The sequence below is a fragment of the Lissotriton helveticus genome, chromosome 5_1, assembly GCF_964261635.1.
Source record: "Lissotriton helveticus chromosome 5_1, aLisHel1.1, whole genome shotgun sequence".
Taxonomy (NCBI): Eukaryota; Metazoa; Chordata; class Amphibia; order Caudata; family Salamandridae; genus Lissotriton; species Lissotriton helveticus.
In genome coordinates this window covers 1,756,269,022-1,756,341,110 of record NC_136065.1, presented here as the reverse complement: position 1 = coordinate 1,756,341,110, position 72,089 = coordinate 1,756,269,022, and positions in this window count along the sequence as shown.

Here is a 72,089-nt window from a genome sequence, read left to right as displayed (position 1 = left end):
TGGGCGCAGACGGGCATGCCATTGGCGTGCCTTCGGTGCGCCAGCGGCGCACCCGGTGCGCGCGGCCGCCATATAAGGGGATATGGGAGGGAGGGGCAGCTGGGAGGATGGGAGGAGGGAGTGGGGCGGCAAATGGGAGCGCGGGAGGGCGGGGCCGCAGGGGGCAGCGTCCGGAAGAACAGGACCGAGAGAAGCCGAAGGCTAAAGGGGGCGTGGTAGGGGCACTATACAGCGACACAGGGCAACAGGAGCAGTGAGAAATAACATAAGATACAAATGGCACAGTTACAGAAAGTAAAATAAAACAAAAAGGCACAGTGCAAACTGGAGCGCAGAACGGGAGTAGCAGGCACAGAGCAGTAATACCAGCGAGGGGGGGGGAGCGGCAAACTCCCAAGGCGGTAGAAGCTGGCTAGGAGGCAGGAGCACACAGGCAGAGCTGTGCGGTGTGGGGGGCAGCCTAACCTGCAAGTACTAAAGATTATTTGGCCTTGTTGGCCGTGGAGTTTTTGCGTATGTTCATTACATTTTGTTTTTAGAGCACATTGCTTAATTTAGTGAAAAAGACTTCAAATGTAACTTACAAAAGTTATAAACATCTAACAGATACCACAAGTTCAGACAAAATCGAGATGGTGGATACTTCAGGTGCTAGGACATGGGAAACCCACAAACAAAATGATGCATAGTGAGGCATAGTAAGTCTAAAGATTTGAAGTGAATCATAACAATGATATGTTTTAAAGTTTGGATTAGAAAGGGATTATTTGTGGAATGATGGATCTGTAGATTTACAAATTTAGACCATGCTAATCTAATTTATGTTGTTAGTAACAACACAGCCTTTTATCAACATACTTTACATACACTTGTCTAACACCTGTTGGCAGTATTTAAAGAGATTTTGAAATTGAAATGCAGGAGGCTAAAAGTGTCACAATCCCATCTATGTAGAGTGCTAATTTTATTTCCATTTATTACAAGAGAGCATATATAGATTAAAGTGGTGTAATTGTTAGGTGAAAATGTCAGTTTTTGAACAAACAAAACCCACTGAAATTCAACAGTTGTAGCTCTTTACCTCTTTCTCTTGGTACAGGAACACATGTGTTTTTTTGTTTTTAATTCTATTGAAAGAGAAGTTCTTTAGAATAAAAAATATAATTAGCATAGCGCACTGTGACAGTTTTATGAATTGAACACTTAAAGAGCGATACTTGGGGTGTAAAGAGCTACATCTAGGTTTTGGGTGTGTAAAATATGCCAATACTACTTAGTACAGACACATTTTGCTGTTTGGCATCCATAATGCACTAACGCTTTCAAGAGCATGGAGCTCATCCAATGCGGCGTTTTCCATTGAAAGTTAAGCCTTCCTTATACTTCTGCAATGGATTGCGAATTAACTCAGTCTGTTTTATTCAGACATCAACTGAAACAATTAATTAACATTCAGGTTAATTATCAACCAAAGGAGATGGATCATACACAAGAACGCATACAAGCCGGTGCCTAGCCCAAGCTCTTGAAAATAGATGTAATAACGTTTTGAATAGTAAAACCAGAGCAGTCCCTAGGCATTTTGTATTTGCTATATTCCCCTGCACAACCACAAATATCCAAGTGCTCCATCCATGAAGGTCGACCAGTTACTTATCTAGTCTAACAGAATTTTACCCGATGATGAAGCATGCCACTAATAAAGTGGGTAAGGTTTTTTCAGGAACAGTAGTTGAATTATCAGCACTCCCCCACAGATCCACAGGCCCTATGTCCAAGGATACCTAAGGGTTATATCGTATTATATAGTTTCCATTGTTGTGTTTTTCCTTATTTCAGACATTTGTATAGTAGGCAGGATGTATGGTTCTGGTCCTAAATAATTACAGGGAGGGAGAGAGACGATCAGTTGGGATCCCCATATTCTCTGAAATTACCTTATTTAATCAAAACAAGGGGTCCCCTACAAGTACAGTCTGTCTGGACGGTACCGGCACTTGAGTGATTTTACTATAAAACTCTCATCCATCAAATCCTGAAAGCATGCTTAATTATAGAGTTTTCATACTGGAGTCTAATACTTCCACGAAAGGCTTCGACCTAATCTCTTTCAAGGTGCACTCATTGATATTTCAAGGGATCCTAGCAGTAAATGGTTAAAAGGCTGCCTAAGGCATATCTGCACCATACTTTATTATCAGAATATTGTCTCTGCAGTGTTAAAACAAATGTGAATACTATGAGGGGTCTAATTACCTAAGTATACTTCCTCGTGGTCTACATGTTTCAGCCTTCCTAGAAGATACGGAGGCTTTCGTCAGGACCACTACTTCAAGAATCCCCAAAGATTGCCTAATTATATTAATAAACTCCATAATATTCCTAATCAATACAAATCCACAATAAATTTAGGAAACTAGGAAACATGTTTATGATTAAAATGACATATAAATGACAAAGATCCAATGCAGGGAACCGGAGATATGAATTTGTAAAGAATAAACACTTTCTAGTGCTTTAAAACCAATAGTGCCAAATTGGAATATCTGCTTGCGCTTGATCAGAACAAAATCAAACTTTGAGGCCAACCGTGATGGAGCCCAGGGTACTACACTAAGAGGGAGGCCTCAGTTAAAACGCTACCTTCACACTTAGAAACGTTTCTGCAAGGTTTTCTCCCATCATCGAGTGAGGCTTCTCTTCAGGCCATGATTGAAGTTGACAACGAGGTCAGCTTGGATTTGCGTGAGGCCTCTGTGAAATCCGGGAAGTCTTGAGCTCTAGAGCTTTCAGCGGGACAAATCTGAAATCCAAGACGAGTTGCAGTTCGACATTGGGGGAGTGGTTCTCATCGATGAGTCGGATACCTTATGGAGCTTTTTAACAAAAGTTCTCAAAAGTTCTCTAAACTTCAGGAGGTGCTTCCTGAAGTTTTTTGGGGATTCAAGGTGTTGACACACAAAATCAAAGGATCCAAAGTCTCTGAGTTGCTCCTCAGAAGTTGGGACTAGAGTTCTAACAATGCACCTGGCCAAATCTTTCAAAGTCCAGCGGAAGGTGGTCAGCTGGGTTCTTTTTGCTGGAGATGATGAAGGTGAAGCTCTTTTAAGCTGCTGCTTTCAGGGAGTCCTCTTGTTTTCTTTTTGAAGCAAGGAAAAGTCCTTAGATCTCAATCATTGCGAACAGCATCGTGCACAGTGCAAGCAGTCGTTTTCTCCCACTCAATTAGATTTGTACTCGAACGGCAGCTTTCTCAACGCAGACTGGTAATTTCTCATCGTGAGCGGTTGCGAGCACTCACAATGAGAAACCTGACCTCTCCACGTTGAGAATCTCACTGGGAGGTTTATTTTCCACTCTCACGATCGGCTACATCAAGAGTAAAAAGTCTCGCAGGGATGTTGATTTTTCTATCTCGCGGTTGCCAACTTGACGCTGAGGACCGCGTTTTTTCACTTTGCGTCGTGCGATTTGCGCAGCATGAACTTGCGCAAACTACACACACTCCACTAGAGTAGCTCCACCCAGGGTTATTACTCGGGCTCCCATCTGGCCGGGAAGAACAGGAAGAGGTCTAGGCCAGCCTCGCATTCCTTATTGTCCTGCTCACTTTAAAGAACAGTCTGTTTACCCAGCCCCCTTCATGTGCTGGTCTCTGCAGCTGCGGAGCTCCCCCAACCAGATAACCTCTGTTGCTATACAGGCCACATATCCCCTCATCAAAGCAGTTTGTCTCAGTCTGTCAAGACTGGCCAAACAGGAGATGCTTTTAGAAGGCTGGATTAGGACTCACAGAAAAGAAAATTCTATAACTTATTTTCTGCACTAGTCTAGTTATGATAGGTTTAACAACGGCACGTTGTTGGATTTATCATTATCAATCTTTTAAGTCCTTGAAATATTAGTTTAGCTCACACCTACCAATAGTCACACTGTATTACAATATTCCCATGTTAGCCTATGGAGCTAAAATGCAAAAATAGGGAAAAACTAAAGGGCAGATTTACAAGCCCCGTGCGCCACTTTTGTGTCACTTTTCCCATGTTAAAAGTGACGCAAAAGTGGCACAAGTGGCTTGTAAATCTGCCCCTAAGTTCGTAGTTTTTTCCTCACCAGGGCATATAAAATATCTTTTAAAATGTCCCTCCTTTTTTTTTTACATGGCACCTTACCCTGGGGTCAACTAGGGTACACCTTAAGGGTGACATATATGTAAAGGACAGGTAGTTTAATACTTTGGAAGTACCTTTAAGTCCAAAATCGAATTTGGATGTAATTTCAGTTTAAAAATGCTTGCAAAGCAGGGCTGACTTTTAAAATGACAGAAGGTAACAAAGCACTGCACTAAAAGCTGCAGAGTCCCTAAACCTACATGGCCTACTTAATAATAGGGACTTACAGGCTGCCAGTATCAATTTTAATTGCACTCATTAGCATATACCTTTTAATCAGAGCACTGGCCTTGAGCCAGGTTTCTGGGCTTATGGCAAAGTCAGAGTCAGTTACCACCAGTATCAGTCAAAAAAATGAGGGTGATCAGGGCAAAAAGGATCACTTTTCCACAGCCATTAATGACTTTCCTCCTCTCTCTACAAAAACTCATTTGATTGAGCTGCAGCCAACAAATCACAAGACTGGCAGGGCCTCTTCATCCAACAAACCCCTTGCATATGGGGTATCTGTCATTATTACATGATAAAGAAGTGTTAATAGTTGTTGATTTAAAGGAAATAACAAGTCCAGTGAGAGCTTGCTAAATGCTAACTGCAATTAGAGAGCTAGATATCAGGATATTTAGGTTTGGAGGAAGGTTGGAGTGCATATCAGTGAATGCTTTAAAATCAAAGTAACTTGAAACTCATGGGAAGTGGGATTTTGGATATTGTAGTTATCCTGGACTAGTCTCAACTTTAGTTCCCTTTTAAACCCAGCGAATATGGATAATGTGTTGTCGAGAATATTGAAATAGCATCATGTAATGGTATTTTCTTACATTAGTCTAAGATAAATTTGAACAATTTTGGGAAAGCTGATTATTAAATATAGGGTGGACTTATGTGATTTGTTTGGATGGAGCATCCAATTCCAAGGACAGTGTGAGCACTTTCCATAATATTTCTAAGGGGATTAAAGAATGTCTGTGCGGCGGGAGCCCCCAAGGCAAGTCAACCTCAGCAAGGATGGTTCGATTTTGAATGTTCCAAGGCACATAAGAAATTTAAAGCGGCTCTTCACAAATCCACACGGTGTAGCATGGACGTGCAGATGTTTAGGCAAGACCCTAAAGAATAGGAAATGTGAATTAATGGCTGGAACCTGGGATGCATTAATAGAATCTTGTCTAGTTAAAGATAGCTCAACTTTTTTACGTTGTTGAAAAGTGGGTTATTGGTAGGGTCAAATGTAGGTCTGCCACTGGGAATAAGGCCACTAACACATGGTAGGACCCAGCATAGGTCTTAGAAAATTATTCCTATGCTCAATCCTTGGCAACGTGGCTGCAAGCAGACAGGCTTAACTTCAAAGACAGGCATGCAAAGCATTTAAAAACACAATTTCAGTAAATAATTAAGGCACTACACATAATAAAAATCCAACATCAATTTATAAAAATGGGAAATATTTTTTATATTTAAAATGACAGCAAAACAACAAAAATCCAATGTAGGGTACCGGAGATATGAATTTCTAAAGATTTGATAAAATATAGCACTTAGATGATTATAGCACCATATTGTGATACCTGCTCGCGATAGACGGGTGCAAAGTCAAAGTTTCATGCCGGGCGCGAAGGGGCCCTCAGTGGCTACAGGCCCCGGCAGGTTCCGGTCTCTGTTTCTACCTTTAAATTCTGAAACTTTTCTGAAGCTTTTTCTCTCAACGCCCCTTGAAGCTCCCAACCAGTCCGGATAAGGTGAGGGTTCGCTGGCTTAACTTGTGACGAGGTCCCAGTGAAATTATTTGGAGCGTCTTAGAAAATGTTTCAAGTTTGCTTCAGCAGGACAACCCAGGAATCCAGGCCCACACACAGTAGAAGGCATAGAAACATTTCTGGAGCTTTTTCTCGCAGGGTCTCTCAGATTTTCTATAGTCCTGGTCAATCTCTGGAGATATGGAGCTTTTAGCAGGACAAACCTTAGTAGCTTGGCCGGCTCATGGTTGAAGGAGGAGGCTTAGGTGGCCAGGTTGAGCAGGTCGCTCTAAGGAGCTTCTTTTCAAAGTTGGTATAAAGTTTTCCAAACTTCTTGAACTTCTTCTTGAAGTTCATCAAGGGGTCCCAAAGTGTCTAAAACTTACTCCAGGGGTCTAAAAGCTCCAAGATGGTCCTTGAAAGATGAGGAATTCAATTCCCACAATCCACTGGTAAAAACCCCTTACAAATCCACTGATGGGTCTCCAAGGTGTAGCTTTAGTTGGTTATGTTCCAGTTAAGCTCTTTTAACCTGTAGCTTTCAGCGAGTCCACTCTTTAGTTCTTTTCCAGCAAGATAATCCTCAGGGCTTTAGTTTCAGATGGTGCAGTCTTCAGAGGTCAGGCCTTAGAATTCCATGCACAGTAAAATCTTCTCAACAGGGCACTTCTTGCTTCATTCAGTTTCAAGCAGCATATCTGGCGATTTTCCAGCAGAGAGTCAAGACCTGGCTAACCCCCCCCCCCCCAAAAAAAAAAAACACCACCAGGGATGGCTTATTTCCCTAGACGCTCCCACTACAATATGCACATACTTTTCTTAAGCCTAGCCCAGACTCTGGGTCAAAAGTGTAAAAGTGTAACTGACACCCACGCCTCCCCTCTGCCTTTGAAGACATTGGTTTACGACTCCACCCCCTGGCCTGGCATTCCTATGGACAGGAACACTGCCATCCCAGTAGAGCTGGTAACCCCAGGGGCTCTTTATCACCTCTTCAAAGCAGCCTGACTAATCCACTTAACTCTGACCAATCAGGGTAGACCACTAGAAGGCTGAATTTGGACTTACCATCAAGAAAGTCTTATAACTTCTTGTATGTAAATTTTAGGAGAAATTCAACAATATGATATTGTTGGATTTACCACTACCATTCTGGGAAGTCTTTGAATGGCCAGTCTAGTCCCCTCCTACAAATAATTATTGATCAAAAACTTCCTACCATGTTAACCTATGTAACACAGTATTTCCAATTGGAAAATTGAGTTGAGCCATTTTTCCAGCACCAGGACCTACAAAAACATATTTTATAAGTACTTGCCTTATATCTATTGGAACCCCACCCCATGTGCAACTAGAGGAGACTTTAGGGGTTCTGGATCTGTAGAAATATTACAGTTTATCCTTTCACTGGTCTCCTACCATCAAAGTCGAATTTGAGCAGCTCTTTACCACAATGTGGGGAGTGAAATGTGAATTTTCACTTTACCCAGGCATATAAAAACTCATGTTATAAGGGTAAATATCCACCCCCACCCCTGGGATACCTAGGGGAGATCCTGGGGGTCCCTAATATGCCATAAATGTTGTAGGTTTTCCATTTTTAAGTGCCCCTAACACTAAAGTTGTGTTTGGGCACAATTTACTTTTTAAAAGCAGTCCTGGCACCTCAGGCTACAGCAGTGCACACATGCAAGTGCAGAAAATGCTGCTGACCTCTAAAATGCCATGCCCCATGGTACTGTGGGCTTCTAGGCAGTTTCAATCCCCTGCCCTAATATATACTAGGGGCTTATGGGGTAGGTCATGCCAACTACAGGTGTACCCTGCCAAACCATAGTGTACCCTAGTGTATTTTAGGTGTTTTAGAAAATGGGGGCTCTCTACTGAAAATGGGCTAAACCCTGAAACACTAGTGTCTAGAGATATCTGCACTGCCAGAACCAACAATGGTTAAAAACTACAGCGACTTGAAAGTGCGAACTAACTGCGTTTACCAGGATGCAATGGGGTTAAACAGCGCTGAGATGACAAGCAGGGTGCTCCGGCCCCCATTTCCTGTTTTTTCGGCCTCGAGTCGACGCGCTGACGAGCTCTCCGGTGTAGCACCTGTGTGCCTTGGAAGGGTACTGTAACCTGCGACGACCTGGGCTCCTTCTCAGCAACCCCCAAAGACTTTTTTCATGTTTCTAAAATTACTATATGCTCTCTACTGACGATGGGCTAAACCCGGAAACACTAGTGTCTAGAGATATCTGCACTGCCAGAACCAACAATGGTTAAAAACTAGAGCGGCTTGAAAGTGCGAACTAACTGCGTTTACCAGGATGCAATGGGGTTAAACAGCGCTGAGATGACAAGCAGGGTGCTCCGGCCCCCATTTCCTGTTTTTTCGGCCTCGAGCCGACGAGCTGACAAGCTCTCCGGTGTAGCACCTGTGTGCCTTGGAAGGGTACTGTAACCTGCGACCACCTGGGCTCCTTCTCAGCAATCCCCAAAGACTTTTTTCATGTTTCTAAAATTACTATATGCTCTCTACTGACGATGGGCTGAACCCTTAAACACTAGTGTCTAGAGATATCTGCACTGCCAGAACCAACAATGGTTAAAAACTACAGCGACTTGAAGGTGCGTACTAACTGCGTTTACCAGGATGCACAGGGGTTAAACAGTGCTGAGATGACAAGCAGGGTGCTCCGGCCCCCATTTCCTGTTTTTTCGGCCTCGAGCAGACGAGCTGACGAGCTCTCCGGTGTAGCACCTGTGTGATTTGGAAGGGTACTGTAACCTGAGCTCCTACTCAGCAACCCCCAAAGACTTTTTTCATGTTTCTAAAATTACTATATGCTCTCTACTAACGATGGGCTAAACCCTGAAACACTAGTGTCTAGAGATATCTGCACTGCCAGAACCAACAATAGTTAAAAACTACAGCGACTTGAAAGTGCGAACTAACTGCGTTTACCAGGATGCAACGGGGTTAAACAGCTCTGAGATGACAAGCAGAGTGCTCCGGCCCCCATTTCCTGTTTTTTCGGCCTCGAGCCGACGAGCTGACGAGCTCTCCGGTGTAGCACCTGTGTGCCTTGGAAGGGTACTGTAACCTGCGACGACCTGGGCTCCTTCTAAGCAACCCCCAAAGACTTTTTTCATGTTTCTAAAATTACTATATGCTCTCTACTGACGATGGGCTAAACCCTGAAACACTAGTGTCTAGAGATATCTGCACTGCCAGAACCAACAATGGTTAAAAACTACAGCGACTTGAAAGTGTGAACTAACTGCGTTTACCAGGATGCAGCGCTGAGATGACAAGCAGGGTGCTCCGGCCCCCATTTCCTATTTTAGGTGTTTTAACTGTATTTTAACGTGCTCCTTACATCTTAACACTGGTCCTGGGCCTGGTTAGGTAGAGTCCAGGGTCAGTGAAAATCAGTTACCACCAGCATCAGTCAGCAAAAAGTTGGGGGATGCCCAGGGCACAGGATGACTTTGCAATATAGCCCCCCAAACGAAAAGTGGTGGGTTACTGACCTACACCCTGGTAGTCCTCATCAGCTAAGTGGAAAAACCTGGAAAGTCCATCTGCAGTCGCATGGGCAAGCACAGATCTGTGTTCCACTGTAAAGTCCATTCCCTGTAGGGAAATGGACCACCTTAACAGCTTAGTATTCTCCCCTTCATCCGCATGAGCCACCTGAGAGGCCTGTGGTCAGTTTGAACACGAATGTGCGTCCCAAACAAATAAGGCCTCAACTTTTTCAGGGACCACACCACAGCAAAAGCCTCTCTCTCAATGACACTCCACCTCTGCTCTCTGGGAAGAAGCCTCCTGCTAATAAATGCAACTGGATGATCAAGGCATCCTTCATTTAGCTGTGACAACACTGCCCCAATCCCTTGCTCTGAAGAATCTGTTTGAACCATGAATTCCTTTGTGTAGTCAGGGGCCAGTAGTACTGTTGCTGAACACATAGCAGCTTTCAGAGTGTGAAAAGGCTTCCGATACTCTGGGGTCCAAATCACCTTCTTGGGCCTCTTTTTAGAAGTGAGTTCTGTGAGGGGCCCCACAATGGTCCCATAATTTTGAACAAACCTTCTATAAAACCCTGTCAGTCCAAGAAATGCCCTGACCTGAGTGTGGTTAACAGGAGCTGTCCAATCTAAAATAGTTTGGATTTTTGCTTGGAGAGGCAGTACATGGCCCCCACCTACCAGGTAGCCCAGGTACACTACAAAACGTTGTTCTATTTGACATTAGCTTGCCTTAATAGTCAGGCCTGCTTGCAGCATGGCCTGGAGCACTTCCCTTAGGTGGTTTAAGTGACCCCCCTAGGTAGAACTGTATACAGCTGTATACAGTTTGTGCCCCTATCTGACACCACCTCTCTTGGAAAACCCACTCTAGTGAACACACGAAGCAGTGCTCTAGCCACTGCAGGAGCATCAATGGTTCTAAGAGGTATGTCTTCAAGGTATCTAGTGGCATGGTCAACTACCACTAAGATATACCTATTCCCTGATGCAGTAGGTGGGTCCAGGGGACCAATAATGTCCATCCCCACCCTTTCAAAAGGAACCCTACCCACTGGCAGTAGTATTAGGGGAGCCTTTGTCTTTCCCCCTGCCTTGCCACTGTCTGACAGGTGACACCGTAGCTGCAAAACTCCTTTACCTTTTCAGACATATGGGGCCAGTAGAACCAACCGGCCAGTAGAACCAACCGGTTCCATGTCTTTGTCTGTCCCAAATGTCCTGCCAAGGAGATATCATGACCCAAAGTCAGGATGAACTCTTTGTACTTCTGGGGATCCACCAACCTCCTAGTGGCCCCCTCCTTGAGGTTTCTGTCCTCAGTATAAAGCAGTCCATTTCCCCAGTAGAGTTTGTGAAACCCGCTGTCATCTTGCTTAGAAGCAATCCGCCTCAAGCTCTCTAGGGTGGGACAGTCACTCTGTCCCTGACTGAACTCCTCTCTAGAGGGTCCACCTGCTCCTGTCAGTTCTGCCAAATCTGACAGCTCTCGCAGGGATGGAGTCCCTCCATCAGAGGCCAGATCCTCCCCATCAGGGTTAGATTCTTCCTGTATCTCTGGACTTCCCTGGCCTGGCTCACCAGACCCAGTGCCCCTGTCCTTGGATGCTTGGCCCTTTGTTCCAGGGGCAAGTACCCGACCCCTCCCTTCTGGCTAGTCTGTGACCTAGTCACAGCACATACCCACTCAAGGAGCTCCAATATTTTCATATGGAGTCCTCTCTCCATGCCTGACCACACAGAGGCTTCAAGTTCATTGCCCAGTAAACACTGGACTGGGAGCCTCCTTGACGCAGCTACCTTCATAGGGCCTGTCACACCTCACTATTCCAAATCCACCACAGCCATAGGATGGAGTCTGGTGGTGCTGTCTGCATATGCCACCTGGTGAAACTCACCAGGTAACAACCTCTCTGGAGGCACCAGTTCTTCCAGGACCATAGTTACACTAGTCCCAGTGTCTCTGATAGCCTCCACCTCAGTCCCATTCATGTTAGGCCTCTGCCTGTACTTGTCCATGTTTGGAGGTAAGGCAGCAAGGGTGGCAATATCCATCCCAGCCAGGGACACTAAGGTTGCTTCCACCACCTGACTACCCCTCTCTGGGGCACCACTCTCCACCCCTACACTGATGCTGGCAATCCCTGTGGATGGCCCCTTAGGGGGAGCTTCTTGGTGCAGACAGCATCTCCCTGCGTATGCCCTGGCTGGTTATAGTCATAGCACTTACCTACCTTTAAGGGATCGAAGAACCTACCAGGCTTTCTCTGAAACCCCCTCCCTTTGAATTCAGGTTGGCTCTGGTCTCCCCCCTCCTTGTGCAAGTTTTTGTGGGTCTTTGGAGAACTCCTTAGGTTTTTGACCTTCATTTTCCTGGACTTTCCCTTGGGAAGGGACCTGTCCTCCTTTCTTCTGGTCACCCCCCTGGTGCTGAATGGAAACTCGGGTTCTCACCCACTCATCAGCTGATTCCCCCAACTCTCTGGGGCCTGTCAGCTTAGAGTCCATTAGATACTGGTGTAACTTCTCTTCTGCACAATGAGTCAAACTATGTTCCTTCAAAAACAAATGATACAATCCCTCATATATGTAAACTGTGCTACCAACAATCCAGCTTTCCAGTGCCCTCACCGAAACGTCCACAAAGTCTACCCAACACTTTGAACTCAATGTCTGGGTGCTTCTAAACCTCACCCTGTACTGCTCTGGAGTCAGACCAAATCTCTTGACTAAGCTTGCCTTCATCTGCTGGTGTGATTTTGCATCCTCTCCCTTCAGCGTCAGGAGCATATCCCTCCCAGCTACTGGAATCAACTTCCACAGGAGTGCACCCCAATACCTAGAGTGGACCCTACTCATTTTAAGGGCTCTCTCAAAAGGTGCTAGTCACCAGTCAATGTCATCCCCCTCAGAGTACTTGGATACTATGCCCTAGGGAAGTTTAGGTTCAAATCTACCACCCCGGGACATCTCAGCATTGTCTTCACTTTCGCTGTCACAATACCTCTTCTCCTCCTCCCTCTCCCATTTTCTCTTAGCCAATTCGAATTTCTCCTTCTCCAAGGCAATCAACTCTAATTGAGCCTGAAGCTGCCTCTCTGCAAGGGACAGTAGTGGTACCTGAGTAAGAGTCCCTTCTCCACTCCTACCACCACCTTGATTCACCTGGCTAACACTAGTCACAATGGAAGAGGTCTCATCCTCACCCCTCTCTTGGGTGAGGTTGGGGGGAACTTCCGCCGACCCCCCTTGTTTTCCTCAGCTGTCCTGGTCCAGGCCTTTAGGGACTCAAGCAACCCTGCCTTCCTCATCTTCTTGGCATCATACAGCCCCCTAAGCCTACACTGTTCCCTAAGATCAGCTATCTTAAACTGGGACAGTTTAGCCAGGTCCAACTCCATGGTTTCCTAGTTTTGGGTCACAAAAAGCTAGGCACAACAGACTTAGAACAATTTGGAAAAATCAAACAATGGATCAAAAACAGTTTAGTCCAAATTCCAAAAATCAAACTCAAAAGTTTTGTTCTAAGGCTATTAAGAGGATTTTTATAATCTTAAATCATTCACTAAAAGTTGTACTTTTTGAACGCAAGTCCTCATCCACACCGCTGGGTACCATATGTTGGAAGGTGGGTCCCAAAGGCAAGACCTACTGGCTATGCCAATGCCTGTTACATTTCCAGTGGCTCACATGTTACTAATTAGTGTACCAGGCAGGCCCGCTACTGTATCTCAGCATCTGATGCCATTGTTCTGTGACTACACAACAAATCACTTCACTCACATTTTTGTTTTCACTGTGTATGCTGCTTTGGTATAATAAGCCCACATTGCATCCTTGAACAGGTTATAGGCCCTCTCATTGAGACCACACATTCAACAAATGATCATTTTTTTGCATTGTTTGATGGGCGGTAATTGCCTTTTTTGTTAGTCAGTGGCTGCATACTCATTCTTGCAACGCCTGCCCTGTTCAAACAAACAAAGGTGTAGATTCCTATGGCTGTGTACAGCCAACAAATGTTCCTTACAACTCAGAGGGCCGTTCTACAATGAGAGGCAGCTCGAGCTTTACCGTTGTTGTTCCCAACACACTCAAAGTGGAACTAATAAGTATGAACAGGTGTTGGTGTTCATGCAAATTGCAAAAAACACAGTTGATGGACAGAATGTAGAACAATGTCATACATTCACCCCAGTACAAGGATCTGGGCCTAAATCCATCATTTTTTTGCACTCCACACCACCCTGGGTTAGACACTGGCTATCTGCAAATCAGCTCTGACCCTGTGCCTCATGGGAACAGTCCAGTCCGAACTACCAAGCCATGTCTTTCCCAGACCGAAATCAAGCATCCAAGGACCGGTTTCTGGCTATCAGCCTTCATTCAGCCTGGATAGCTTGACTCCAGTGGTGTGGAGAGCCTGGGACTCACGTCTGAGCATACCCAGCCCACTCGGGGTGAAAATTGCAAAAAACACAGTTGATGGACAGAATGTAGAACAATGTCATACATTCACCCCAGTACAAGGATCTGGGCCTAAATCCATCGTTTTTTTGCACTCCACACCACCCTGGGTTGGACACTGGCTATATGCAAATCAGCTCTGACCCTGTGCCTCATGGGAACAGTCCAGTTCGAACTACCAAGCCATGTCTTTCCCAGACCGGAATCAAGCATCCAAGGACCGGTTTCTGGCTATCAGCCTTAATTCAGCCTGGATAGCTTGACTCCAGTGGTGTGGAGAGCCTGGGACTCACGTCTGAGCATACCCAGCCCACTCGGGGTGAAAATTGCAAAAAACACAGTTGATGGACAGAATGTAGAACAATGTCATACATTCACCCCAGTACAAGGATCTGGGCCTAAATCCATCGTTTTTTTGCACTCCACACCACCCTGGGTTAGACACTGGCTATATGCAAATCAGCTCTGACCCTGTGCCTCATGGGAACAGTCCAGTCCGAACTACCAAGCCATGTCTTTCCCAGACCGGAATCAAGCATCCAAGGACTGGTTTCTGGCTGTCAGCCTTCATTCAGCCTGGATAGCTTGACTCCAGTGGTGTGGAGAGCCTGGGACTCACGTCTGAGCATACCCAGCCCACTCGGGGTGAAAATTGCAAAAAACACAGTTGATGGACAGAATGTAGAACAATGTCAAAAACGATGGATTTAGGCCCCGATCCTTGTACTGGGGTGAATGTATGACATTGTTCTACATTCTGTCCATCAACTGTGTTTTTTGCAATTTTCACCCCGAGTGGGCTGGGTATGCTCAGACGTGAGTCGCAAGGCTCTCCACACCACTGGAGTCAAGCTATCCAGGCTGAATGAAGGCTGATAGCCAGAAACCGGTCCTTGGATGCTTGATTCCGGTCTGGGAAAGACATGGCTTGGTAGTTCGGACTGGACTGTTCCCATGAGGCACAGGGTCAGAGCTGATTTGCATATAGCCAGTGTCTAACCCAGGGTGGTGTGGTGTGCAAAAAAAGGATGGATTTAGGCCCAGATCCTTGTACTGGGGTGAATGTATGACATTGTTCTACATTCTGTCCATCAACTGTGTTTTTTGCAATTTTCACCCCGAGTGGGCTGGGTATGCTCAGACGTGAGTCCCAGGCTCTCCACACCACTGGAGTCAAGCTATCCAGGCTGAATGAAGGCTGATAGCCAGAAACCGGTCCTTGGATGCTTGATTCCGGTCTGGGAAAGACATGGCTTGGTAGTTCGGACTGGACTGTTCCCATGAGGCACAGGGTCAGAGCTGATTTGCATATAGCCAGTGTCTAACCCAGGGTGGTGTGGTGTGCAAAAAAAGGATGGATTTAGGCCCAGATCCTTGTACTGGGGTGAATGTATGACATTGTTCTACATTCTGTCCATCAACTGTGTTTTTTGCAATTTTCACCCCGAGTGGGCTGGGTATGCTCAGACGTGAGTCCCAGGCTCTCCACACCACTGGAGTCAAGCTATCCAGGCTGAATGAAGGCTGATAGCCAGAAACCGGTCCTTGGATGCTTGATTCCGGTCTGGGAAAGACATGGCTTGGTAGTTCGGACTGGACTGTTCCCATGAGGCACAGGGTCAGAGCTGATTTGCATATAGCCAGTGTCTAACCCAGGGTGGTGTGGAGTGCAAAAAAACGATGGATTTAGGCCCAGATCCTTGTACTGGGGTGAATGTATGACATTGTTCTACATTCTGTCCATCAACTGTGTTTTTTGCAATTTTCACCCCGAGTGGGGGTGGGTATGCTCAGACGTGAGTCCCAGGCTCTCCACACCACTGGAGTCAAGCTATCCAGGCTGATGAAGGCTGATAGCCAGAAACCGGTCCTTGGATGCTTGATTCCGGTCTGGGAAAGACATGGCTTGGTAGTTCGGACTGGACTGTTCCCATGAGGCACAGGGTCAGAGCTGATTTGCATATAGCCAGTGTCTAACCCAGGGTGGTGTGGAGTGCAAAAAAACGATGGATTTAGGCCCAGATCCTTGTACTGGGGTGAATGTATGACATTGTTCTACATTCTGTCCATCAACTGCGTTTTTTGCAATTTGCGGTGTTCATGCAAGGCATGCATTTTGGAGTTCGTTTTTGCAGTCGATTTTCACATGGAACCTCCCGCTAGGCATGAGATATTATTTATTGTACCACCTGCTCTGCATCTATGCACACCATCAGTGAATGGTGTAAGGGAAGAGAATGATTGCCAGAGTCCTCAGTGGACAGCCGCTCTCTAATAGTCAGACTGTCGATTTCTTTACCCGCACCGTCCTCACTGTCTGATATAGGTAAGCTGCCTGCACCCCACTGTGGAAGAAAGAAAAACCCCTGAAACAAGTAGTGCAGACTGTAAGACCCACAGGCCACACCGCCCATGCTTGCGAGCATGCTTGCTAAAATATTCACTGCACAAGCACTCCACATGCAGCAGCAGGGAGGGTGGAGGTGGAGGCATGTCAGAGGCGATTTATTAATCTCACTCTCTGGAGATAGAGAAGGGCCCGTGTCAGGCTTTGAATTCTTATTGATCGTCACCCATAAATCAGCAAATAAATAAATGCAGGAGAAAACGAACATTTGCAGTGATCACTCATACACAGTCCAGCAGTTTTTGTGCTGTGTGTTTGTGATAGCTGGACAGCCTTGTTCCTGGTGAAAGTAACACGGTGCGTGTGCTTATTGCTTTCTTTGCTCTTTCAGTGTACAAAAGGTGGAGGAAGTCAGGTGTTTAAAGTTGCTATATAGTATTAGAAAACATGAGTTGAATACAATACAGGGATCAAGTTTTACTATTGAAAAGTAAGCTTTTTGACCACAATAAAAAGGTAACAAGCGCACGCGCACGCGCCTCAAGCTCACAAGTGGAGGGAGTGCAGCCGAGAGCAGAAACGCGCAGCGTTTCCTTTGCGTGAGCAAGCGAGATAATTGCTACCAGATGGCGCAGCTCGCTCCTGCAAGGGAATTGCAAAACATGCACGCATTGCCATTCAAAGCAATGCAACGCGTGCACGTTTTTCCCTGAAAAAGGGAATCGAAGGCTAAAGGTCTTTTTCCTAAGCACTTCATGCGCGCTGCATAGGCGAGACCTAAAAATCCAACACCAATTTATAAAAATAGGAACTATTTTTATGTTTAAAATAACCCCAAAAAATATAAAAATACAATGTAGGGAACCGGGGATATGAATTTCTAAAGATTTATTAAAACATAGCACTTAGAAGATTATACCACCATATTGTAATACCCGCTCGCAATAGACCGGGGGAAAGTCAACGTTTCAGGCCAGGCGCAATGGAGCCCTGAGTGGCTACAGCCCCTGGCAGGTCCCAGTCTCAGTTTCTTCCTTCACACTTAGAAACTTTTCTGGAGCTTTTTCTCTCGAGGCCCCTTGAAGCTCCCTGCCAATCCGGATTCGGTGAGGGTTTGTTGGCTTGACTTGTGATGAGGTCCCAGTGAACTTCCCAGGAGCGGACTTAAAAAATATTTCAAGTTTGCATCAGCGGGACAACCCAGGAATCCAGGCCTACATGTGAGTGAACGCAGGCAGCTTGCCTCTCGGGGTTGCTCCCATCGACTTTTCTAAAAGCGGAATTAGAAACTTTTCTAGAGCTTTTTCTCGCCGGGTCCCTCGATTCTCATGTAGCCGGATCCAGTGATGGTTCGACGGCTTCAGATTTTTTTCAGTCCCGGTCAATCTCTGGAAGTTGGAGCTATGGAGCTTTTAGCGGGATGAACCTGGGTAGCTTGGCCGGCTTGCGGTTGAAGGCAGGCGGCCTAGATGGCCAGGTTGAGTCGGTCCCTCTATGTAGCTTTTTTTCAAAGTTGGCCCAAAGTTCTCCTAACTTCTTGAAGTTCTTCCTAAAGTTTCTGTAGGGGTCCCAAATTGTCTGAAATGTACTCCAATGGTCTGGTAGCTCCCAGATGGTCCTACAAAGGTTGAGGACTTCAGTTTCCACAATCCACTGCTACAAAACCCTTACAAATCCACTGATGGGTCTCCAAAGTGTAGATTTAGTTGGTGATGTTCCAGTTGAGCTCTTTTACCCTGTAGCTTTCGGGGAGTCCATTTTTTAGTTCTTTTCCAGGAGATAACTCTCAGGGCTGTAGTTTCAGATGGTGCAGTCTTCAGAGGTCAGGTTTAGTATTCTATACGCAGCAGAATCTTCTCAGCAGGGCACTTCTTGCTTCATTCAGTTTCAAGCAGCAGATCTGGCGGGCTCTGCCCCTCTCAGATACTTATTAAAAATGATCTGGGTCAACTAGCAGGTCTCTTCTGACCAATGAGAGCAGGGTATCTCCTCAAGGCGATGACCATATCCTGTAGAATGTGGCATTAATTTGTCCCAGAGTGCATCAAATCTTCCACATCCATAATGGCTGATTTTCCAGCAGAGAGTTAAGACATGGCTAAACACGTCACCAGGGATGGCTTATTTCCCTAGACTCTTCCACTACCATCTGCACATACCTTCCTTAAGCCTAGCCCTAACTCTGGGTCAAAAGTGTAAAAGTGTAACTGACACCCAGTCCTCCCCTCTGACTTTGAAGAGCATGGTTTACAACTTCACCCCCTGGCCTGGTATTCCTATGGACCAGAACTCTGCCCTCCCAGCAGAGCTTGTAACCCCAGGGGCTCTTTATCACCTCTTCAAAGCAGTCTGGCTAATCCCTTTAACTCTGACCAATCAGGGCAGACCATTGGAAGGCTGAATTTGGACTTACAAGCAAGAAAACCTTATAATTTCTTGTATGTACACTATAGGAGAAATTCAACAATATGATGCTGCATGTACCACTACCATTCTGGGAAATCTTTGAATGGCCAGTCTAGTCCTCTCCTATCAATAATTATTAATCAATAACTTCCTACCATGTTAACCTATGTAACAGGGATTTGGAATGAAAAAATGACTTGGGCCATTATTCCAGCACCAGGATGTACCAAAACATATTTTATGAGTATGTGCCCCATATCTACAGGAACCCCACCCCATGTGCAACTAGGGGAGACTTTCGGGCTTCTGAGTCTGTAGAAATATTGTATATTCTCCCCTTACTGGGCATCAAAGTCGAATTTGATCAGTACTTTACCACAATGTGGGGAGTGAAATGTGAAAGTTCACTTTACCCAGGCATATACAAACTCATGTTATAAGAGTGTATCTTATAGATAACTGGCCCCCCACCCCTGGGATACCTAGGGGACACCATGGGGGTCCCTAATATGCCAAACACATTGTAGGTTTTCCATTTTAAGTGCCCCTACCACCAAAGTCGTCTTTTCAAAGCAGTCCTGGCACCCAGGGCTGTTTTTAAATAGACCTAAGGCTTCAGCAGTGCACACATGCAAGTGCAAAAAAAGCTGCTGGCCTCTAAACTGCCATGCCCCAGTGTACTGGGGACTTCTAGGCAGTTTCAAACCCCTGCCGTATTATATAGTAGGGGCTTATGGGGTAGGTTATGCCAATTACAGGGGTACCCCACCATACCATAGTGTACCCTAGTGTATGTTAGGTGTTTTAACTGGAACGTATGACGTTACAACGCATACATTCACAACGCATACCATCACAACGCAACTTTTACAACGCAAGATCCATTACAACGCATCCTATTAAAACGCATGCCATTACATCCCAGATGCTATTACAACGCATACCATTACAATGTAAGTATAGGTAAGTATTTATTTTTTCAATTATTAATATAATTTTAAAATAATTAAAACATGTTTATTAATTTATTTAAATTATTATTTTATTTTTTTAAATATATTTTCATTTAGTATTCTAACTCCTGGGGGGTGTAAAGTAGTGTAAGTGTTGGATAGTGTAGGGGTTAAAATTACTATTCTAACTCCAGGAGGGTGTAATAGTAGGGTAAGTGTTGGATAGAGTAGGGGTAAAAATTACTATTCTAACTCCAGGGGGGTGTAATAGTAGGGTCAGTGTTGGATAGTGTAGGGGTTAAAATTACTATTGTAACTCCTGGGGGGTGTAATAGTAGGGTACGTGTTGGATAGTGTAGGGGTTAAAATTAATATTCTAACTCCGGGGGGTGTAATAGTAGGGTAAGTGTTGGATAGTGTAGGGGTTAAAATTACTATTATAACTCCAGGGGGTTTAATTAAAATAATGTATATAAATTATATTTTAAAATACATTTATTTAAAATTAAATGTAATCAAAAATGTTAAATTAATTTAAGTAAATTAATTATTATTTAAAATTAAATTAAATTAAAATTAAAAATAATTACAGTAATTAAATTAATTTAAGAAAATTAAATTAAAATTAAATTAATAATATTTAAGTTAAATACTTACATTGTAATGGCATGCGTTGTAATAAAATCTGCGTTGTAATGGCATGCATTGTAATAGCATGCGTTGTAATGGATCTTGCGTTATAAAAGTTTTGTTGCAATGGTAGTGCGTTGTGAAAGTTGCTTTGTGATGGTTGTTTCCCTTTTAACTGTATTCTAATGTGTTGTTTTCAGCTTAGAACTGGCCCTGGGCCTGGTTAGGCAGAGCTCAGGGTCAGTCAAAATCAGTTACCTCCAGCATCAGTCAGCAAAACGTTGGAGAGTGCCCAGGGCACTGGATGATTTTGCAACAGGGGTGTTATAAATTTCTCTTTTTTTAAGGGATGTAAAGGCTCTGAGACTGGAGGCTGGCATCACCAACCTGGGTGGGTGGCCCTTTCAGCAAAAATGTATACTAATTCTAGATCATTGCTACTAGGGAAGGAGGCTGCCAAGCTAGCTGTCTCTATGGATCTGCCTTGTAGTTTATCCAACCTTCATTTTAATTTTGAGGAGGTAAACAGGGCCCTTACGACCAGAAAGGGCTGTAAGGCCCCAGGCCCTGACAGCATTCTAGTTGGTCTTTTCAAAGCTGATATATTATTTTGGGGGCCTATCGTAACTGTGGTGTTAAAGGCATGTTGCAGTTCAGGGTTCCTGAGTGCCTGGTCAGATTCTCTAATCATCCCCAATTATAAGAAAGGTGATCACTGTAATCCAGCTTCCTATCGCACTATTTCTGTACTAAATTCTTTGTTAAATGTTGTAGGCAGAATCCTACTGAGTAGACTAGAGCAGTAGGCAGGAATTAATGAGATACTGTTTGACATCTAGTATGGTTTTCATAGAGGTTTGGGGTTGATTAAGCAAGGTCTAAATCTTAATTTGTTAATTGGGAAATACACACTTGCTAAGAAGAATAATATGTTTTTAGCTTTTCTGGTCCTATATAGTGAGTTTGATTGCATTATTCATGATAAATTGTTGTCCATTGTGGTAAAACTAGGAGTAGACTCACCCATAATAGTTTTTCTTATTGAACTGTGCTCAGGGAGTAGGGCTAGAGTATGGTATGGTGTCAGGGGAGAATGTAGTTCCTCCTTTGGAGTAGAGCGGGGGTTAGACAGGGCCGTGTCCTTGCACCGTTCTTGTTTACCCTAAATATCAACAGTTTGAGGAATATTTTGATCCAAAATTGCAGGGACCTCCCTCAGATTGGCCAGCCCCCAATTTCAAGCCCTCTCTATAAGGATGATGTTGTTCTTATGACTTGTACCCCTACAGGTCTAGAACGCTTACTCACTTGTTTCTCTAATTGTATGCAAGACCTATGCTTAACAATTAATTTGGGTAAGACATTCTTAATGAAATGTGGGAAGGGAACTGTGAGATGTTTCGACCTATTTGTTATTAAGACTAAATTAAGGTTAACTACCTTGTTTTCTTATCTGGGAGTTTTGTTCTCGGCCAGGGGCTAAAGGAGGCATACCATCAATTCCAGGAAGTTAAACTTCACAAAAACCACTTCTGCACTGTTAAACTTCACACAAAATTGGTAAAAACCTTTGAACAAAATGTTAACCATATTTAAGACCAAGTGTGTATTAATCACACTCTATGGGGTGGGGATATGGTGACATGGTGACACCAACTACCTCCTATTAGTAGAGAATGATTTCTTTAGATTTTTACTACCCCAGAGTTGTTCATCCCTGGCTTGTCATTCAGAACTAAATGGGCGTCATTCATAGCTGACAAGGCTCGACCTCATCCTTCTGTAGTATAACATTTGGTCTTGCGACGACACTCTTTAAAACCGTAAGGTGATCGAAGATCGTTTTAAACTGTCGGCATCCTTTCAAATGCCATGGCTGCATTATGTTAAACAGATGTGCTTTGATGTGGGGCATCCTGATTGTTTTGAACACCCTCATACTTTAAAGTCAATTTTCAGGAAGGAATTTAAAAAGATGTGCTCTTTGCTGTTTGAGGAAATGAAGTTGGCTACAGAACTAACAAAACCCAGTGTCATTAAGAACCAATTTATTTTGCTTACTTTTGATTTGCAACTTTATCTTAAATATGTTCATAACAGTTATCACACGTTTGTCCTGACTCGCTTCAGACTTAACATCTTTCACCGCTTGGTAACACTTCCAATTGAAAATGATTGGTCAGATTTACCCAGATCTGTTCATAGTTATTTGCACACTTTGTTCTTTTGTGGCTTTTTTAAGGACCTGAGAAATTGTTATATATCACTAATAAAGAAATGCAGGATTACACAAAGCTAGGCTGGCTCCATAAAGGGCTACACTGAACTTGGCTGCAAGACTCATCACAGAATCCATTATATGTGACCACCGGATGTATGACGTTAGAACGCATACATTGACAACGCGTACCTTTACAACGCGTTCGTAACAACGAAAGTTGTTACCACGCATTGCGCTGGGGGGCGCAAAATTGATTAATTTAATTTACTATTCCAACACCAGTCCCCGTGGATAGTAGGGAAGGTGTTGGGATAGTAAATTAAATCATTTACTATCCTTGAGCGCCCCCCAGTGCAATGCGTGGTAACAACTTTCGTTGTTACGCCCGCGTTGTAAAGGTATTCCGTTGTAATGCTTGCGTTCTAAACGCTGCATACCGTGACCACCTTGAACCAGATCCAATACATCTCAATTGTCTCCCATGTGAAGCAAGGATTCAGTTGATGATGGCCTGCATGACGCATAAACCTCTTCATCGTAACACTCTTATTAACTTGGCAAAAAAACTTGAACTATCTGATGAGAGTGGTCCCCAAACAAGTGCTAGTTCTCTATTGTTGAAGTCCCAGAAGTTCAGCAAAAATAAAACTTATAACTGCTTCTTTTCTGGTCTTGCCCCAAGCACATGGAACGCAATAACTCCTGATACAAGATGTAACCCCTGGACTACCTCCTTAAAAAAAAAGCAAAATTAGTGTTGCTGATTAGATACCTTCAACAGTAGACCAGAATTCACTCAGCTTGACTATTTATCCTGTATGCATCTCTGGATCCAGAATCTACTATGCCGTTTGTAACATTAATTAGAACATTGGAATGTTGGGAGCTCCATTGAAAACAATGGAGTGCTCCGGGCTTGTGATGGCTGGTATAAGCCTGGAGCTCCAACATTCCGATGTTTCTTTGTTCACAGCTCTGGCTATGAACAAAGACTGCAGGGACCCGGAGGGAATTCCAATCCCCTCACGCTCCCATAAGGCTTTGTTCTTTTTTGTTAGAACATTATGCCCTCTAGTGGCAGAATGTTCTAATAGCCTTATAGCCCTTCGTAGTTGGGCTATACCGGCTATTAAAATCCCTCTCCCTTGTTAAAGGCCCTCGCCTTCGGCTCGGGGCCTTTAACGCTGGAGAGGGCCTTTAATAGCCGGTATAGCCCTCTACGGCGGGCTATAAGGCTATAATATACTCTGGGGAATATTTACAAGCCCCTATCACCACAGGAACGTCACTTGCAGTGGGTTTTCTGTGGCTATATGGGCTTCACGTTATTGATAAGGCAGTGTTAAGCCACTTAATGTGGCTTAACACAGCATTGTAAATAAAGCACCCTTTCACAGTATACTTTGGCTGATCATCCAGTTGAGCTGCGCTTTACAGCTGAGGGGAGACAGGCTCAGGTCTTCTGCCTGACTATCACATACCTTCCGGACCCCACCACTTTTACTCTTTTACTCCACATCCCGCCTTTACTTTTTTCTTACTGGATTTCACTCACCTGGATCTCCCTCGAGACGACAACCTTGATCGTTTTCCTGCTGCAGATGTTGCGATCACCTAGAGGATTTCCCAAGGTTGGAGGGTAGAGAGAGATCCGGTTTTACTGCCTTCAGCCTTTTTTTCACCCCCTGGCTGCTCCCCCTGCGGTCAAGGTGTAGGATCAGCCTTTCCTTCTCTGGTGATTTTCTCGGGGTTACGGCAAAGTGGCCATTTTACCCCCTCTAAGAGCCCTCGCTGTGGTTTTGGCTGTTTTCGGCTCGGCATACGGATCTCTACCACTGTGCTGCTAGACTCGACCAAAACCCTCCTGTGGGTTCCTCGCCATGCTTATATTGGACTGCCTATGTTCGTGCCTGGTTGGATGGACCAACCTCGGGTCTCTCTCTCTGTTGGTGCCAGTCTGCTGGACTTGAACTATGCTCCCTAACACCATCTGCCTTATTCCAGAGCCCCCTCTCCGCTTTGCTAAATGTAACTGTGATCTTTCCCCTACTCAGCTTCACTTTTAGTGTTGAAAATTGATTTTGTGTATCTATAGTATGTAACCTATGTACCATCCATGTTCTCTCTTATGTAAAGCGCTCTGATACCTCCCGGTCTAGCCAGCGCTATATAAAACTCCATAAATAAATAAAGGGGAGGGCAATGGGTGTTGTAGTGGGCGTTCCACCACAACACCCATTGATTTGGATGCTGCCCCATGTTTACAAGGGTGGGGTAAATATGGGGTAGTGACAAAATGAAGATCAGGGAATACCCGGTCATACCCTGGTGAAACTAGGAGAAATATCTTATTATCCCTGTTTTACTGTTTCTATGTGTGCTGCAGTGTGGAGCTCACAGAGAAGCAGCTAAATGCCACTGATTGTTTGTGTGGAGGGAGGTGTCCCTTCCTGCACATAAACAATCAATAAAAAAACATTTTGCAACTTCTATGTGTGCTGCATGTTTCAAAATGCCATTTCCGATTCTTTATGTGCACAAAAACAATCATTTCCCTCAACGCACGCATCCTTGGACTATGGTGCAAGGGTGCCGCCATTGGCGCCAGGCAGCTTAATTAGCACCAGGGCAGAGGCAAATGCAAGGCTGCACAGTATTCTTGTAAATACGGTGCAGCTCTGCATTTCAGAAGTGGTGGAGCGCAGCGTTAAACCAAGGAGGCTAATGTAGCACTACGCCACTTCCTTGTACATATTCCCCTGTGCTTGTTCCTTTTGAATTTTTATGTTTAACTTGTTTGCTATTTGTACAATATTTTCTATTTGTATCTATTCTGTTTCTTGCTTGTTCCTTTTTGCATTTTTATTTTTTAACTTGATTGCTATTTGTACATTGCTCTGATACCAGGACGGATCATGTTTGCACTATATACAAATACTCAAATAAAAATAAAAAAATCAAGGAGGGCAGTACCTAGCTTATATTCTGCACGCTGACTGTTTACACACCATGTTTACAGTGCCATTATCTTATCTTATTGTACAGAGTTTCTCTTCTGTAAATATGTGGAACCTCAATGAGGTTCACTTCTGCTAACAAGAGGGACAATGCCAGAAGAATTACATCACTTGTAAACCGTATTATTTTTTTAACTTTTAGTATAAACACCTGTCAGTTGTGTGTATCATTGCTATTTTGGACTTCAACCTAGATACCTATACCTATCTGTAGAGTTTGATGGTTGCTAAAAATTGAGCAGGTTAACTTATCTTGCATCTTCCATCCATGACAGTGTGCCTTGCTTATGGACAGGAAAGCTGTGTTAGTGTATATTTTACCTAAATCTCTCTACTCATCCAATCACCAATGTTCTAACCCTCCTCCGCCAAGTTGTGAGATCTATTGTGCTGTTATCTATTTCTACCTTAAACAGATCTCACATTTGGAGGGGCATATGTGGTGCACTCTGTTACACGGAAGGTAATAAAAAGATTGCTAATATGCCCACATCACCCCCCTCTCTAGGTCTCAAAGAGACATTGTAGGTGGAAGAGGTGTGCCACCGTGGCTAGGGTGACTGACTCCTGAATCTGGGGATCACAGTTCGTTCCCTGGCACCGGCGGCAGATTAGCCCAGCACCATGTGACTCTGGGCAATAGCTTGCTTAATCTTCCCGACGGCCCCCAGCGCCTAGAGACCCTTGAGGGTGAATGTGCGCTTTAAAAATTTGGATTTATTTATTTTATTTAGGACAGTGAATTTGGTCTTGGATAAGTAGTGAGCATGTTTACTGCTACTGCCCTTGCCCCACAGAGCATCACTCTACCTGAAGATTCTACCAAAGCTAACTTCCTTCTTTGACTTGAATGTTCATTACACTCACCTTAGTGAATGACTCTCTTATTTCGCTGTAGTTCTTTATCCTGGTCTTTTCCACTCACACTATTTTTGTTTTAAGCTGCAGTATGAGAATTCTTGTTACTGGTATGCCAGCGCCAGTCTGAATATGAAGAATTTGCTTTTCTAGTGCTGTCTTCCAAGTTCGGGCGTGTCAGGGTCAACTTCAGGGTCAACTTTTGTTATTCCTTTGGAAGAATCCCTCTATAAGCAGGAAGTTTGGGGATAGATAGGGTGGCAGACAGTATGTTTCTGCTCAGTTAAGAACTGGAAGGAGGGAGTGGTTGGGTTTGAGGTTGGAGTTCTGTATTCATTTTGTTGTTGTAGTATTCATCCTTAGATGTAAGTGCTGACTAGGTGAAGAGGTCAGGGTAGCATTAAGATATTACTACTCCTGACTGATCATAGGGTGGACGTCATAGGTGACATCAGGTCATGGATGGGAGAGGCAAAAGTAATGCATCATCAAAGTTGAAACTCTGATTGAAGGAGGATGGTCTGTGTGGCTCGCAATATGGCTACCCGAGAGGTAAGGGAGCTCAAGTCAAGGGGAGTCTAGAGAGTACATTAGAGAGAGTGATGAGGGTGGGCAGTGAGTCATTTTCTTTGTGAAGGACCAGGTTCAGGGTTCAGCATCTGTTTAGACTCTAGGTAGGGTGAACAAAATGCGTTGCAGATGTTTTAGTAAAAGGTACAACAAATGGAACAATTAACAAAAACATGAGGTGGGTGTAACTTGTGAAATTTTATGTGGTGAAATTATGCAATTACAATGTAATATTGTTTTAGTTTATAGTTGCACATATTCAAAACACTACCTCTCATGTTCAAATATGTAGATTTGTGCTAAGAAATTACCTGAATGGTCTACTTAGGTAAAACATCTACCTGAAATGCTGCTGATGTTAAAAATATACCTGAAAGGTACATCTTGTGGTAATATTCCTCCGCAAAATTACATAATCTCTGTAATTTTGCATACACTTCGTTAAGCAAAATTATCAAAATTATGGCAGTTACTTCAACGTAATTAAAACTTGTTTAAGACTTAATAAAAACCCATAATTATGAAAAATGAAATTATTTATTTTAGAAAAAAAATAAACCCACATTCTTCAACCATAACAGGCATGCCCCCTCTCAGAATCCTCAAAAACTATCCTAAAAAAACTTCCCCTTCCTCAATCATCCCACCTTTACCACCCAAAACAAGCCTACCCCTTCCTTTAACCCTTAAAAGCTATCCTAATAAAACAATCTATCCCTTTCCCAAATGTGTCATCCCCATCATCCACAACAGGCATATAGCCTCCCAAAAACCCAAACGATTATCCTAAATAACTATCTCTTACTCAACTGTCTCATTTGCATAATCCATTTCGATTATGTAGCATTTATTAACCCCCCTACATAATTAAAAAATGTTTTTACTAAATGGCTGAAAACAAAATATGAAAACGTTGTGTGAGAAATGTGGCACGATTGTGATGGAACACAATGAGAGGTGGTAGTAGCTATGAGTGAGCAGCGGGCCATGGACAAGACGGGGAAACAACCATTACAACGCAGTCATTACAACACAACATCCTTTACATCTCCTGCCATTACAATGCAGCCATTACTACACATGTCACTACAACGCATGGCATTACAACACATGCCACTACAACGCATGTCATTACAATGCATTATAAGGTAAGTAATGGGAAATGGTAATTTTTACCGCTACACTATCCAACACTTACCCTACTGTTGCACTCACTGGAGTGGGAATAGTAATTTTTACCCTTACACTATCCAACACTTACCCTACTGTTGCAGTCATTAGAGTGGTAATAGTAATTTGTACCCCTACACTATCCAACACTTACACTACACTTGCCCTAAAAGTATTATGCATTGCAATGGTATGCGTTTTAATGGAATGCATTGTATGTGTAGTTTCTAAAAATGTGTAGTGATGGCATGCTTTGTAAAAACATGCATTGTAATGGATGTTGCGATGTAAAAACCGTGTTATAAAGGCATGCGTTGTAAAAGTTAGTGTTATAATGTGTCCAATTCGGGCAACACACCTCTACTTCTATTGATTAATTTAAATGGCTGAGAGGCAGTGACAGAAACATAAGAAGGAAGGTGGAGAATTTTAAATGTATTGAGGGTGGGGTTAATCAGCAGGGAAAAAAGGAAGGAGTACTTTTACAAAAACTGCAGTTTTCATTATGAAAGGAAATTGACTTACGGTCATCCCACCAGCAGCCGATGCCACTCCCTTATTCTCCACATGTTGGTCCTCTTGGCGCTCCTATACCACTGTGTCAGCATTGGTAGGTTCTAGACAAAAACATCACATATCAAATATGACATTAGTGGTAGCCAAAGTATCACTTTCAAACTTTTACTTCTACATTTAGAAAACCAAATGGTTAAAATTGCAGCGCTATCAAAATCAAAGGTTTAATTATGCAGAAATATCTAGAAAAGTGTCAGGAAAGCAATGATTAAAGGAAGGAGATGGGAATGGAGAGAAGACATGTAAAACAGGGTTTGGGAAGACGTTGATGACACAATCAGAAAAAATGGGTAAATAATGGAAAACACAGAAGCCAGGATGAAGAAGGATACAGAAGTAGAAAGGGCTATAAAAGGAAACACTGTGAGGTGTGAGGGATTATTGTAGACTAAAGTAGAGAAGAGGAAGTTGAGAAAAATGCGGGAAAAGGAAAATACAGAAGGCCATGTTGCATGTTAGTTTAGGGGAGATTATTTGTTAAATCGAATAAGATTAGGGAAATAAAAAACATGATTTAGCCGCACCAAAGAAAATGCCTGTGAAAGGGCTGGAGGCTGCAGTCTTGGTCTTCCTGGCCATCATCTTTGGTGGTGGTGAATTGAGGAAAGAAAAAGAACACACTAATAATAGTGCTATTTGCAATATTAATAAAGCACATAAAAATGCTATAGGCAAAACATCTATTGTTTAAGTAACCAATACTATGTAGTTTCTGTCCTAAAAATATTAACTATAAGTGATGTTGCTCCTCTACCAGCTATGTACATGTTCATTCATTATTGTCACAATAATGATATGCAAAATTCACCAATCTTGCATTTAACGTCATAGAGATGTAGACTGTGCAGCGAACAAAAGAATTAAAGTAGTCACAATACCTTCACAGTCTGACTATCCTCCTCCCTTCCTACCCAAAACCTTAAGGGTCACCATGGCTTGCTCACCATTGAACAGAATCCCAATGCAGGCAATAAGACTCACTTAATGTCCACTCCCAGAACTCCAGTCCTTAATCATCATTGACAAACTTGCTCTCAGGCCCATCCAGTCTCACTGGACCACAAGAACTCATCACTCTCCACTTACAAGCATTTTTAGTTGAAATATTTCATAATAATCCCTTTCGTGTTGGATGATTTTTTCAGTATTTATATTTTAGAGTCAATTTTGATATTTTCTCGTCCTTATGAAGCGATTTCCAATATCAATACGCACTAAGGATACACAAAATAAAATTGCAAACAAAATCACAATTATGAATTAAAAAATAAGTGAAATTCTGATTATCAGACTCACAGAGTTTGTGTGCAATTGGCTGATCTTTTCAAATGTAGACCGCCTGATACACATTGATAGAAAATTGCTCCCCTTGAATCTGTTAACACATTGTTGATTGCTTGTGTGGTAGGACAGTATTTCACACTAACAAGGGGAGATTTATTCCCTGAGCACCACTCACTTGTACAAAGTTTTCTTAAAATAGTTTTTTTTTCTGGAGAGCATTTGTAACAGTGTATTAACAATATTTTTATTGCCATATGGTTCAAAATCAATAGGTCGTCAATGTACTTCGGGCTACCTTAGAATGGAGTGTATTTCTATTTGAAGTTTAAATTGGAGCTGACTAATACCTCTTGAAGAAGGGAAATACAATACACGGAAATTGAGTAAAACTACAGATTTCAGCCCAAAAATACATACAGTTTTTAGGTATTTCTGAACAGTATTTCATGAAAAATTCCAAAACCACAGAGTCTGGTGTAGTAATCTGGAGCATTACCTCTCTCCAACAGTAAATCATACACCTGCATGTAAGATATGTTGTGCTGCCTCTCTTGTGTCTTTTTAGGTCTTGAAGACATAAACAAATGTGAACTAGCGCATTAGCATTTGCTTGCGAGTGACAGCTTGGAGCCCGTCCATTGCTTACCATTTGTGGGCTTGATTGCCACTCTTATTTGATGCCTTCTTATTAGGCAGCGTGATCTGTCTTCAGTTCCTCTTCTTTATGCAGGAGCACAGACAAAGTACTGGTTGCTTCAATTTAAGGTCTGTAGTGTAGTTCCTATTATCCCAATAGGCTCTGCGCATTGGAATAATATCTTCAATAGTATAGATCTAGGGCAGAGGTTAACTAGGTCTTCTACTGACGATATTAGACTTAAAGTTTTTGGTTTTGCCACCTAGCTCAGAGTTCACTAGAAACTTTCTCGAATAGACAAGGAGGAGTTTAACTTCCCTGGATAGACAAGAAGGGATTTAGTTTCTGACAACCATAGAACATGACAACTTTGCTCTCCCCCAATCAAGAGTGTATCTCTAGAGTCGTGTGAAAACAAAAGACAACTTATTTTACTCAGTCAGTACGTGCATTCTTAGTTTCACCAGTTTATAGAGAAAAGGAAGAGACGGGCGTGTTCAATAAAAGATGTTATTTATTGATCAGTCTCTTTTCTCGTACAAGAGAAATGAATCGATATTATTGCGATACTTATGGTTAAGTAAAGTGCATACAATAAAAGCAGAAGTATAAAATAATACTGCAGAAGCATTGATATGGTTTCTAAGCCATATGACAGTTAAAATTGATAAAATAGATACATACATATATACATTTGACTAACCGTACTCAACTGGTGCTTCTAACCACGCCTACCCCAGTGTACCTGACCTAAGCCTAATACGTGGGCGGGAGTAGATAAGTAGCAGTTTAAGTTAAGTTTGTTTTGCCAAGTGACTGACTCAAGAATTCTCTGCAAGGGGTTGTTCAGTTCTGTACCTGAGATCTAGAATGGTTGAGGGCTGGTATCTCTCGTCTCTGGTCTTGATATTCCAGCTGCCTTCGAGGGCTGCTTGGAAGCACCGGAGCTGGATTTCTCGGCAGGAGAAAAGCAGCGTCTCGTTCTCAGCGCGTCAGGAAGGCGGGGCAGCGCATGTGGGCTTCGCTCTCTGCTGGGCTCCTCAGCGCGTCTCGCTGCTCCGATCTCGTCACCACCGCGTGTGTTTGCTTAAGGCAATGTCGGTAATATTTATAACTGTAAGGTGTCGAGATTGACGTAAGGATGGACATGGATACGTCAATAAGGATGTCATACGAACGGGCTTGTTCGCACATTCTTTTGCTGAAGTTCTCGGTGAAATCAAAACAATGGCCGCAGGGATTTTCCCAGGTTGTCATAGGTTTGATTTGTTTTGAGAACTCCGTATGCCTTATCAGGGGCTGGAGGAATAGTGCTTGTCTAATTAGATGGCATGCGTTATTACCTAATCAGATAACACGTTTCTGTGCCGTGGTGTGGCTTAATCAGATAACGGTTTTGCACCGTGGGTCGGCTGCTAGTTAAGTATTAACCAGAACAGGGCCGGGAATAGGGGAATCGATACAGAACCTATAGGAATACATCACAGGTCCTTCCACTACTGGCACTGTGATTAAGGCATTATTTTGTTCTTTCTTTCTACTCCACCTACTCCCTGCCCCATCCATGTTGCTTATTCTCCCATCCCCTTTTCAATATGCTTTTTGCTCTAACCCCGTCCAGTTTGAAGTTTTATTAACTGTACAATTATTTAAAATCTTTACAGTAAAAGGTAAAATTACATACAACAATAATTTGTAAACTTCTTTACTTGTGAAAGTGTATAGTCCAGTACTGATTAAGAAAAGTTTAAAAAAGATGCAATAAAAATATCATGCGGCCCCTTGTTAGGGCCCATTGAACTATGCTTTTCCCGGCCTTATATGCCTGGAGTTAGATTTTGCCGCGGGTGTTTAGTTCTTTGGGGAACGTGCAAATGGCAGTATCGATGATACTACCTAATGAGATCACTTCAGCTTCGATCAATGGCCTTTGGAGTGGCCTTCCCAAGTATTAGAATGCTCTCATTGTTGGCTTTTAAGGCTAGCCTGATTTGATGAAAACATTTCGCCGATCTTGCTAAAGTCATTATATTGGTGGTTGACAGGCACAAGGCCGATGCTTCCAGGCATGTTGTTATGTTCTGATTGAGGCAAATCGGACGCAACAATCGTCAGCGTTCGTTGTTGAGATGAGGACAGCAGCAGAGAAGATGCAGCCAGGATTCCCTTGTGTAGGTACACAGCCTGCAGATTTTGGAGTCCCCTCTATAAGCCCACGCGGGATTGAAATCTGCTATTCCAAGCGTGGTTAGCCTCATAAATAGAATTTTACTTCGAACCTGTGTTGTGACGGCCTCGCTTAAATAGGGTTGTGCTATTCCCACAGTATATTAATTGTTTAGCGGTTCCAATTGGGGGCTGCGGCGTAGGGTTTTATAATCGAGTTCGAAAGAGATTTCGTGCACTTGTTTGTTGATGACTCTCTTCCAGACAGTCAGTGGGATGTCCTGCCGAGAGAGGTTTTCTTCCGCTATCATCAAAACTTTGATTGCGTTGCCCAGCCTGGTGTGCCATGTCGAAGCTGAGTCTTCAAAGATGGTTCTCAAATGATGTTTTAGAGAATTAGCCGGGGCCTTTAATATCCTTAGATACAGCTTGATCAGCTCCCCCTGGCCGATCAAGTCTGGCCCTGCTAGACCAAGTTCCAGTCTCAGCCTGGTTCTTCTTGCCGTTCTAGGTATGTGTAGCACCGACTTGTAGGCCTTAGCTTGGGCAGAGTTGAGAAGAGCGTCCAGCTTCCCGGGGAAGGCAAGGTGACCATAAGAGATTGATGGAAGGAGTTTTGCTTTTAGGGCTATCAGAATTGGATTAGCAGATGGACTGATCAGGTTCTGACTTAGTTGTCTTAAGAGATGTGTTACGTTGTTGGCTTTTGAGGCCTGCTGATTTAGGTGTACGTTGGCTTTTGCCCGTTCCGAGAACCAGACTCCTAGGTAGTTATATGAGGCCACCGAAGGTATTTGGGCATTTCCCAGCTGCCACTGTGCGTGCCGTTTCCGATGGTAGGACCCAAAGATAATAACCTTTGTTTTTCCTTGGTTAACTGTTAAGCTGTTGGCGATGTTAAAACTGTTTAGGGCCATTAATGCTCTTTGTAGGCCAATCTTCGTATGATCCATTATAGCCGTGTCATCGGCGTACTGTAGAACCGGTAGCCTCACTCTTCCTAATCTGGGGGCTACTAGGCTGGCACCTTTTAGGGCCTCTCCCAGGTCCGCAGTGTATAAATTAAAAAGGGTGGGAGCCAGGACACACCCTTGTTTCAGCCCATTTACTGTAGCTATTTTGGAGGAAACTGTCCGAGCGCTTGTTTTCACCCGCACCCAGGTAGCCTCGTATAGTGACATGATTGCCTTAAGAAGTTTTGGTGGTATCCCCCACTTTCCTAATTTCCACCATAGGCGTTTTCTGTCTACTTTGTCGAACGCTGTGCTATTATCTACAAAGCAGCAGAATAGTGGGGGATGATTCTTTGAGGTTGCCTGGGCGGAGAGATATGATAGCGCCAGGACGTTATCCATAGTAGATGCCTTAGACCTAAAGCCAGTCTGGTACGAGGGTATTATATTTTCCTCTTCTGCCCATTTTTCTAGTTCGTTGAGTAGCAGGCGTGCGTAGGCCTTGGCCTCTAGATCAAGCAGGGCAATGAGCCTGTAGTTTGACGGCTGTAGACGGTCACCTTTTTTGAAGATTGGAAATAGTATTGACCCCCTCCAGGAGTCGGGGGTTGCGGCGGTCAAGTAGGTGTAATTGAAGAGCGGAGTTAAGAGTGCAGCCCAGAACTCAGGTGCCTGTTTGAAAGCCGGTGCTGGAATCCCATTGGGCCCCGGTGCGCCGTCATTCCTCATGCGCTTGATGGGTTTAATGACCTGTCGGATGTTGGTCCAGGTAGATGAGGTATCGTCAGCGTCGGCCGGGGAGCTGTTACCCCTTGGGATATTAGCTGGGCTCGAAGTCACGGCTTCTGGATATGTACTAGTCTGTGGGGCTTCCTCAGTCAACTCTGCCTTGACCAACGAAGGGACTTTGTTACTGGAGACTGTTGCATATAGCTGTTTCACATATTGAGTCCACTCTTTTTCTGCCACCCCGTTTTCTCTCGTTGGTCCTCGGTTGCTCAGTTGGTTGATGTATTTCCAAAGTCGTGCAGAGTTCTTTTGTTTCAGAAGGGTAAAAACTTTAAGCCATTTACTTTCCGTGTCGGCTTTTTTGAGTTCCCATTGCTTCTTCCTTATGGGGGTCCGTAATGTGGGTATCGGTGGCCCTTCTATTTGGCTGCCCCCTCTTTTCTTTGCTACTAGAGCCTTACGTAGAAGTTTTTTAAGTTCTCGTAGGTCCTGTGGGCAGCTATTTCTTCTGCTGAGTTGCTCATTTATCTTAGTTTTTTTTTGTGGAGTGGGCTTCCCGAGCTTGTTTTGTAGATCCTCAATAATTTGCTCCCATCTTGTTATGGGCGGTTCCACTGTGAGCAGACTCCCTTCCTGTACCTGAGCCAACCATGTTTGTAGTTTCCCTTCTGTCATGTCCGACCACTTTATCCTCCGCAGGACACTGTGTTTCTCCTCCCCGCTTGGCTCCCCAATGGATTGGTAGGGGGTTGCGGAGGGGATGACCAGCATCAACCCCATCCATATTGCTTCTTTTCCCAGACCCAAGTCCTGTCCATGCTGCTTCTTTTCCCTCCAACCAGCACACCGCCCATCTTGCTTTTTTTACCTCCCAAATGTTTGCTCTCTCCCCATCCATTTCCTCCCCCCTCATTTGCCCCATCCCAGTTTCATCTCTCTCTCAACCCTCCCTCCCTGTTTCGTCTTGAAACACCAACATGAATCCCATCCCTCTTTCATCTCCCTCGTCAACCGCCCTCCCCTGTTTCTTCTCTCTGCCTCCCAACATACAAGGGAAAAAAGGCCTATGACGTGGTTTGTGCTGGCCATTTCATAAAGCTTTTTAAACCGTCCTCAATTCTACTCCCTCCCAACTGCCAAAGCCAATATCTTGCCTATAGGTGCATCATATCGTAGTTGCCGATGCTTGTTTTTCATGTTGCTGGGTGGAAGTTGTGTCTCCCTTCAGCCACCCACAATTTTTAAACAATAGGAATGGTGGTGCCCCTTATCATTTGTAGGGACATCACCAGGCTACACATAATATATTTAAAAAGACCTTCCTGGCCATGATGTGGAGATTCTTTCAAGGAACAGTGAATAATAAATGAGGAACTCCTGCTGCTCATTTATTAATCATTTACTTATTTTGTTATTTGTTTTTGGGTATCCTAGTGCCCACTCTGCACACCCACATGTTTAATGTTTGTTGGTGGTTAGGGAGGTGACCCAGGAAACCCACAGCCCTGCTGACTTCCAGCAAACGGCCCCAAAGTTGCGCAGAAGCCAACAACCTTATTTTTTTTTTTTTTTTAAACTAGGATGCCCCGGTGCCCACCCTGAAAACCCCACAACATAATTTCTTTATACTAGTTGGCAATGGGAGAAGCATCAGGGCCCTTGTGGCCCTGCCAACTCCCTGCCAGTATATGAGCTGGACAGCTCCTTAAATAATGGGGCACCTCGCCAGTAGGCAGCACATCTATGCTTTCCTGCACGCAATATAAAGGTCAGGAAACTTATGCACTCCCACAGGGCAGGAGACCCTTTCTACTTCTTCTTGGTGGGCGCATATAACACTTACCTGCCTGCATTATGACTGGCATGGCATCTACAGTGTCCCATGAGTTGGGGTCTTCAGGACAACACAACAGAGCCGTCCCGAGGGATGGAGTCCGTGGGGCCATACAATGGCTCGGGGAGGGGGGCCTTATGTCCTATTCCCCTTTCATTTTCATTGTCAGCCCTGGGGTAAGGGGTCCCCTGGGACTTATTAAGGCTCAGGGCGGTGCAGTGCGTGCATCCCTCCTCTTTAATTTTGGGTTGTGGTCCTGGGGCATGGGGTGCCTGGGGCTTGATGTTTTAGAGGTAACACAAAGCAATAAAAACAGACAGATGGGGAAAATTGAAATAATAAAAAATATAGGGCCCGATGTAGGTAAAAGTCATTTACCGATTTTAAAATACCGATTTTTACCAAATCGGTATTCTGAAATCGGAAAATGAGATGTAGAGAAAAAAAATCGGTAAAATACCGAATCGGTAAAAATCGGTAGCGTGTTTCAATACTTACCGAATCTGTAATTACCGATTCGGTAGATACCGAATCGGTAATGACAATACAAGCCTATGGGCCAAAAGGGCCATAGGAATGCATTGGAAAAACCGAATCGGCAAATACCGATTCGGCAAATACCGATTCGGTAAATACCGAATCGGTAAATACCGAATCGGCCAGCAAGTAAAAGTGAAACCAATTCAAACAGCCAATGAGGTGGAACCACCCTCCCCCACCCTACCAGGGAGTTGCTACCCAGGCAGGTGCAACTCATCAGAACTTTCTGGAGAGGCAGCCAGAGCTGAGCAGTGAGAGGGAGCAGCAGAGAGAGTTGGAGCTGATTTTGCAGACAGTGGAAATGGCAAGCAGCTCAGAGAGCCAGAAGGCTGATAGGAAGCGCAAAGTAAAGTTTAGCAGCATGGAGCTGCAAGTACTGGTGACGGAGGTGGCGAGGGTCCACAGGCAGCTCTATGGGAGGCTGTCCCTCACAGTCCCAGAGTCTACCAAGAGGAAACTGTGGAGTGCCATAAGTGAGAGGGTCAATGCAGTTGGTGTGACCCCCAGGAGCCTGGAGGACCTCAAGAAGAGGTTTTATGACATCCGGAGCCTCACCAAGAGGAAATTATCAGAGCCCCACAAGCAGGCAGGTCTGACTGGTGGAGGCAGGAACCCCGCGCCCCCCCCTGACTGACCTGGAGGAACTGGTGGCCACGACCATCGAAACGGAGAGTGTGGTGGAAGTAGGGGACATGGACAGCTCAGCCAGAGCTACAGCAAAAGGTAAGAAGCATGCGCAGCATGACACACACAAACAGACACCTCCCCTATAGCCTCAATGTACAGTCAAACCCCAGTCCAGTACTGCTAGCACCATACATGAGCAATGCATAATGGGAAATGTAGTCAGCTAATGTAGGAACATTTGTCAGTGCACATTAATCAGCAAGGCACTTGAAAAAAGAATCAGAGTAATGAAAGTGACATGTGCAATGCTTTTATTTTAGTGACTGTAAGACATTTGCACTCAGTTCACAAATGCTTCTTTATACCTAGGGGCAACATCAGGCAGTGCAGGCAGTGGAGCATCAGCTGCACAAGCGACAGCTCCAGCGACGGCGCAGAGTGTGGTGGCAGGGCCAAGCACCATGGATGCCTCGCAGGAGGAGGAGGACAGCAGTGCCATGTTCAATGAGGACGACCCTGTACATGCCCTCGTTTTTCCCCACCCCCCCCAACTATCACAATCCCCCCCATTGGTGTTCTCAGCTGAGAACTCCCCCTCACGGTCCCAGCCAGCACCTGCCACATCACCAGCCAGGAGGAGTATTGTGGCCCCATTGACAATCATGGAGGGAGCTGCGGGTCAGGCACCAGCACCCACACCAGCGACACCTGTAGCACAGCAGCCCACCCAGCATGCCAGCACCAATCGCCGACCACGCACTCCCAGCAGTGCATGTCCATCAAGAGAGGGCACAGTGTTCCAAGGCCTTGAGGGGAGCATGGTGCGAATTCAGCGCCTGCAGGCAAAATCCATCCTGGCATGCCACCGCCAATTGCGTGCACACAACCTGCAAATGGTAGAAATGGCAAAGGGCTTTGGTGAGTTGGTGGCAAGCAACAAGGAGGTGGCACAAACAGAGACATTGCCACAGGAATGGGACGCATGACAACCGCCATCACACAGCTTTGTGCCAAGATGGAACATAATGAGCACACAAGGCGCAGGGATGCCCGAGTACAAAACAGGGCAATTAACCGGCTTGCCGCCGCAACGTCCCACCTATGTCGCCGAGGGGTAAATTTGGAAGAGAGCCTGACACAATACACTGCGGAGGTGACCAGGGGCATGGCCAAGATCACCAGTGCCATGGAGGCCCTCATAATTTCCAATACAGTGGTCAATCCTGCCCTGGACATGGCCGAGGCTGGGGACAGCAGCAGCCGCAGCAGCCCGGCTAGTGCTGTGTCAGAGCCGCGCAGGAGCAGCAGGCGCTCCGCAGAGGCAGCAGGCCATGCTGAAGGGGGTGATCAGCATCCCAGTGGCACTGTGAAGCGCTTCAGAAAATGACTCTGCCAGTGTGGGTGAGGCAACCCGGGGCAATTCCAGTCCCCACATACAATTTCATATTTTCACTTGTTGCACATCAGTGCTTGAACGTTCTTCCAACATTAAAAAACATTTTTTTTTCACATCCATAACCTGTGTGCTCATCTGTACTCACTCAGAAATAGTTGTCTGTTATTTCCTCCCGTCTGTATCTGCCATCACTTGGTGTTGACACTCCAGCAGGTTGGGTTTGTGGCACAGCAATGTCGTCGTCATGGTCCTCGTAGTCTGATAACTCTACCTCAGTGCCCTTCTTGACCGCAAGGTTGTGCAACATTGCACAGACAGCAATCATCTTGCAGCAGGTGATGGGGGTATACTGCCTTGCACCTCCACTCTTGTGCAAGCATCTGAACCTGCTTTTCCAGATGCCAAAGGTCCGTTCTACAACATTCCTTGTGCTTTTGTGGGCCCGGTTATACCTCATTTGGCTGGGTGTTGAGGGGTTGAGGTAGGGGGTGAGTATGAATGAGCGGAGGGCATATGCACTGTCGCCTAGAAGAAAAAGGGGTAACGTTACTCACATGCATACATGTACTTCACACTGCTATATTTGTTATGGGGGTCTGACAATGTGTCTCACCTAGGAGGTATCCTTCACCAAATTCCCCTGCCGTCAGCTGTGCATGGATGCCGCTGCTTTGGAAGACGTAGGAGTCGTGGGTACTCCCTGGGAATTTTGCAACCAGGTCTGTGATTACGCACTTAGCATTACAAATCACCTGCACATTAATGGTGTGCGTTGACTTCCGGTTACGATATATGTATTCTGTGTCAGCAGGGGGGCAAATTGGAATGTGCGTGCCATCAATGCAGCCAATGATGTGGGGGAATCTTGCCATCTGGTAAAAGTCTGCTTTAGTTTGTACCAGTTCCGCATGGGTTGCAGGGAAGGAAATGTATTGGTCCATCCTCTGTATCATGGCGTCAAGGAATCTGTGGAAAAACCTTGACAGGCTGCTCTGGGTCACCCCTCCTGCCACAGCAACTACACTTTGATAGCTGCCAGACGCAAGCAGGTGTAGGCTGCATAGCACCTGCACTTGTGTTGGGATTGCGTGTGCCCTTCGGGTGGGGTGGGCCAACAGTTGTTGGAGGTCCCTGATGAGGTCAGTGATGGTGTCTGGGGCCAACCTGTATCTCTGTAGGATCTCTGCTTCTGTGAGCATGCACAGGGTCACCCTCTGCCTGTAGACCTGCTCCTGTCTCAGCCATTCCCTCTCTCCTTCCTCCTGTAGCCGTAGCCGTCTTGCAATGACATAAAATGCCGCCATAGTGCAAGAAGAATTGTATTTTGGGTCCGTTTTTATAGGTTGCACCTGGTTATCACCTGATTCCAATCCATGGTAAATACAGACTCTTAAATACCGATTTTTAGGCAAAATCGGTATTTCTGAGCTTACCTACATCTCACTCTTCATTTTTCACACTTCTTATTTACAGAATCGGCATTTTACCGAATCGGTAGAATTACTGATTCGGTATATTTACCGATTTTGTATGTTAGCGAATCGGTAAAATTACCGAATCTGTGTTTTTTCCGATTCGGTATTTTATTGATTTGCTAACATACAGAATCGGTAAATATACCGATTCTGTATGTTAGCGAATCGGTAAAATTACCGATTCTGTGTTTTTTCCGAATCTTTATTTTATCGATTCGGTTTAATTACCGATTCGGTAATTTACCAAATATGACGGATTTTGGACTCCTACATGCCGATGGTTCGATTCCGCTCGGTAACGGTCGAAAAATCGGTATTTTCGGCCGTTACCGACTGACCTACATCGGGCCCAAAATGTGTAGAAGGGAGGCAAAAGAGTGAATAGGAAATTAAAAAAGTGGGAAAGCTAGGCACAATTGGGATGGATAAGGATGGTTTAGGGAACACAGCTGAGAGAGCTGACTAGAATGAAGAGCACTGCCTGTTCAAAATGGCCGAACGACATTTATGTTTTCATGAGGGGCGCATTTTGAGTAATTACAGGTAATTTCACAAGTTATGGAAAATGTTGCATAGTTACGCTACGGTAAATTATACAATTGTCCACACCTTTAGAGATAAGCATATCTCTCAGTCCCAATGATGCTTACTGTCAACAATGAGACACGTGTTCTATTCTTATAGAAACCACATTTGCCCCTACAGTCTGCACCATTTGTAATCGGTGTGGTTGTAAGCTTTCTTGTGTTTGTAAGCAGTTATTAATTGGGACAGTCTTTACATAGTTTCTGTGTTTTAGCAGGAGGAACACAGTCCTCCATGGATGAATGAAGCCTTTTCTGTGCAGGCATACTGAGGGAGGTGTATCTATTTCAGAGAAGATATAAGGAAGGTTGTACTCCATGAAGCCTCATAAACTGGATGACTAATACCACTCGCAAGACAAATTTTACAACCAAATTTAGGCCCTCATTACGATGTTGGTGGGACGGCTACCGACAGGCCATCATGGCTGTCCCATCGACATCTATGCCATAGGTCTGATTGTCGGATTATGATTCCGGCAGTCGGAGCTAGTTAGGTGGGGTCAAGGAGCCCCTCGGAACAGCACTCGGATTCTAAATACCTCTAAACAGGCATCGCAGTAGGGATAAGGATATCCCTTTCCAGTTGCTATGGTGGTCCCACTGCCATGAACAGGCTGACGGAAAGGGATCGTACCTGGTGGGCCTCCACTATGGGGCCGGGGATGCAAATGTGGTGCCCCCCCAAAAAAACATCAATGAATTGTGTGTCAAGCACCACATGGTGCCTGGCACACAGTGCATGAATGTTCACAAATATGCACTTTTCTATTGCAGCTTGGGTTGAGGCCCTTTTCGAGGTCGCAGTACAAGCCATAATAGAATAGGGCATGCTTATGACTGCCTCATTTGTAGTTGCATCATAATATGTCGTGTGGACGTTCGTCTGACAACCATCGTAATAAGGCCCTTAGTGTGGCCAACCTTTTTGTCACATAGCAAGGTGGCCCAAGGTACAAAACATTGCCATAATCGAGACAGGAGATAATGAACATTTAGTCTTCTGGCTAAGAAAGGTAGCAGGTTTATCACTTTTCTTTGCAGTCAAAGGGCACCGACACAGTTAGCCACCAGTTTTTTTTGCTTGGTGCTCCATGGTGAGACTGGAATCGAGCCACATTCCGAGACTCTTTATTATCACTGTGGGGCTGGGGAGTCCTTCCAAGCAATCAGGTACAAGAGTTGAACGCTCCCAATGAGGTAATTAGCCTACTAGCATAATCTTGCCTTTATTGAGCTTTAAATTACAGTTGGTCATTCCGCTGGCCACCTCATGAAGACAGGAAACCAGAATGTAATTTCAAGGCACCGCCAACGACACCCACCCTATGGATAAGAGTGGCATGATCTACTGTGTCGAAGGCCGCTATCAAGCATAATAAGCTGCTGACTCTCCTTTCTCCAAAAAGGATGTAAGTTCCTCGACCGCAGCCAGCAAATCTAATTCAAGTTTATGCTGTGTCCTAAAGCAAATTTGGGTGGGGTGGAGGATTTCGTTGGACTCAAGGAAGGTGCAGAAATATTTATTAATATGCTTATTCAGAAGCTTCGAGGAGCCTGGCAGCAAAGAGATTGGCCTAAAGTTGCTCAGGCAGACAGGGTCTAACCCTGGCTTTTTTAAAAGAGGCTTGACCACAGAATGCTTTCTTTGCGCTGAGACCTGTCCACTAACAAGGGAGAGATTGAACAAGTCCACCAAGGTGGGAGAAATACTGTCATAGCCTTGAGACAGCATATGAAGGGAGACAGGGTCCAAGGGGGAGCCCAACTTTACTTACTTTAAGAGGTCCTCAGAAAGGAAAACGCTGAGGTCTGGAAAGGCAGAGAGAATCCCTTCAGCCTCTGCTGGATGGGGTACGCTACCTGAGTGTAAAATACTGGGCCATTGGGAAAGCAGCCACGGCCGGTGGTATGTGTAACTGCAGGGCGGTGACGTAGGGAGGGGGAGGGGCAGGGTGGGGGGTTGTAATGTATGGATTACGGACTTTAACAGGTAAGTAAACATATAAATTAGTAAAACAAATTTCGTTGTGCGCACTGCATCGCATTTGGTGATGCAGAGCACAAGACAAGCTAGATACCTACTTCATTGACAAACAACAGCGAAGCAACTGGAAGCCCATCTCAATCAATGAAACCACTTCCCTGATGAATGCCATTCTCTCAGGAGCCCCCTCAGACCCATGCCCCCACTTCATATTCAACCTTGGAAGACCCATCATCTCACCATGCAAAAGTAAATGCCCTCTTGAAGAAACCAACAGCTGACCCAAACGCCCTCAGCAGCTATTGACCCACCTTGCTCCTGCCTTTTCCAGCTAATATCATTAGAAAAGCCAAGAATACCCAACTAGTAGAAGCCCATGACAGCTCTCAATCAAGCTTTTGCACCAACCACAGAACAGAAACAGCCCTCATTGCCGGCATCAATGACATCAGAAGCAAACTCAACTGAGGAGAAATGGCCACACTCATCTTCCTCAACTTCTTTGCAGCTTTGATTTTGATTTGTTGGTTTATACAGTGCACTATGCCCTAAGGCCTCAAGGTGCTACCCTCTGAAAGGAAGCAAACTACAGTCAGAGCCCTTAGGGGAGGGAACACAACTAAGTCTTTAAATTCCTATGGAAAGCATGTAATCACTTAGACTAGCAATGTGGATTGGCAAGGTATTCCACAATTTAGCAGCCGCTACCAAGAAGGTGTGGCCACCTCACTGGCATCTTTCGATGCAGTCTCCCACAAGTCACTTATGAGAAAGCTTCAGTACTGTGCACTGGCCCTCAAGTGGATGCCCTCCTTTCTCTTGGACAGCACTCAATTAGTTAGACTCCCCCCTACGTCTCAGAACCCAAGAAACTCATCTGTGGAATCATCAAGGACCTTCGCTCAGCCCAACATTCTTCAACGTCTACATGACGCTCCTCGCGGACATCATCAGAGCCCACTGCATCAACATAATATCTCAACCTGATGACATACAGCTCATCTTTTCCCTAATGGGCAGAACCAGAAAAGCCAAAGCAAACTGAGACAACTGCATGAGAAATGTCACTGCTTGGAAGAAAAATAACCGACTTTACTTTCAATCGCGTGTATGTTTGCGACCAGAGAAGCGTGCAGCCGCCAGTAGACGTAGAGAGAACGAATACTCACGCCTCTGGGGCACGACTTAGGCGCCTCTGGTCCCACAAAACGCGATTGAAAGTAAAGCGCTGTGGACTCAGAAAGTTCGGCATTATAGAAACAGGTAGTCTTATCGGCAAGGCAAAATCAGAAGCCACGCCAGAAGGGACAGAAGTAACCATATGTGATATCAAACTCGACTCATTCAGCTGAAAATTCTTAAACATTTTACGTATAAGGAATATTAATACAGGCCAAGCTCGAAAACTGATCACGAGTTCATGCGGTTTGAGTAATAACATTACCACAGAGAACTACCGCATAACCACTAGAGCCCGATCCTTCACACTCAAGAGGAACATATGTATACTACGACAGAAACCGATTCTTTGTCTTGATAAAGGTGGATAGAATTTCAACAAACCACCGAAACGCGTCGACGCCCTAGTACAGTGTGATTCATGGTTCAGACACTGAGGTTGACACAGTATAATCTTAGAGTGCATAACACCGGTGCCTTAAAAAAGAATATCAGAACACACACCTTGTATTGCACAAACCGTATGTCTTACTGTTTTTCTGTCTGTTCTTAGCAATATTGCTGGTCAATATTGAATGTGGGATTGTTATTTTATTGTTATATTTATTTTATCCTGTGCTAAGCAGATCACTTGGTTTTCTGCTTTTTTAACCTTACTGTATACAATAAAAAAATTTACTTTTTATTTTTTTGTTATAGCTATTGCTTTTTTCCATTTATAGTGTTTATGTACATGACCTTGTTCAAGGGAATTGTTGTTGTTTTATATTGGTTGGTGAACCCTATTTCCCTTGACCTTAGTTAAGGGGTACCTCTCCTTTTTTAGTCTGCCTTACTCAGCACCTGGATACCCTCACAGTTGAATGGCAGAGCTCTGTAAATTCACATGACATAACATAACAACATTGGTACTCTAGAGTCCCCCTTCCACACCACCACTGGGTAATAATACAATTCAACCTTTTTAGTAACCACACTCATAGTAAGAGGTTTCAGATTAATTGTTTTATACTTTTTATATTCTTTTCATATCATAGCAGAAAACCATAGTACAGTCATCTGTTACAGGAGAGAAACCTAGTGAGATTGCATAATTTAGTGTATCATTTCCTGAGATATAGGAGCTGAAGAAATAAATGTGTAGCACCCTTTCATTTCACCATGGGCAACAATTGTGGCATCCGGTCCTACATGAGTCCAGAAGCATCAGTGTCCATGGTAGGAACACCACCTACACCAGATCCTTTCCCATTTGTGCAGGCAACACCTGCTCTGGTGCATCACATTCTCCTCCTGTTGTTTAAGATTAATTCTTAAGACTCCCAAGCTCAACAAAAAGTGCGATGGACAGTATATTAAAAAAGTAGTTGCTCAAGAGTGCCCAATCCCGGCAAATGGGGATGCCAAATTAAAAAATCATGCCTCCACCTTTCACAGTTTGCAACTAGTCCACTATACCATTACCATGGTGGCAGCAAATCTGATGACAAGGCCAAGGGACTATCCTGCCCAGGAAAATATTGTTGTGCTGTGGACCCTGTCCAGATTTATAATATCAATCAAGACGTTTGTAAAGCGTGCTACTCACCCGTGAAGGTCTCAAGGCGCTGGGGGGTAGGGGGAGCTGTTGCTGCTCGAACAGCCAGGTCTTGAGTAGCCTCCTGAAGGTTAGCAGGTCTTCGGTTTGCGTTAGGGGGATGGGGAGGGTGTTCCAGGACTTGGTGGAAAGGTAGGAGAATGATCTGCCGCCGGTGGTTGCTCTCCTGATACGGGGGACGGTGGCGAGGGTGAGGTCGGCAGAGCGGAGCTGGCGGTTTGCGGTGTAGAAGCTGATCCGTCTGTTGAGGTATGCTGATCCGGTGTTGTGGAGAGCTTTGTATGCATGGTGAGGAGTTTGAATGATATCCTCTTGTTGACGGGAAGCTAGGGCAGATCTCTCAGGTGGGGTGCGATGTGGCTGTGGTGAGGGATGTCGAGGATCAGGCGGGCGAAGGCGTTCTGTATGCGTTGCAGTCGTTTAAGAAGTTTGGTTGGGGCTCCCGTGTAGAGAGACTGGGTGACCGTTCTTCTGGTGTCGAGGGGGATCCACTTGTAGATCTTTTGGAGCATGCAGCAGATGTTGAAACAGGAGGATGAGATGGCGTTGACTTGCTTGGTCATGGAGAGTGTAGAGTGGAGGATAAATCCCAGGTTGCGTGCGTGGTAGGTGGGTGTTGGAGCTGCTCCTAGGGTAGTCGGCCACCAGTAGTCGTCCCAGGTCGAAGGCTTAGAGCCGAGGATGAGGGCCTCCATCTTGTACGAGTTCAGCTTCATACGGCTGTTCTCCATTTATTCGGCGACGGCTTTCATACCTTTGTGGAGGTTGGTTTTGGCAGTAGGAGGGTCCTTGGTGAGTGAGAGGATCAGTTGTGTGTCGTCTGCGTAGGAGATGATGTTGAGGTTGTGCAGTCTGGTGACGTGGGCAAGTGGGACCATGAACATGTTGAACAGCGTCGGGCTGAGGGAGGATCCTTGGGGTACGCCGCAGATGATCTTGGTGGCTTCGAATCGGGAGGGAGGCGGACGCTTTGTGTTCTGCCGGAGAGGAAGGAGGTGGTCCAGTACAGTGCTTTGCCTTGGATTCCTGTGTCGTGAAGGCGGGTGCGTAGGGTGTGGTGGCAGACAGTGTCAAAGGCAGCTGACAGGTCCAGGAGGATGACCTTGTTGTCCAGCAGGGCCCTGATGTCGTCGGTGGCGGCGATAAGGGCTGTTTCGGTGCTGTAGTTGCTGCGGAAACCAGACTGGGACGAGGCGGCCCTTGAAGAAGGTATTTTTGGCGGATCTGATGAGGTGATGATGTTGGCGCATGGTGTTCTTGTGGGTTGCTTGGTTCTCTGGTGTCTGTTCGTGGCTCCATTTCTTCTCCAGCTTTTGGCAGTTTTGCATAGAGTTCTGGAGGTCTGCGGTGATCCAGCTGGCAGTCTTGTTGGTGCGGCTGTTGGAGGGATTCTTGATCGGGGAGAGGGTTTTGGCGCTGTCTTTGATCCCATGTCTGAGGTTGCTGGCGGCGGCGTCAGTGGGGTCTGTGGGTGGTCTTCGGGCGAGGGCGGTATGTAGCTGGTCTTTGGTGACTTTGCTCCAGCAACGGTGGGGGATCAGTTGGGTGTGGTGGTGGGCTTCTCGATGTGAAGTGGATGCAGCGATGGTCGGTCCAGTGGAGTTCGGTGGTGTGGCTGAAGGACATGTGGGAGCTTGAAGAGAAGATGGGTTCAAGCGTGTGTCCGGTGGAGTGGGTGGAAGTCGTGACGAGCTGTTTGAGTCAGAGGTTGTCGAGGTTGTCGAGCAGGGTGGTGGAGTTGGTGTCATTGTTTGTCTCGAGGTGGAAGTTCAGGTCCCCGAGAAAGATGTAGTCCATGACTGCGAGGGCGTGCGTGCTGACGAAGTCAGCAATGGAGTCGCTGAACTGTGGTCAGGGTCCCGGGGGCCTGTAGACCAGAGTTCCACAGAGGGTGGTGTTGGGATCAATGTGAATCTGGAAGTGCAGGTGTTCGGCGGTGTTGAGGGTGTTGTCGGAGTTGGTCAAGACCTTGAGGGTGGACTTGTGGATGATGGCGAATCCACCTCCTGTGCGGTCTCTGTGGGTGATCTTGTAGCCGTCCTCGATGGCTATGGCGATGTTGGGCCCCTAGGAGTAGTTCATCTAGGTCTTTGTCAGGAAGGTGACGTCCAAGGAGGACGTGTCGATCAGATCCCAGAGTTCGACGGCGTGTTTGCATGCATATCGGGGGTTTAGTAGTATGAGGTGGTTGCGTCCTGTCCTGGTGGGTGGGTTGGCGGGTCTGTTGCTGGTAAACCTGTGTCGCAGAGATTCCGTTCTCATACTGAACTGTGCATAGAAACTTGGCACCTCAGTGAATTATGGTGTGCCAAAACTCACCTTAGTAGCCATAATCCCCTACCAGACTAGCAACAGTGTCTCATTGGTTCTTACAAACTCCCAATGTTTAGACAAACCAGAACATGGACTTAGAACACCTCAGGTAACGTGGAACACATGAACAGTCTTTCGTTATACAATCATTTCAATCCAGAACAAGGAGTAAATGAGGACGCGTGCACATTTGAAATGTTTATTTTCTAATGCAGTGTTCGCAAGCGCAGTATCTTAGCTAATACAAGCAAACATATTATAAGAAACAGAGTAATCAACATAGTTACTAGTCCATAGAATACAAAGGGTGAAAGCATGTTAAAATGCTAGAGGGAAGAAGGCTAAAAGACACCTAATTCTCACCCTCCCTTGCTAGTATATTATATTATATCTAAGAAGATCTCTTTGGGTTTTAGCAGGGCGGCCCCATACCTCAGATCCTAGTGGTAAGGGATCACATCATCGTCCACCAGCTCTCTGCATGCCAAGCACCATCAAGTGTGTGTATTCTCTGTGCGTTGCAATATTAAACGCGACTAAAGCCAAAATTTGGCCGCAGCTGCATGTATGTTATGTCTAGAACGTGCGAAGATCAGACCTCACAACAACCACTGTGTTGAGATATCCTTGAAGGCCTCGGCACTCACTGTACAGACACAGCTCACCAAGCAAAGCTGATATCAGAGCAACAACATATTATTCTTGTGTGAAGCAAAACATTCTACTAGGCTCAAAGCTAAAGTAACAATTATGTGTCGTGTGCAGAAGCAGCTGAAAGGTAAAATGGCGTTTAAGCTCATAATAAGCTCATGCTAACTTAACACAGTGTGGAGGCAAAGCATATCTATATGACACCCTCCCTTGATCCAAGCACAGATGAGATAAGATAAGATAAGATAAGATAAGATAAGATAAGATAAGATAAGATAAGATAAGATGAAGGGCACATTTTTGAAATGCAGACTTCCAGAACGATAGTCAGTTCAAATTTGAGTAAGTGGTATCACTCAAAAAACCAAAATCTCATAATCATGAAAGTTTAGTGATCACCTTCATCAAAGTCAATAGGTCTGAGTCAAAAAACAAATAATAAAAAAAAATGTCCAGTGTCAATAAAGGCATCGACAGACCTCAGCCTAGCACTGAATATGCAAAATAAGCAGCCACAGCCTCCAAAAGGTAGTCACTGTTCTCATCCGAAAATAAATCAGCCATCCAATTCAATAGTGGGAAAGAACATACATGCTCTTCAATTACCGGAGCCTCTAGCACCATCAGAGGACAACTCGGTGGGTTCTCTATGAAGCTGTGGGTCAAGAATTCTTGCGCCGCTGCGAATACATTCCAACAACCCATTATTCCATGCATCGCTGCAAAGGCCATAATCCCTCCGACCGAACAAAGCAATTCATGAGCAACTAAGGGACTCATGAGTTGATTAAAATCCACGTCAGGAGACACCACATTGCAGAGACACAAATCCAGGGCCCAGTCAAAATCGCAACTCAGGCAATGAAAGACAGGCTGGACACATGTAAAATAGGAAAATCGAAACGATAATCCATAAGCTGCACTTAAATTGGCAAGCGGCAGCGCCCCATAGTATTCAAGCATCCTGTTGCGAAACAGTGCCAGCCGCAACAGCTCGTCTTGGAACACAGGAGGTACATCCATTTTGAATAAAACAAAATAGCACAAGAACGCCTGCAGCCAGTAAAACGGGAAATCCACCAAATAGGCTAGAAAAGATTGAATGGAAGAAAGCAGGAATGACCCCAAATATATTTTGAAATTAGGTCACAAGACCGCTGCTAACTACTTTAAAAAAGTGTGCCAGCCCCGTTGTGGAGGATGCATTAAAGATTGTGTGAATCAGTTCACCGAAATGCAATGGCAGGTCAGTATTTAATAAAGCATGCACCTCTGTGCGGGTGTTAACTACGTGAAGGACAAATGTTTCACGAGCAGGTGTGAGGGCAACTTCTTTTTGGGACAATAGAGCTCTTATGCGACTCATCTTATTGAACTCTGCTTTCAAGGTCGGAATCCTCGGCCAGATGAAAACATCCAGCTTCCCATGCACGGGTGGATACATCACATTTTTACATCAAACCACACGCTCACTGACGGTAACGACATAAACAATGCCTTTTATTAACCCACAGCAATCCTCATTGTTCAATAGTAGATAACTCCCATTTGCCAGTAATGTGAATGTGGGAACGATAGCGGGCATGGGGGTACCTTTCAATACACAGGCTAAATTAGGCTTGTTTTGATTACAAGAGCCGTGTAATTGGATATGTCTACACATTAATGAGTGATCCGGTGTTCCAGTGCATTCTTCACCTTTCAGATAAACTTCTTTGCCCTCCCTAAGGCATCTATATGTAAAAGGAAGCAACCAGGCTTCATGGAGATAGGAGCAACCAAGAGGCTCGTACCTACCAATGGCAAAATACTTCATACAATTTTTAAATTCGAAAAGAGCAAACGGTAGAGTTATTAATCCGTAGGTAAGACACGTTGCAGTAGTGGCCTCTGCCACAGAAAATGGTAAAGATTCCAATCGTTCAATGTGTAACAAGGAAAAAGAAGGATCCTTCATTGAAAGTAAACATTGCTTATCAGTCAAATTAAACAGGGCAAATAGAGAAGAGGTATTCATGTAATACCATGGAACTTTTCCGGCCGTGAGTGTCTGCAGGGCCCAAGCAAACTGCATCACAGAACGAAATTGAGTTTGACTTTGGTATAATACCAAAATTTCATCTTGCACAATATCAACAACAGATGACACAATATTGTCCAATGTGTAAATGCGGGAAGAAAGCGTGTTAATGCTATTATCTACCACTGCAAGCACTTTCTCTAAATTAGCCTGATCTATAGCCCTAAGGTGGGTAGCCGCCTCAATCTGGGATGTTTTCCAGAGTTCGTTATAAACAGCATATATCCATCTTTTAGATCTACCCTTAGCCGGGTCTTTTATGAAATCATTCAGATCAACATCGTCAGTCAGCTTAGATAAATGCAGTTTAACTGATGCCAAGGTAGAATGTTTGAGTCAATTCTGACATAATTTGCCTACTGAATAGGTAGTCACAGAATGGTCACTTTCAAAACGGGGATCGACTCTGACCTGTGTAAAGCTTTTTGCTAAACCCAGAAAACGATGTTGGCACGAGTCAGCACTTCTGTGCCAGAGCAACCAGCCATTGGGATCCAAACTGGATATGTTAAAGGACGAATTTAGCAACAGAGTTTGCAACTCTCTGATCGAACATTTTGTAGTATTACCCCAACCTAAATATTCTTCTAAATCAGGGAAAGAAGGAGCATTTAATTTTTTAGAGGTAGCCAATCCAAAGCATGTCGTCTGTGAAATTGTAGAATTTAAAAACAACATATGATTCGGGATAAGACATGCGCGGTGCAAAGCCTCAGTGCCCTGCACCTGCCAACTTTTAGAACCCCAAACAGATTTAAGGTCAACAATTTCCTTCCACAACTAGTAGCCTCCAACAGCTAGCTGGTCTAGAAAGGACTTCAAGTACAATAATTTTGTATCTGTAAGTCTAACTTTGGACATGGACTTTTCGGACATTTTAAAATAAAATGATGCGGGATTGGACTGATTAAAATCAGTAAAATAAGTGTACTTTTTCAAAAAGGTACTCGAACTGCCTTGAATAGGAGCCGGACAATGTTCCCATTGTGTATAATTTACAGTGCTCCTCCTGGAATTAGTTTTATGTAGGTAGTGGTTACCAAAATGTTGGTAACAAAATAAATCACCATAATTAGCAGATTCTAAATACAAATCTTCAGCATCAAAGGCAGCATAATATTTCAAATCAGAAAACAATGCTTCTACGGCCTGCACATCCCAATCATCAGAACGTATGTTTTATTTGACTACATCCCCCATGTTAACTCCAAGCACATTAGGGACATTGATACCCTCAGTGGGGCCATGGATTTGAAATTTAACAGCATCCCACACAACCCCATCCAGGACAGGCCAAGCAGTGATTTTAACAAAAGCCAAGTCTCTCTTCAATCTGTGTGCAGTATGCGAGGAGGAATGGGGTGTCAATGTTCCATTGAGATGTCGAATGCATGTTCTCTCTTCGACATAGTGTCCATTGGTGATTCGGAAAAAATAAAACACAAAACCAATTGACATAAAAAGGTAAATCAAAAAAGCACCAGCCAAATATATGTCCAAGGGGGAATCAAAAATGTTTTTTAAATAATCTTGCATAAACAGTAATCCGGGAAGGCTTCCTTGATGTGTGTGAAACAGTGTCAAATGAAAATCTGGATTCTGTGGCCAATCGAGTCTGTAAATCAGACATTGATAAGTCAGTTGGGTAAGTGTAGTCAGTTTCATCAAGTTGAGTACCAAGCAATGTACTCAATAAAGGACTAGAAATTGCAGGCATCTCGAAGGCAACCTAAGGCTCAGGATTCGAAGCCGTGGCCAAAACAGAATTTTTCACAATCGAAGGACATGAGACTGCCGGTCTTACTAAGAATCGGCCACTCTGTGTATCTTGACATTGTCAATAGAGATATACCTGTTTTCCTTACGACCTGGAAGTGGTGGTAAAATTACTGTTCTTGTGCCCTTCACACCAAGCACTGGAACTGGAGCTCGCAAAGAGGGACCAAATTCTTTCTTGTTTTCGATCTTCTCCCGAACCAATTCTCCAAAATTTAGGAAGCCAACCAACTACCGGGATCTGCAACGCATCATCCGATGTGGAGGGCAAGTGTTCCTTTGCAAGACTGTCTCTTGTATAGTCTGTAAAACATTGCAATGTTCATCTAAGTCAAAGGAGGCAGCGACAGCCACCGAGGCCAGACCGTCAAGGTCCGGTAGATACATCTTGATACCCAAGAGCATTTCGTATGGGGTCCGCCCACCCAGAGACCTTCTAGGGAGATTATTAAGAGCACGCTGCACGCCTTTGAGGTGGGCCAGCCAGTTCCTGCCACTGCCTATAACTCGAGCTGTCAATGATTGCTTTAAGTCATGGTTCATTCGTTCCACAACACTATTACCCTCAGGTCTGTATGGAGACGAAAACTTGACTTGGACCCCCAACGAAGCCATGGCATCCTTATACGCCTTAGAGGCGAAAGCAGGACCCTTATGACAGTCCGTGAATCAGCGCTGCGGTGAGGCCAGACCCACACAAAGCGTGTGCATGAATCAACTGCTACTAAGATGTACTTATACGCAGTATCAGAAGAAAAAGGACCACAGTGATCTAAATAAACACAACCAAGTGGTTTATTAAAAATGAACAACTGTGTTTGGGGCGGACGCGCAGCAGTGGAAGGCTTAATCTGCTGGCAAATGTCACATTGAAGGACATCCTCACGCGTCTGTTTGTACAGTCCCCGCCACCAAAAACGATGTTGTAACTGAGCCACAGTGGCCGAAACGCCTGCATGCGCAGACGCAACTCCTTCATGGGCCGCTGTGATAAATGTATTTCTGCGATCCGAGTTGGGAATCAATCTCTCCCCTACGTCAGGTGTTTTCACATAAGGAACCTTATCGGGACTTAAGTGGTATGAATACTTCGAAGGGAACTCCTTAGGATATTTACCTCACTTCTCAGTGGCAGCAACAACTGCCAATTTATCATCATCAATCTTACTTTTGGACCATGTAACTGCTGCAACTAAATATGTCGATACTGCTGATTTTGCTGCCTCATCGACAAGCGAATTGCCAACAGCGTGAACTCCCACGCGCTGATGACCAAGAGTATGAATTACAATTACGAGTGGCAATTTCTCCTTAAGCTCGGTCACTCGGACCCAGATCATTTTATGTTTTATTGTGCTACCCTTGGAATCAAGAAAATCATTCTGAATCCAAAAGAACAAGTTTTCATTGTAAGACTGGACACAGTAGTAAGAATCACTTACAATAAGAGTCGTTACACTAGGATCAGCATACTCCAATGCAAGCATCAGAGCACAAAGCTCTGCCAATTGTGCGGTGCAGTCCCCTAGAGTCTGCCTGTGCACGACTCTGGACTTGAACTCATCATTCACCATGGCACCTACCACAATGGCGCAAGCGGAAACGTATGCGTGTTTAGACCCATGCGCAACCTGCGCCGAACCATCAGTGTATATGATGCAATGGAAATCCTCCAAAGGCCGCATAGCCAAAGTTGCAGGATGAACAAATTCATACTGCAAAAACTCCTGCGACTATAAGGAGGTATCAAAAATAAAGGTGACTTCCGGAGATGTCAATGATGCTGCCCATTGTATCCACCAAGGGTGCAAAGCTTTAGAATTAGGTTCACTGGCTTTCGTAACTGCTTCTAATGCAGGAAACGGGGTTACTACCAACATGCGTTTCCCCTGTGACAGAGCACGCTCCTTAAGAATCGCCATCTGCACTGCCGTTAAAACTTTCTCCACAGTGGAAAATCGCATTTCGGCCGAAGTGTACAAGTGTGACTTGTAGGCAATAGGTACCCTGTCTCCTTCGTTAAAAGTAAGGTATGTGAAACCCACTGCCCCAGGGATGAGTCTTATCACCAGGTTGGTGTGGCTATCATGAGTCAGTAAGTATTTAGATTTGAGCAGATCAGCCTGCAAAGATCGCAGAATAGCTGAGTGTTCTGGCAGCCAGCACGATTTGGTAAAAGTAGGTTGTATCAAAGCATACAAAGGCTTGATACGCTGGGCATAATCAGGAATGTATGTCCTCCTGAAATTCGAAAATCCCAGCAAAGACTGTAATTTTTTCAGAGTTGTTGGAGCGCGCAGTTGTGCGCATTTCTCCAAGAAGTGAGGAGCCAATCCTCGACCTTCATTGTTGAGCTCGTAGCCCAGGAACAACACTGTGTACTCTGCAATGTGCGACTTTGCAAAGTTGAATTTGTAACCGAAGTCCGCAAAGCTACAAATTATGCAGTCAACTCAACACAGATGCTCCCAAAGTTCGTCGTCTGTGAGATAAATGTCATCCACATACGAGCATGCATCTGGGTCGACTCTCTCTAAGAGAGAGACAATGCGGGCAGCAAATACCCAGGATTATTCTTATAGCCCATTGGTAAATGTTTGAACTACTTTTGTTCACCCCCGCATGTAAAACTGGTCCATTGGGAACTTAGACCATTCAAATGATGGGCATAAAAACCATTGGAAATGTCAAGCATGGTTTTAAACCGCTTACGCACAAGACTATCCACTAAGGCAGAGCCGTGAGTATTCTGTACTGCACAGGTACGGCATGCGAGTTTAAATGCCGGTAATCCAATACCAAACAATATTATCCGTCAGGCTTGGTCACAGTAAAAAGAGGGTTATTCATCCGTGACACACATGTTTTGATTACTCCTTGATATTCCAATTGCTCAAGGATTTCTGCAACCGAAGCCTTAGCTTCGCGCCTAATGGGATATTGAGGTTGAGGCAGTGGCATAGACCGCATAGGAATCTCGTGGTGTGAGGAAAATGTATCCCAACCACAATGTGTACGGTACAGAGGGGCTTTAGCCTACTCTTCTGCAAAATTCAGCGCATGCTCCTTCGAGACTGTGTGCGCGAAACTAGGGGGGATTACCTCCTCCCCTCTCGGAGCTGCTAGTACAAAAGGTCCAGTCAGCCTCCGCTGACAAAATGTCATAGGTAGGTGTAAGATTTTCCTAAAATACCCCTTTTATGGTATGTTGTATGTCACCTTCAATAAACAGGACTATTTCATAAAGGCTATCAGGGGGAGCTACTCTAGTGTCAGCAGTCTCCACAACAACATAACGGTCAGTCGCTGTCACCTTCAGTAGCGGACGCAGGGCCTCTCGCACTATGGTAATCTCCGCCGCGCTGTCCAGCAAGGTCAGAGCCTATGTCTGATTCCGAAGCTGCGTTCTCACTATCTGTGGCATATCTCGCTGTTAAAGAGGCGACTTTCTTTTTCTGAAACTGGGGTCTTTTCGGTGTAGAATCGTCCTGCTTGCCTTTACCGTCGGGGCGGGGCTGGTCGCGTCCTTGCTGGCCACCCCGACCCCTGCCACCACCTCCACCACCGGTCGATGAGGCCGATGAGTCCTGAAAAGAACGAGGAGAGCGTTGATCAGAAACCTGAAAACGATCAGGTATTTTATCGTTGCGCGATTGCGCAAGTCATAAATACGTGCAGGGGGCGCAGACAATGGAGATGCAGGACGAGACTCCTGTCTCTGTTGTTGTTGTTTACCCTGTTTTTGTTTTTTTTGGCCAATTTTGTTTTTTTGGTCTTGGGCTGTTCGTCAGCTTCTGACTTCTGCCCTTGGGGTTGTTTTTTCTCTTTAGTAGAAAATGGCTTGAGACCCACTCAATTGCTGCCCCTGGTATTATAAGCCGCCACAATAATTTTTGCTAACTGTCGGGGTTTGTGGACATCGGGAATCGCCTGCCAAGCATTGGACAACTGAAAGTTAACCGCATCCCCCTTGACATTCGCAAGTATGAGATCAGAAACTACATCAAAGGAGCCACGGAGGCGCATACCCAATTCAACAGCCACCTCAGGCCCATGCTCATCTTGAACACGTTTAAGGACCGTCGGAAGGACAGTCATAGACAGAGTGCCGTAACACCTCGCATAGACTGCCGCAAATGTTTTTCCCTATGTCTCACAGTCACCAATTTCTGGGGTCAAGTCTTTCGGCATGCTAATTGTCAGAATCCTGTGTTTTTCACCAGGAGTCGTTTTAGGAAATACTGCTTCCAGCTGGTCAAACTTTTCGGCAAGCCAGAAAGGAAAATCATCCTTATTCTGGGGGCGCTTGCCCATCACAGCGTTGACCATTACAGGACTAAGCTTCATTACACCCTCTCCGGCAGGAAGCGCCGCACCACCTGGGGCCCCGCCCGGGAGATTACGGGTAATGTATTGCACTAACGACCTAATCACGCTGATTACGACTACATTTAGTCGTCTTAACTCAACAACGGAACATGCTCGGTGTTGAGGATGAGGTGTAAATCCAGCCAAAACGGGCCAAGTCGCGCCCGGAATGGACAAAGGACCTAACCTCGGAGCTGTCAAAGAGTGGGGGAGGGCGCCATCAAACCAAACGCAGTGCTGCCAAGCATCAATAGGAACTTCCTGTGCCCTATATGGAGCATATTCCTGTGGCACAGCCGTGGGAGTGTATGTGTCGAACACAGTAGTATTTGCGTTCACAGCCGGGAAGGTCACCCAAGAGTAAAACATTTTGTAAGGGTAAGCCACCTCTGCACTCACCACCATTATTACGGCCATGCCATCCACGGGAACATTATAAGTCTGCAAATGATTGTGCACCGCAATGCGACTATGTTGCGGAAAGTTCACGGCGGCCATTGTGACACAGAAAGAAAAAGGTACAAAATAAACTATGTAGCACAACTGGGTAGTAATTCAAGGAAACCGTTATGAAAGATTCAAGCTTGAAAAGACCTATGTAAATATAGGTAGGTTTGTCCGACACCACCGTTAACCGGAAACATTAGTGAAGGGGCTAAGGACTGAATGTTGCACTACTCAAGTGTCATGTAATAAGACCGCCAACGATTGAGCGCCATGTCGCAGGGATTCCATTCTCATACAGAACTGTGCTTAGAGACTTGGAACCTCAGTGAATTAGGGTGTGCCAAAACTCACCTTAGTCGCCAAAATCCCATACCAGACTAGCAACAGTGTCTCATTGGTTCTTACAAACCACTGTGTTGAGATATCCTTGAAGGCCTCGGCACTCACTGTACAGACACAGCTCACCAAGCAAAGCTGATATCAGAGCAACAACATATTATTCACGTGTGAAGCAAAACATTCTACTAGGCTCAAAGCTAAAGTAACAATTATGTGTCGTGTGCAGAAGCAGCAGAAAGGTAAAATGGCGTGTAAACTCATAATAAGCTCATGCTAACTTAACACAGTGTGGAGGCAAAGTATATCTATCAGACAGCTGCAGTTTCGGCAGGAGAAGCGTCCATGGGTGCACTTCAGGGCAGCCTGGAAACAGGAGTGTGCTCGTCCGTTGTTGAGTGCGTGGAGGGTGCTGGCATCGTAGCAGAGTCGGGCGTTGTGGTGTTCGCAGGGGCATGGGGTTCTGGCACTGGGCACGGTCCAGGCACGGGCGGGCACAGACGGGCTTGCCTTAGACACTGCCTTTGGCACACCAGCGGCACGGCAGCACAGCGGCTGCAACAAGAGGGGAGGTGGGAGGGAGGAGCAACTGGGAGTGGGGGAGCTGATGAATGGGAGCGGGGGGTGGGGCCACAGGGGACACAGCGGAGGGAAGCGGGACCGGCGAAGGAACGGAAGGCAAAACAGGCACAACAATCAGGGGGAATGAAAGGAGGAGGAAACAAGCACAAAATATACAGTACAAAACAGGCACAACAAACAGGGGGAATGAAAGGAGGAGGAGACAAGCAATACAGTACAGGCAAAAACAGTAAAGGCGAAAACAGTCAAAACAGGGAAACAGGCAAAAGCATAAGCCAAGGACCAATCACTGGCCACCAGGGAAGAGGTGCAGGTCCTATTTCCTATGAGGCAGATTTACCTTGCCTGACGCATCTCTGCAAATCGGCAGAGATGCGCCAGGAAAGATACGGCACGCAGGTTCATCCTTGCGCCACCCATGATGCACCGCATTTACAATGCGACGCACCATGGCACAGGAATGAACAGATGCGTGTCGCATCTTGGGCGTAAAGTTGGCGCAGTGCTGATGTTGTGTTGCGTGCGGCACGCAACTCCAGCACTTTTCCAACTTGCCCTATCTTTAACGTGGTGCGCCAAGCAGGCGCAGGGTTTTGACGCATCAGCGTTGGGAAAGTGACTCAGTGAAATCTTGTAGATTTCACTGAGTCACTTTTCAGGGGCGTTCCTGCGACGGAACGCCCCCCCCTGCACCGGAACGCCTACATGAAACCTGACACAGGTTTCATGTGGCGCAGGGCCTAACACCCTGACGCATCTCCATAGATGCGTCACGTTGTAAATGCCTCATAGGGATGCGCCACGTTTACGCCGCCTTGCGTGAAGCAACAGCGGCTTAAACGTGGCGCAAGGGGCTTGTAAATCTGCCCCAAAGTATTTAGGTAAAGGGATCAAGCTGGGATTAGATGAATACTTACTGAATTAAATGCAGCTGTAGTTTTCGCCCCCTTCCAAAGAAAAGCCCACCTTGTTAGGAGTCCTGTCAAGGTTGTTGTTTTTAAAGGACTTGCTACCTGTTTTGTGCTTATATCTAAGAGAATCTGATATTTTCAGAAAATTACAGAAGTAAAGTCTCAAACCTTTTCTTTGAGTCCTGGGGCAGTAAGTGATTATTGGGCTGTATCCGTGTTAAATGCTGTTGTTTCCATTGTTTTAGTGCCGACTATATCATTCCATTTACCCGACTATATCATTCCATTTGCATGACAGTTATTTATTTTGAAACATTGTCTCACTGAAGGCCGCAATAACAAGCAGTTAAAGCTTACTCCACAATGTTGTAAAGGTATTCAAACTCAAATGCAGTATTGAACAATAATGACCCTCAATAAGCCCAATGACCGACTAAGTTTTATCTTTTAAAGGGACCTAGTGTAGAGGAGGTGGTTCTGAAATGAAATCCCAAAAATGTGCCTCAAAACTCAAAGTTACCCTTGCACCCCAACCAACATCTTCTGGTGTATCTAAAGCGCAAAGTGTCTTTGCATGTGCAAAGCGTGCTGCAAAGAGATTATGGAAACTTGGCTACCCTAATAAAACCCTTGGAGACTGACTAACCTGTCAAAGACTATGCTGTAGTAGATGCACCATAAATCTTGATGGCTTGACCTATTAACTCACGTTTGTCAAGAGTTGTAGCTATGCTCAATGAGCATAAAAGAACAATCCAGTGAATAATGTCACTGTATGCAGTGGAAGTTGGTAACTATTACCTAAAACAATTACAAAAAAAGTTGCACTTACCTTACACTGCACGTCCTCAATGTCATCCTTAATGTTCTGCCCTCGATGTGCCTGGTTCCAGACTCCAGTTCGAGGTACCACAGCCAACTCCCTTATCCAATCAAAATGTTGCTCTCATGCTGTTAACTCCTTCTGTGCCTTGGACATACCGGTTATGTCCTCGGCTGTGGCACTCCAGTGCCTAGGACATAACTGTTACGTCAAGGTACACCATTAAGAAATCCCTCGGCTGTGAAAAGTAGAGGCTTCCCCGGCTCCCGAGGCATTTTCTATTTTCAGTGTAATGATCGATGTGCATGGCGAGCAGACATCATTACAATTTCACTGCCTACCTGCTGTTGGGGCTATTTCAGCCCCCCAAGAACATAGGCAGACTGTAAAGGTACCATTGGAAAGAGGTGAATCTGCCCTCTCCAATGCTACCCTTCCCTAGTGGATCCCTCCCTGTGGATTGCTACAAGATTCACCACTAGACACCAGGGAGGGAGGACCATTGTTTTGGGCAAGGACCTCTGCTCCCCCCATTATTATATGGCCATAGTCAATCTTTCTGTCCCACTTGGGAGCAGATGGGGGTTTATAACCCTCGATCTGCCCTCCATGGGGGGGCAGAATGCCCACTAGACAGCAGGTATGAAATATTTATTATAAAAGAGGGATGTTGGCTGCCCAGAATGGGCAACACCATGCCCCACCCACATTAATAAAAACAGAAGTCGTTCTGCCCCAGGGCACTAGCCCCTGATCTGCCCCACTCCCAGGGAGGCATAAAGCTCACTAGAGACCAGGGATTTTTTTTTATATGTGGGGGTGTGGGGTGCTTAGAATGGGCATACCAATGTCCCCACCCCCACAAACAAAATAGTCTTTCTTCCCACCCTGGGGGCAGATGGAGAAGTGTTGCTCACTGGTTAGAAGCGGCAGACCCTGATGGAGAGGTCTGACCCGGGACCAGGGTTCAATTCCCAACGCGGCAGGGTCTTGGGCTCATTGTCCACGGACTCGATAATTCTCGCCTCGGTGCCTACTCTAATCATGGATCCCACTCTGCAACTCTGGGCAATAGCTTGCTTAATCTCCACAACGACCTCGAAAGCGCTGGGATGCCTGGCTTCACCTTGGGGGTGCCCAGTAGGGGGCATCTCACTGGGAAAGCCAGGAAAGGTTCCACAGCGGTATACAGCGCCAGGATGCCTGAAAGGTGATAGTGCGCTTTACAAGTATACATACATTTACATTTACACACAGATGGGGGTTATTGCCCACTAAGCCCACTAGGACCAAGGACATTTTTTTGTTAGGTTAGGTGTGTGGGCTGCACTGAAAGGACATTGTATTGTCCCCACCCCAGTAAGAAATAGCCACAGTCGTTCTGCCCCCGTGGGGGCGAATGAGGGAATAGCCCCTGATCTTCCCTGCTGGAAGGGCAGAACTTCCACTAGGAATCAGGTATTACATTTTTATGTCAATTTATGGGTGGTGGCTGCCCAGAAAGGCATGCCAATGCCCCCACCCCCACTAAAATTGCTACAGCCTTTCTGCGCCCCCAGGGGGCAGGTGGGGTAATAGCCCCTGATCTGTCCAGCAGGATGACAGAAATCCCACTAAGCACCAGAAAGTATTTTTTTATGCAGAGTAGAGTTGGGGACTTCCGAGAATGGGCATGCAAATGCCACCATACCACTCACTTTACCAGTGTTTCGCTAGTTATGTTTGAACCTGCGTTTTGCTGGTGGTGTGTCTGGATTTGCACTAAGCTGACAGTGTGTGCGCACTATTGCTTGGACTGCAGTCTGCATGGATGACTGTTGCTTGGCTGGTGGTGTGCGTGGACCATCGCTTGGCTGGTGATGTGTGGGGATGGCGCATGGCTGGCGGTGTGTGTGGATGGCACTTGGCTGGCAGTGTGTGGGAATGGCACTTGAGTGGTCGTGTGCATGGATGACGCTTGACTGGGAGCATGGTTTGCATGGATCCTCCAGTGATTTATTACCCAGAATCCCCTGCTAAACTCAAATTTTGCTACACAGTCACACTTTCCTCAAATGTCTGCGCGCAAATGTTGTGGGATTTCCGTGCCACACATATTTCCTACAACCCAGCGTTCCCCTTGGTCTCCTGATGAAAATGATACCTCACTTGTGTGGGTGCCCAAAGCAGAGAAACTAAAAATGCATAAAATGAGAAACAGAATGGAACCAAAGCGTGTGAGAAAAGGAGGGGTTTTTTTTCATAAATTTTTAGGCTTACTCTGCTTTAGGCACCCACACAACTGAGGTATAATTTTTATTGTGTGACCGAGGGAAACGCTGGGTAGTGGGGAATTTCCGCCTGCACGGTGATCTCACAAACCTGCCACACAGATATGTGAGGAAAATGTGACTTTTTAGCTAAATTTGAGGTTTGCAGGGGATTCTGAGTATGAAAAATGTAGGGAATCACACAAGCCACATATCGCTGGACTCCCCAGGGTGTCTAGTTTTCAGAAATGGCTGGGTTTGGTAGTTTTCTATCACCTGGCCGCTGAGCACAGGGCCAAAAACGCAGGTGACTCCCTCGCAAAACCAGGTCATTTTGCGATAAAAAACTGGGTCCATTTTAGTGGAAAAATAAAATGTGTCCACGTAGGGTTTTCCTACGTGGACACATTTTATTTTTCCTGTTGAATGCACTAGGCCTACCTCACAAGTAAGGTACCATTTTCATCGGGAGACTTGGGGAAATGCTTGGTGGGTGGAAGCTTGTGGCTCCCTGCATATTCCAGAAATTACATCACAGAAACGTGGGGAACATTTTTTTCAAAGTTTGAGGCTTGCAAGGGATTCAGGGTAAAAGATCCTGGTTAGAGCCATACAAGTAATCCCATCCTGTATTTCCCTGGGTGTCTAATTTTCCAAAAAGTACAGGTTTATTAGGTTTCATAGGGCTCAGAATCCACAGCTAGACAAATTGCAAAACAGGGGTCAGTTTTCTGTGGAAAAATATGATGTGTCCATGTTGGGTTTTGGGCTGTGTCCTGCCTTGTGCATGAGGTCTACCCACACAAGTGAGGTACCATTTATATTTACAGACTTGCAGTAATGCTGGGTGAGTGGACGTTTGTGGCTCCCCAAGGATTCCAGAACTTTCCATTGAGGAAAAGTGATGAAAATGCGGTTTCTTTACAAAGTTTGAGATTTTCAAGGCATTTTGGGTAACAGAAACTAGATAGAGCCACGCAAGTCACCCCCTCCTGAATTCCCTAGGGTGTCTAGTTTTAAAAAATGTATAGATTTGGTTGGTTTCCCTGGATGCCGGCTGAGATAGGGCACAAAATACACAGCTAGGCGCATTGCAAAATAGGTCAGTCTACCATTTTTATAGGAAGGCTTAGAATGGTAAAACAAGTGCTATTACCAGTTGTCTTTCTATGCATTTCTGCCTTACAAATGTAAGACAGTGTGTAAAAAGAAGACAATTTGAAAAATGTCCTTTAATTCCCATGCTAGTATGGGTACCCACAAATTCAGATGGGTGCAAATAACCATAGCTTCTAAACTCCATAGCTAGTTCCCATTTAAGAAATAAGTTCCTTGATACTTATTTTTCACTCTTTATATTTTGGCAAATTAATTGCTGTATAACCAGTACACAATGAAAAACCATTGCAAAGTGCAGCGCAGTTATTGGCTCTGTGTATCTCAGGTTCTTGGTGAATCTACACGCTCTGAACATCCCCACAACCAGAGTGGTCCCACGGATGTAACGTTATATTCCTTAAAAAAATCTGCCACAGTTAAAAGATGTGACAGGTAAACATGTAGGCACAAATGACAGTTTTTTTCAACTCAATTTCAACATTTTATAAGTTCAGTTGTTACGTTCTATAAAAAACATGAAGGATCTTCACAAATGACCCACTTGCTCAATTCAGAATTTTGCCTACTCTTTTAAAATTTATAGTTTCCAGGACCAATTATTGTTTTCACACCCATTTCTATTATTAACTGGAAGGAGGTTGAAAGAATATAAAATAGGAAAATAGACTAAGTCCCAATAAAATGCCAAAACTGTGTAGAAGGTTTTGCTTTTCTGTCAAAAGTCTGCCTGTTCCTGAAAGCTGGTAAGATGATTATTTGAGCACTGTAAACAGAGAATACCATTTGAAGGTAAATACCAGATGCTTTTTACAGAAACATTTTTTAGCATTTTTTTTTAAATAACAAAAATGTAGCAATATTTCAGCTAATTTCTTGGTCTCATCTGGGTGATTCCACACTTCCTGGGCACCATTACAATTCAAAGGATGTTGGGAAAAAAGGACGTAAACTTGGCATGGATACACGATGTGGCCAAAACGTTATGAGGGCCTAAGAACAAACTACCCCAAATAGCTAAAAAAAAAAGAGAAGGCGCGGGGAGGCCTGGCAGCGAAGGGTTTAAACAGCATGAGTGAAGCATCTGGAATGTCTGGAGCAGGCTGGCTCTTCACTCTGAAAGGCACTGTAACCTGGTGCCTGCTCTCCAACCCAGCTTTTTAAGACAGCTGGGTTGGGGAAGTTTGAATTGCACCTTGACCATAGAAAGTAAGCCGGCTAAGCCAACATGCGCACTTCAAACTTAAGTAACCACTCCTCACTGTCAATCATCAGCAGGCACACAGTAGCACCACCCTCACACTCCGTTTGCTGCCAGAGAGTAAAAAAAAGAAATGGTAAAAAAAATGTTATTATCATTTTATTTTTCACGCTTTCTGCAGAGCAGTGTATGTGGGGACACATCTCCACTCAAATGGAGTAATCACCTCTGCAGGTCTCAAAATTAAAATCCCATCAGCCATCTTCAAGGAACATAGAATGCCACCAGTTGGTGATTGTTGGTGTTGCAGGACAGGATACAAAAGGACTATTTTTTATGTTCACTCGGTGGCCCCTGAAGGCACATTTCACAACACAAAAGATGCATTAAAATCACTATTCAATTTGTTTTATTATGTTTTGGCTCTCCGAAGAGGGCCACATAAAATATACAGAATAAAAAACAGAACAAATACATTACAGAAATATGCCATTGAAAAAAAAAAAAAAACAAGATTAAATACAAAACTGACATGCAAAACAAAACTACGAGAGGTCGGAAAGTCAAAACATCTCCAGGGACATATTAATAAATAGCTAAGAACCCTTTAAAAAAGTTAAAAATATGGAAGCAGAACATTTCATTAGGCGGGCAGTAAAGTGCATAGAGAAAGCCGTTCAAAGTGACGATACCAAGGCGGAGACAAATAACTTTTAACCATCTGGAGCGCAATTTACGAAGCGCAGGGCAAATCAGTAAAACATGCATACAGTCCTGGATATTCAATTTACATAAATTGCACAAAGCAGAGGAGCCATACCATTTGGATAACAGTAGATTTAAGGGTATTAAATCGTAACGTAAAAGAAACCAAAATCTACGAATACCGTGCGGTAGGGTCCATATAACATAGGGTTGAGGTAGCTTCATCACATAGGTATTAAGGAGAAGGTCTACATTCCTTTTTTCACAAATTAACTTTTTATCCGAGTGAAAACATAGGTCCCACGAGGCTGCTTTTAAAACGAGTTTTAACTGTAAGGGAGAGTACAAAAACAATGCGTTTTCATCTAATTTTAGAAGGGTTACAGCTTTTCTAAAATTACGTACAAGTTGAGAAAACTCGTTAAAATTACCCAATAATTCACTTCTGAGGAGAGCTCTCAAAGTCCCTACTTCCGCTCTAGCCAGGCAGGCCACCCATCTTACTAGGGCACATCAGTCAATAAGTCTTTATTTCGAATAAAAAATTCATAAAAGACAACCAAATACATGTATATAAAAAAAACATTTCCCAAATTTGATAAAATTGTACATTAAATCCCCCAATACATAAACAGATAAAAGGGAAATGACTTAAATATAACAGTTTGGTAACATTAAGACGAGTAAAAAAAACAATTTACAGTTTCTTGACCCGAATGAGCCATAGCCACCCCAAAAATTTTGCAATGCAAATCACCGATTTTGTAGTGCGTAAGTCTCTTAATTTGAGCAGGGCTGCCTGACTGCTTCTACAGTTGAGTGTTTCGCAAACTGGCTTCAGCCATTTAAGTCTAGGTAATCTATACACAGGACATGCAAAGAATATATGGCCTAGACTTTCTTCCTGATCGGGACAAAAGGGGCATTTGTTACTTTGGTTTCGTGCCCACTTTGCTGTAAAATAATTTATAGGCAAAGTTCCCACTCGGAACTGGTGGTACAATTTACGATCAAGTGATTTGCCTATCAAGTCCCAATAGGGTTCGAGAAATGGAGATATCTTATGCATTAAGAACTGACCTGTTAGGTTAGTGGCAGAGGAAAGTGTAATCAAAGCAGATTTTTTATCAGCCCAGTACAGGTCTCTAAGTTCCACTTTCGACGGGAAGATAGAGCTTTCTGGGTGCAACCATAGCTCTGGGAGGCCCATAGAATATAATATTCGTTTAACCTCCCGTAGCCAAGGAATCTTCTGTGCACCCCATAGAGCCCTAACCTCACCTAGTTCTTGGGCAAACAAGCTAAGCTCTTGGCTCGTCCAGAGGCGGCGCCAAAGAGCTATAAGGCGATATTGAGCCATCTCATCCAGAGGTCTACAACCCAAATCTAAAAGCAATGGTGTTATGGGGGAAGATTGGGGGAGTCCTACTAGATTCCTAAGAAACTTATTCTGGGCACAAATAAGAGCCGGCATCCCTTTGTGTCCCCATATATCTGCACCATAAAGGGTAGCAGCATTCACCTTGGCCTCATATATTTTTCGCACCGGTGCGATGCGTTTTGTCAGGGATTGTTTCTGCTCCTTTAACAGACATCCTGTGAGGCGGACAAATTTAAGAGTTAGCACCTCTAGCTGGGGTTTCCAGGTAAGTTGGTGGTCCAAGGTCACGCCCAAATACGACATGACTTTGACCTGTTCTATTGGGACACCCTCTAGCGTAAATGAACTGGAGATGGGTTTATTCTTGTTAAAAATCATAAATTTCGTCTTATCAGCATTGATCTGGAGGTCGTTTATGACACAAAATTCAGAGAATCTATTTAAAGCAGCCTGTAGGCCGCTTTGAGTCCTTGAAAGGAGCAGGGTGTCATCAGCGAATATTAGCATGGGATACTTTGACCCCCCCAGGATAGGTGCATCAGTATTAGTGTCTTTAAAAAATGCGACTACCCGGTTAATAAATAGGAGAAACAAGGTAGGGGCCAACACACAACCCTGCCGGACCCCTCGTTCGACAGGGAAGCCGGTGGTCACCTGACCCTGATTGCCCCATCTTACACGTGCAAAGTTGTCCTCATGGAGGCGCCTGACCAGGTCAAGTAGCTCGGGAGGAAATTCCATATATCTCAAGGCATCCCAGAGTTTAGCTCTGGGGACCAGGTCAAACGCCGACCGAAGGTCGACGAAAGCAGCGTAAATGATACCGCCGCCCAGGAGGACTACCTTCCAGTAGATCATGGTCAGACGAAACACCTGGTCAAGGGTACTGGTGCCTGCTCTAAACCCTGCCTGCATGGGGGAGAGTATGTTGTTTTGCTCCATCCATCCCTGGATTCTAGCAAGGGCCATTCGTGAGACCACTTTCTGCATAGTGTCGATCAAGCTGATGGGTCGATAGTTTTTAGGTGAAGATCGATCCCCTTTCTTAAAGACCGGGATAATCTCAGCCCTTTTCCAGGACTGAGGTATCCTTTCCCCGGCTGTAATACAGTTTGCTAGAGTAGTTATGTAGGGGACCCACAGATCTAAGTTCAATTTAAAAAGATCAGCTGGGATGGCGTCAATGCCAGGTGCTTTCCCAGACTGGATCAAGCCTAGTGCATGCTCCGTATCCGAACTGCTAAAGATAAGTTTATCCCCATATGAAACTAATATAGACCCTGATAAGGGACTATCTGCCAACTGAGGGCCATTTGGGTTGGTAAATTGGGCAGAGAAAAATTTAACCCAATCTTCTGCAGAGACATAGTTTTCAGGGGATAATGTGTCCATACCTCTGCCCCGCCTGACTATCTCCCAGAACTTAGTTTGGTTGGAATTCTCACAAGCATGGAAGAGGTCCAGCCAATATAAATCGTCCCAGTCTCTTTTTGCCTCCCGGATAGTACGTTTGTAAACCTGCCTTGCTGCCCTAATATCAAGTGTGTTCCTAGATTTGACAGCTGCAATTAGGGTGCCATGGGATTCTCTACATTTTTTGTTATACCAGCCCTTTGATTGAGTTGCCTTCTTTTTGCGGCACGGCCTAGTAAGTAGTTCCTTGATGGCCGCAAAGCATGCCTCGTGGAGGTCAACATTGTGAGAATTAAGCATGTCAATGGGGGAGGGCGCTATCATTTGATCTTTAGTGTGTAGGACCAGTTCTTCAATCTGATTAACAAGCTCAGGGTCAGCTATCACTCTAGACCATTTGACCCGCCTTCTGTTGTCACATAAGGTGAGGTCAGATGTAAGACAATCAGATTCTACCTGATGGGGCCCCAGTCCTGGGACCATAAGTGATAATGAGAGAGGATTGTGATCACTCTCCGGCCTGGTGTCAATAGTCATGTCTGTTACTGAAGCCCAAGCTTCAATGTTGATTAATATATAATCAATACGACTAGTATAGGACCCATTATCAAAAGTGGGCTTTCCCTCCTTATCAGAAATGCTACGGCCATTGGCTGCACGAAGGCCCCATTCAAGGCAAAACCCAAACCAATTGAGGGCAGCCTCAGTTCCCCTAACGCCCTTAATAATTGATAATGGGGGGATATTCCAAGTGAGATCTTGTTCTAAGCAAACATCCTCGGCTAGGTTCAGGATTGGTTCAAATGAGCAGTTCAAGTCACCAGCCACTATTGTGAGCTGGTCGCTTTTGTGCTCATTTAAAAGATCTTCCAGATCATTAATAATGGGTTGTTTCCGGCCACCCTGACAGCCTCTAGCATAGATATTGATAATAATTAGATCCATGCAGTTCTCTTTACTTAGGGATATGCAAAGAAGGTCTGGATTCGTCCCCCCTAATTCTTTAGCAGTGAAACCCAAGTTTTTCCTTAACCATATGGTAAGACCACCCGAAGCCCTGCCCTTCGTTCCCTGTACAGCTGGTTTATAAAAGTTTAGGTAACCAGATCTAAACAAAGGGGCAACTGACCAGGTTTCCTGGAAGAGGATGATATCATGGGATGAGATATAGTCTACCCAATCATCATCCTCAAGGCGGCCCCGAAGCCCCGCTATATTCCATGAAACTATTTTTATTTCATTTACAGAATGATTAGTGTTGCAGGTTACAGGATTATTGGTATTGCAAGTTACTGGTAGAGCTGAGATCGCGTCCTCAGTCAAGTGGGGGATAGTGGCATTAACAGATGTTATCTGATGTACAACTGGTAGCGTGGGGCAGACTGCACTAGTTCCTTTTGTGGAGTTCGTGTTAGGGTCTGCCATCTTTCTTACTGGATTCATCTCCCCGAGTCAATCGACCTCCTCAAGGCAACCAAACATATTAGATGTCAGAGCACCCTGCCACCAAACACTGTGACTGGGTCCCCCAGTTCTAAAACCCCTATTCCCAGGCTTTTGTACTGTTGTCCAAGCCCCACCCATCCTATGCTGATTCCTAGGGGGATAAAAAAAAGTGAGGGGTCTGACTACAACAGTATGATCGTCTTTGCTAGGGGCCCATGAGGAGAAGTGCCGAGCTGTGTGGGGATCAGCAAAAGTCACCACAATGCAGTCACCCATGATGGATTTGTGGCTCGGTCCAACCCATGGTACTCTACGCACCATGAGTACATGACTTCTCTGGTGGTTAGGAAGCTGCCTATATGATTCGAGCCAGTGTATTACTTTGTTCTTGAGGGACCAATGGTCCTCTTTCGCTAATGGGCCAAGAGTAGGTACACCGGCCAAAACTATAACATAAGGAGTAACTTCCGGTGGTAAGTCAATATAGCCACCACGGAAGTTGGGTCTGTTTGAATCAGGAGCAGGAGATGGCTGGGTACTAAGGGTTGGCAGTTTGGATTGCGAATCAACAAGGGGCACAGGTTTAGGACATACAGTGGTCTGCTGGGAGCGTGAATCCGCCCCAGCACTAGGGACAATGTGCTTAGGTTTAACTGGCGCTGGAACATCTTTAGCAAGGCAAGACATAGCTATTGGGTTGGGGATAATAATATTCCCAATTTGAGTGCGGGGTTTGGGTATAGGTACCGGTTTGGGCCCTAGGGAGGGAGGATCAGATACTTCTACTTCTATCGGTTGTGAGAATGCCTCTCCCTGTGAAAATCTTGCTTCCATCTGCTTGAGACTAAGACTGGCCAGTGTAACAATAGTCTTATCCATCTCAAGCAGATGATTTTCTATTCTGGAAAGTTTGAGTTCCAGGGGGGTAAGTAACTTCTTAATAGTATCCCATACCGTTTGTACGAATTCCTCATCGCCCCTCTTGTCCCTCCCATCCTCACTCAATCTTCCCTCCCTTGAGCCATCTTTGCTTAAGCCAGATGGACATTCAACCTGTTCAACCCTCCCATTTCCCAACGGAACATGGTCACTTGCATGCAGATCTATATAGGAGTTATCTGTGAGGGGTTTATCACTTGCTGCCTCAGGAACAGATGCACCCAATTGGTGGCCGGCAATTAAAAAACTGGGCTCTCGCAATTTTTGCCTTTTTACGGGCAAATGCAGATCTAGCCAGGTTTTTTTTTTGCCAAAGTGCCATTTTTTAAACATTTTTATTAACCCTCACAATCGCCCTAGGCATCTTACTTATTTCTTGTGGCCTAACACCGACTACACAATTGGGTGGCACTTCCGGGTGATTTGGTGAAAGATCCTCTGCTTGATCACATGATGACAGAGGCGGGCGGTGATGTATATCTGCCTGTGTGAGCAAGGAACGAGGGCCTACTGAATGTTCTGGTGTAAGTGCAGAGGCAAATTTCCCTAATGAAGATTTCTTCGTGGAAGCAATGGTTAGGGACAATTTCCGAGCAGCATCCAACTCCAGGGAAACCCTATGTTGCATTTTTGTAATTTCGGCATCTATAGCCAAGTTAGTCTTTGTTAAAAAGTCATCCAAAGTCCCATTGGATTTACTGGCCCCCCTAGCAGTGTTGCTGCGTGTTACACGAGTACACATAGTGGACAAAAGGGAAATACGCCACAGATAGCAGAATCCACGCTCACCGCTAGTAAAGGAGGTAGCAAAGGTGCAGCCAAAGGACGTGGCCCAGCCCAGCCCTCTAAGACCTCGAACGGCCTCAAACGGCCCGCTCTTAGCCCGGTCTTACCCCGGGCTGCGTCCCGCGCTGCGGGAGATTACGTCTACTATATAGGAGGAATGTTTGGCAGGGGGGAGGGCCAGCAGGGAGAGCGGACCGTCAGCTGTTCCCCGGTCTCGCAGGGACTCCTGGTCACTGGAGTCCCTGCACGCTCGCAGCCCCGCCGAGCCTCTTACCCGAACCGCCTTGAAGACCTCCTAGGTGGCTGCTGTGCAGATTGGGCCGATGTGGCACCCGGGGAGCGGGTGCGGCGAGGAGTGGAGCCGTTCTACAGGGTACGCTTGTCCTGACACACCGTCGGTATCCCTGTGCCTCCGCGTTCAAGAAAGAGCTGGTGTCCCACAGGTGCAGAGAGAAACACGCCTTTAAACAGCGACGATGGGCGGGGGGCGGGCCAGCAGGGAGAGCGGACCGTCAGCTGTTCCCCGGTCTCGCAGGGACTCCTGGTCACTGGAGTCCCTGCACGCTCGCAGCCCTGCCGAGCCTCTTACCCGAACCGCCTTGAAGACCTCCTAGGTAGCTGCTGTGCAGATTGGGCCGATGCGGCACCCGCGGAGCGGGTGCGGCGAGGAGTGGAGCCGTTCTACAGGGTACGCTTGTCCTGACACACCGTCGGTATCCCTGTGCCTCCGCGTTCAAGAAAGAGCTGGTGTCCCACAGGTGCAGAGAGAAACACGCCTTTAAACAGCGACGATGGGCGGGGGGCGGGCCAGCAGGGAGAGCGGACCGTCAGCTGTTCCCCGGTCTCGCAGGGACTCCGGGTCACTGGAGTCCCTGCACGCTCGCAGCCCCGCCGAGCCTCTTACCCGAACCGCCTTGAAGA